This window comes from Amborella trichopoda, chromosome 2 (genome assembly GCF_054954075.1).
Source record: "Amborella trichopoda isolate Santa Cruz 75 chromosome 2, AtrichopodaSantaCruz75HAP2 v2.0, whole genome shotgun sequence".
NCBI classification, from domain to species: domain Eukaryota; kingdom Viridiplantae; phylum Streptophyta; class Magnoliopsida; order Amborellales; family Amborellaceae; genus Amborella; species Amborella trichopoda.
In genome coordinates, this window is record NC_142337.1 from 5,330,949 (window position 1) to 5,382,438 (window position 51,490).

The 51,490-nt window shown below is 35.3% G+C and overlaps 3 protein-coding genes across 10 annotated transcripts; 1 reads left to right on the forward strand and 2 right to left on the reverse strand.

Moving 5' to 3' along the window:
* Window positions 1-7,046: 7,046 nt before the first annotated feature.
* On the reverse strand, window positions 7,047-16,044 carry LOC18443087 (Ubiquitin carboxyl-terminal hydrolase family protein). Of its 6 annotated transcripts, none has more exons than XR_016048933.1 (4): window positions 16,026-16,044; window positions 14,671-14,782; window positions 11,615-13,180; window positions 7,047-7,404 (listed from the first exon to the last, which is right to left on the reverse strand). XR_016048933.1 is itself a non-coding variant. In XM_088857560.1 (4 exons), exons 3-4 carry the CDS (start codon window positions 12,874-12,876, stop codon window positions 7,373-7,375), a joined length of 759 nt encoding a protein of 252 aa, XP_088713686.1. In that variant the 5' UTR covers window positions 12,877-13,180; window positions 14,671-14,782; window positions 14,878-15,020; the 3' UTR covers window positions 7,047-7,372. The 6 variants fall into 6 exon arrangements, 3 of the variants coding, with proteins under 3 accessions (XP_088713686.1, XP_011626612.1, XP_088713685.1); XM_088857560.1 differs by lacking the exon at window positions 16,026-16,044 and adding an exon at window positions 14,878-15,020 and having other exon boundaries at window positions 12,150-13,180; XR_016048932.1 differs by lacking the exon at window positions 16,026-16,044 and having other exon boundaries at window positions 14,671-14,845.
* An 8,680-nt stretch (window positions 16,045-24,724) lies between these two features.
* LOC18443088 (RING/U-box superfamily protein) lies at window positions 24,725-32,843 on the forward strand. Of its 2 annotated transcripts, XM_020672890.2 has the most exons (4): window positions 24,725-25,310; window positions 25,948-26,699; window positions 32,147-32,437; window positions 32,518-32,843. In XM_020672890.2, the coding sequence occupies exons 1-4, from the start codon at window positions 24,906-24,908 to the stop codon at window positions 32,534-32,536; spliced, it is 1,467 nt and encodes a 488-aa protein (XP_020528549.1). In that variant the 5' UTR covers window positions 24,725-24,905; the 3' UTR covers window positions 32,537-32,843. The 2 variants fall into 2 exon arrangements, with proteins under 2 accessions (XP_020528549.1, XP_006853350.1); XM_006853288.4 differs by having other exon boundaries at window positions 32,147-32,843.
* Window positions 32,844-35,983: 3,140 nt separating this feature from the next.
* LOC18443089 (O-fucosyltransferase family protein) lies at window positions 35,984-38,778 on the reverse strand. Of its 2 annotated transcripts, none has more exons than XM_020672713.2 (2): window positions 38,729-38,778; window positions 35,984-38,137 (listed from the first exon to the last, which is right to left on the reverse strand). In XM_020672713.2, the coding sequence occupies exon 2, from the start codon at window positions 38,040-38,042 to the stop codon at window positions 36,708-36,710; it is 1,335 nt and encodes a 444-aa protein (XP_020528372.1). In that variant the 5' UTR covers window positions 38,043-38,137; window positions 38,729-38,778; the 3' UTR covers window positions 35,984-36,707. The 2 variants fall into 2 exon arrangements, with proteins under 2 accessions (XP_020528372.1, XP_006853351.2); XM_006853289.4 differs by having other exon boundaries at window positions 38,723-38,778.
* Window positions 38,779-51,490: the final 12,712 nt, after the last annotated feature.

Below are 51,490 nucleotides of genomic sequence, written 5' to 3' on the forward strand. Positions count from 1 at the left end.
GAAAAAAAAAAAAAAAAAAAATTCAAAGAAAATCCACAAACTAGGAGAACCAATAATCTGATTTAGACCACACATACTTTTAAGAAGATGGAGGCCAGTCTGCACCAGTCAGAATCTGAACGCACCTAAAGGGTCCATCTGTTCTCACGGTGGTACAATAACTCTTTATTTGATGGTCTCGTACTATGTGAATGGAGGACATCTTTCAGCAGCTTCTGAGGTACCATTGCTTTGACATTATTTATTAGCATAGGGTTTGCTTCGATGAATAAAATGGGGCCATGTAAGATGTGGGGCTGCTCAAAATAACTCTCTCTCTCTCTCTCTCTCTCCACCAGTTCAGTTTTGAAGGTAGTACACCATCAAGAGAATATAGCTCTTCTAGATCGGGATCGGGCGAATCGGGATGAACCGATTCCCATAAAATGTTAGGAACCAGCTAGTTCCCCCAATGACATGACTGGTTTTGTAGAGAACCAATAAGAACAAACCCTACTTTCTTTCTTTTTTCAATTTTTAAATTTTTTTAATGCCTGGCTCAGTAGTCTGGATTGCCGATCCGTTGAACCAGTTCAAAAATCAGGATAAACGATCCAAGTCACCGATCTGGTTTTTTAAAACCTTGCATTTAGGTATAACAAGGATGTGCTGTGATGAGTAAAATGGGCAATGTAAGATGTTGGGTAGCTTAAATTTGTTTCCTTACCTCTTTCTAGAGCATTATGTTCCACTATGGTGCGGTGCACACAGTTTTTGAAGATAGCATGCAACAAAGAAAAATGTTGCTGTCTAACATACATAGCGCTGAGATATGATCGATCACTAGGAACTCCTATAATCAACTCAAAGAAGGCATAGTTAAAGCTGCAATGAAATGTGAAGGCATCAGGAAACACCATTATCAACTCCTAGATGCAATGCAAGTCCAAGAGGCCTTGCCTATTGAAAGAACATATAAGTATTAGGTTTTGTGCATGATATTTTTAAAAAGGATTGTCTACAAAGTGACCATTTATCTACTGTACATGGAGGTCACAACTATTCCCACCCATTAGATGTCACATTGGATGGCTTGAAGTGAGTCATGAAGTTCGAGAAATTCTTTTTTGGAATTTTGTATGTGTTCAATGACACTCTTACAACCATCCATTTTAAAATTTTAAGGTACAAGAATAATTGTGACATCCATGTACAAAAAAAGATACATACTCTTTGTAGACAATCTTTTTATAAAAGGACCCATTTTCTATGCGGCCAAGCCCGTAGAAATTCTGGCCTATTAAAAAATCTATTTTTGTGATGGATTTTTTGACTTAACATGAAATAATAATTCTAATAAGAAAACATTTGGACCGTTAGTTTCTATTGTTTTTAAATGGAACACATCGTATGTATTTCCTTTATAAAATCACCCCAAGTAATAGAATAGTTGTTTTTTTTTTTTAATTCAGCACAGAACCGTTGATCAATTCGAGTTCACTCAAGTTTCACCGGTCAAATTTATTGACTATGGTATGAACAAATAAATGTAAGAAATGACCTAGGGAGCATAAATTCTTTCTTTAACTTGGAAGCATGGTTTGGAGAGTGTTCTCTTAAATGTTGCAAAAACAATGGATATCCGCTAGTTTCTTTGTGAGACTAAGGGCAGCTAAATTTGATTGTACTTAAAACAATTATGGACTCCAACACTGGACAAACACCCCAAATCCAGTTTATTTTATGTATATAAATGAACTCTCATCAACAAGAATCCTCAAAAGCTTATATACAAATACAATGGTAGTTACTGTAGCAACATCCAAACAAAAAAAATGACACAACAAACTCAAAAGATGGTTGTCATCAGACATGTATGCACCACATACCATTGCTTATGAAGAAAGACAAATGAGGCAAATACAAAAATCTGATGTAATCCATTTGGATCTCAGAGCCTATGGCATGAGCCGTATACAAAGGAATATGAACAGATTAACCTTTTCTGTCTTTTTTGAATCAGCAAATATGACCACAATTCCCTTGAGCGTGAACAACATTACAAGAATACCCCTGGACAAAGGAAAGGACTACAAAAGAACATACAAACTGAAACAGATAATAAAATAAATGAAAACAATAGCGTTCATGGTAGATTTATTAACAACTCGCCATTGCTAGTATTAAGCCCATATGAGAAAGGAGGAGGGTTGTGTTAGCCTGGGAGTAGCATCAAACTTCTGCCACATCTCTGTCACGAATCTAGATCCAATAGTGGAATGGCAAAACATGATTCATGTAGCTAACAATTAGGATAAAGATTAGATGATGGCTAAGTCCAAGATAATTATTTTACCAACAACAATGTCGTTATAATCACATCATAAACCTGGTGAACAAGTTAGCCAGGCGAAACTCAAAGGAGAGGGCAAGTAAATCTTCTCAAGAGTCACTCACTCCCGGATGGTGCGATGGTCCCCTTCAATACGTTTTGTGCACTCATGAAAATTGGTTTGGATGCAATTTTGGATGACATGGATTTTATAGCCACAAAGGGGTCATCATCATCATCCTCTGAGCCTTATCCTAACTATTTGGGGTTGGCTACAAAAATCATGTTACGCCATTCCATTCTATTAAGAATCCTACACTCCGTCAGACCATAAGTCACATATCTCTTTTCACTTCTTCCATCTACACTCAGTCAGATCATAAGTCACATATCTCTTCTCACTTCTGCCATCTAAATCTTTTTGGTCTTTCCTTTGTCCTTGTAAAACCTTCCACTTGAAACAAGTTGCTCGTCTTAACTAATGATATTTTAGGTCGACATTGCACATGGCCTGATCACCCAAGTCTAGTATCCCTCATGTTATCGCCTATTGGAGCCACCTAAGTTCTCTCATATGTATTCATCCTAGTTTCTATCCTTCCTTGTCTTCCACCCAACATCTCAATATTTTTGTCTCAGCAACACTTATCCCACAAAGGGCCATGGAGGACAAATATAAAAATTCGAATCTCTTAAGCAAGCCTAACAAGCACTTCACTTTGCTATTAGGCCATCCAACGTTGGTGCAAGAATTCGAGACTGTTTCTTTCTTTCTAGTGGTGATGGAGTACATAAGAGTTGTATTGAGCCATCAAATATTTGGGCAAGTAACCCAATCAGTATCAATATTGCCATGATCTATGGAAAGAACATGAAATAAAAGTAGATAGGATGGTTCAAGGTTCTCTGTGAAATAGGAATAATGAGATACTACACCATGGGATGTAGACAATGATGGTCTGTAACGAACTGGCTTACAATGTATGTTGCAAGTGCCACATTGAGGGGAGTCATAATCAAAGAAACTAAACTCCCAACGAGCTTTTTGTAGAGTTTGCCTCATGGAGTATTTGAAATACAACTCTTAACCATTTTTATCCTTTAATTCGCAAAGGCTTTGAGATCTAGCACATATTTACATTAGTCCACTACCAAGTTCAAAGTCAAAAACTGTGGATTCCAGGGTGAAAGTAAAGGTGATATTTTCAAAGAACTCACACAAGTTGCGAGAAAAATGAATCCATTTGGGTCTCAATATCATATGATTATCATACACTGGAATAATGCCCTTCAAAAAAGAACGGCACTAGAAAATACATGAATAAACTGTGACGAATTATGAAATGAGATTGTATACTATGAGGCCACTTATCTTTATTACAAACAAGTCACAATTGCTACTAGTCAGTAGATATCAAATTTGACGTCACAAAGTTTGAGAATTTGTTTTTGTTTTTAACTTTGAATCTAGTAAATGATACACTCACAATCACTCGATTTGAAATCGGATAGACAAAAGCAATTGTGACATCCTAACACAAAAAAACGCTCATGCAAGCATTGTCCAACAAGAGCGATGGCAAGACAATGTCATGTCGTCAGCAAATAGGTATTATGTCCATTGGTCTGTAGGTATATGAGAATTTGCAACAATTCCAGCTATACGTAGCCCCAAATAAAGTCGCAATCCAACTGAATGTGACTCATCAGGTAATTAAAAATGAGATTCCAATGAGTTCAGATAGACTCCAACTGTCACAATAAAAAGGTGCCAAAGAGTTATGGCAAAAGCCCATTTCATGGGGAACAGTTTGAATCTATACTATCTCATTGTAAAGCATGGATATGGTGCAATACTGTCCTGGCACAAATCATTGGCATTTTCTTCCTCTGACAATAAAACAGAGACGTAACTAGGAAATAAATTAGCCAGAGGTAGATTTCCTGAAGTTTTGACAACCAATCAAAATAGAATCAACACAAGCAGTTGAGCTAGAGCAAACAAAAATGATACAAAAAATCCATGACTTGATCTAATGTAGCAAATATTGTCGTGCATTTTGCAACATTAGATTTCATGCAGCCCTCCCCAACTAGTTGGAATAAGTTTCAGATGATGATGATGATAGAAATTGCAGCCCTCCCCAAATAGTTGGGATAAGTTTCGGATGATGATGATGATTTTGCAACATGAGATTGCTGAGGTCAAACCATGAAATGGCTCATCGACTGCATGCATGCGTCCAGAATGATTAACAGTCAGATACAAAAACCTGACACCAAGCAGCCTATACGAAGAACTTTCATCCATCTGTCCTAAGGTTTTGACATTCGACTGAAACGAGATGTCCATTATCTTGTGAGTGAGAACAATCCAAGAAATGACATACCAGGTCGCTTGCTGATGCTACAACCAGATGAATCTTTCATGAAACCACAAGCCCTCGAACCTGAAAAACTTGAGATGGTCTAATTCCATCCTTCATATGGAATTGAAACTATGGGTAAGTCTTCAAAGAAATGATAGCCTGGTGATAATCAACAAATGTCCGCGTAAACAAGAAAGTGAAGCAATTCCAGCAGCACACCTTCTTGCGGTGCATAGAATCTTGGTGGCTCATGACTGGCAAGGTAGGTTTCCAAATAGAGGCTACCAGGCCCCAGAACATAACCAGCCAGGTACCTGCAGGGACATGGCCTGTTTCTGGTTGGAAACGAGCAAGTCTGCAGGTCCTGGCTGAGTTGCCCAGAACTCATCAAGTCCAACCACCTTTTTTTAACTGCATATTTTAGTGGGAAAAGAGAGAGAGAGAGAGAGAGAGAGAGAGAGAGAGAGAAAATTTTGACATTTTTCGGCGGGGGTATATTCCCACCCCCAAAAATAACATAAAATCAATAATGCTGTGTTTTAGTTCTCCATAATTTTGTTTAACAAGATTTGCAAAAAACAATTCCATGGGCCTTGAGAAGGAGCACTAGCAGTGGAGTGGGGAGCAAGAATGAGAGTTGGACTAACCTCGGGGACTTCGGATTAGACTGCTGAAGTTACCCAACCAACAGATTCATATTTGAATCATTACACACACAGTTGGGATGACCATGATCAGGAAGATCATGATCCTCCCCGTCATTCACATCGGCAATAGTTTGAGCCATTCATATCAGCAGTAGTTTGAGTCATTTTATATATTGGTAATTTTGTTTTCTCTTGTTAATGTGATTATTGCTATAAATGCTGTTATTAGATTCAATTTGGACCACTGAATCCATATCAACCAGTGAAACAGGCCAAAAGTTTTTTGAAACCCAAAAAACCCGTAAGGTTTTTCTTTCTTTTTTTCATATTTTCTCCATATATCCCAAATTTCAAATTTCCCCCTTCTGGAAATTTGTTCTTGTTTTTTTTTCCATTTGTCTCTTGAACTTGGCAAACTAGAGGAGCCTCTGATTGGGCCCTGCCCAAGTTGAGACAGTGCGGAGTTTTAAATGACCATGTTCTCGTGAGCATGAATAAACAACACTGCTCTGCATGAAAATAATGAACAAACTCATGTTGAATAACTTGGAGTAATACTGCTAAGAAATTCTTTCTTAACATCCATGCAGTGCAAATCCCACTTCCCAACAGTCTCAATCAAGAGCCTGAATATTGGTCATCTTTACCACATTGACGAAGTTATCATCTTACTAGGGATATCACTATGATACCTTTACAAACACTCTTTGACCATACCAAACAACAAAAAAATTGAAAGTTTGGTTCCACTCAGGATCCCAATATAAAGAGACTTATTAGCTCCTGAATCAGTTCAATCTGTTCTTTCTGGATATAGGTCTACCTAGAAAGGATATCCTGGTTGTGATCCTACATCTCAACATCCATATGCTGATCATATATGATGCTTTCCATGAAAGGAGAATATCCTATAGATGGTCAAGAAAATAGTGTTCGAGTACTCAGGCACAACATCCATAGCCCATACTTATCCAAGGATAGTGGTGATGAGTTGTCATTCACTATTAAGACCACCTCTGTTTTCAAGTGGGAACAGTAACTCATACCATGTCCGGGGATAAGTGTGGATGGTAAACACGGGGTATGAGAACCCAATACTATAACCAAGTATAGCATACAGTCTGTTCCAAAAATCTGTTTTACGCCAAAGATGCCAAGAAGAAAAGTTTACTTTGTGAACCAGTACGTGATTTTCAAATCCAGAATGACCACTGCACAAAATTACTTTATAAAGGTGTATACATGCAAAATAAAATGTATTTATGAGGGCATTGATGATTGGGGTGACCAATCAACAAGCCTGTCTCAATCTGTTGAGGATGAATGTCTACTATCTCCCAAACTTCATTATATCATGTTCTCTCTCACTCGAAGTTGTAGAGTATTTCTTGTTTCACTTGCTTTAGTTTCTTAATCCAGACATATCCAGAGGCTCCTTCTAAATCATGTTTGCGACAAACTACAACAGATGAATTGCAAGCAACAGATGTAGAAAGCGCTTGAGCCTCGCATTATTAGAACTAAAACAGAGAAGCCACTGTGTAAATTTATCTAAAAGTTGAGTAGACATAAGTGTTAGATGGAGGTAAAACTCCTTAATAGCTAGGTTCATATGACCGAGTCCGGTATTGACTCTAAGAAACAAACTCGCATGTAGCCAACACAACCCCAATGAGACTTGCGATTTCTTACGGCAAAGAATGCCATTTGCACCACCTCTAGCAGAAGAAATATTCATGCATTGGCTTCCTTGTTCTCAGATCATAAATTCATATCATGTTTGTTAGCTACGAAAAGCCTCATATAAACTCAAAGAATGCAAGGTTAATTTGTACAATTCAGGTAAACAAGGCAGCAGGATACCAATAGAGTGGTCTATCCCTAATCTATAAATAGATCTAAAGTTGTCATAATATGAGTATACGTCAATGATAATTTGTTTGTCAGTGATGATGTCGAAATTGGCATAGCGTATCTGAAATTTCAACTGTAGCCAGGACTTTAGGTGGGTTGGTGACAATGCGACGTCTTCCTGGTATACAGGGTCACCTACTCTCCCGAGTAGACATACTTTCCACTGTAATAAAATCCACAAAAGAATGTTAAGTTAAAATGACAGATGAGAAAACAATATATGCAGTACGTGAGCTAATGATAAGTTTTGGCACATGAGAGTGATCTCCAATAAATTCTAAATAATATCTTGAAGTATTCAAACTACCCTCAACTACCATCAACGCCTTAGAGAAGCCACAGAGGAACTTTCTTTGGATAAACCAATAAAACAGAAAACACCCAAACCTGGCAAAATGAAACATCATTTGTAAATGTAAGAGCAAAGGTGGACCTGGTATCAAATGTATTATTAGCATGTCCTTACTAGCTAAATTTGGAGGGGAATTGGCTCAGAAATATCCCATGTGGTAAAATTTGAGAAGGAAAAATATCTTTGAAGGCATCACATAGGAACCCCTAGAGTAACAGGAAGGAACTCTTAGGCTTGGAAAACCATACACGATCCTCCCACTTACAATGAGACATAGCCCTTGGGCCTTAGGGAACGAGGGAGTTGTTGAAAGGCCCACCTGGTACCCAATAATAATGGTGATTCACCTACCCTAGAGCTCATGACATGCTAAGAGACAAGGAGTAGATAGAAAAATGCATTAATGGCCATCTGCAAAGGCTCACATAGACTACCAAGAGGCTACTCACAATTGACAGAGCACAAGACCAGGGACTCTGATTGGGTACGCCGATAATGAACGCCATGATCACCTACTCATTTCAGGAAAATTTGTGAGTGACTTATACAATAGTATGGAGGTTGGATACTAATATTAGAGCCGGTTCAAGCATCCCTAACCTCCTAACAAACTGGTTCAAAAGAAAATTTACAAACGGTTACCTCACCAAGTTTGGGAGAGTTTCAATCCCCACAATTCTATGGGTAATTAAGGACAAAAAAAGAACATATGCCATCCTTCCAAAGTGGAAGATTAAAAATAGCATCCTGGGAAATATGCTTATCCCTCCAGAAGATGAAAGTGAGAGAAGCATTTACAGAAAACTGGGAGTATAACTCCCAAGCAGTGTGTGACAAGTAGTGAGGGCCTCATGTACAAGAGATGAGAAAGAGTATATAGACCAATGTATTTATTATCTTTGTACTACTTTTTTCTCCTATCAATACAACAGGCCACGCCCCGCTTAAACTCCTCGCAAGTTTAGATCGACAAATAATTCTGAATAAACAACTGTGGTACATTTTTATACTGTTGTAGAAAACCCCATACACAATTAAACTGTCCATAATAACAAAAAAATTGCTGCTCACGAGGTATCTGATCTATTTGGGGCATTCCTCACAAGAAAAGTTCATTCTCAACATCCACTACCTTACAAGTTGCAGCTTAGAATTTAATTGGAGAGGATGTCGTCAAACTCAATGAACCCTTCTAATATAGTGTGTTTCCTGATTATTCATGAATTGTGAGATCGTAAGGCTTAACTTAGCATTCGGAAAAAAACATTTCTACACTTCATGACTCCACAAGACAGCAGAGGTATTAACATTGAGTTCAGAGATATTGCCATTCGTTCTTGGAGTTACTTCACAGTACGGACTTCATTACAGCTGTTACCGTATATTGTCATATTACTCACATCACATCGTTGTTAATTTGCCATAACAAATGGGATTGTATACAATGAGACCATTTATCTTTATTACAAGGTCACAATTGATACCAGCCATTAGATGACATGAGGTGTTTCACAAAATTCAAGATTTTTTTTTTTTTAACTTTGAGTCTAGTTAATGACACACTCATAACCACCCAATGACACACTCATAACCACCCAATTTGAAATTTAAGGACAAAAATGATTGTTACCTCCTTGTATTAAAGTAAATGGTCTCTTTGTATATTTTTCCATAACAATATCAATTTGTGCCAATGTTTGAAAACACGGATCGTTGGGGCGGACCATTCACCCATAAATTCGTGTCGAATCACTGGATTGGCGATCCAGATCAGGTCTAGATCATTCGAATCGATGATCCAAAAAATGCTAAAAAATAAATAAAAAAAATATTAAAACGGGGTTTTGTGGGATGGGGATTTAAGGGGACTTAAGAAAGCACGAAACACGCTTAAAAGAATATATATATATATATATATATATAAGGGGGGTTTTAGGGGAACCGTGTTGGGAGTTATGACAGAACAGGTTCGGTCCAAACTGAGTCCCATCCAAATTGGCGATCCGGATTGGAAATCGCGGCGTTGTACAACACTGATTTGTGAGACACTCTTGAAGGATCAAGTATCGTGTGAGGTCGTACGCAATTTCTCTTTCTTTTCAATTTTTTTGAGAATTCTTTGTTCTTTTCTATTGAAACATTGGATAAGCATTTTTAACATGGAAAAAGTTTATATAAGGTTGCAACCTTATATTGTTGAAGTAAGGTGCACCTCAAAAATCCTACAGGGGCGATGTTCTAACATAGGAGAACCCTCCAACTGATCATCTTGACCTTGAGATGAATAGAAATGAAGGAAAAAAAGAATTCCAAATCCAAAAAATAGTGCATCTTGTAACAAATTATCAAGACCGTCTATTTTAAAGATTTTGAAGTGTTTCTTGATTCACTCGATCTGTAACATTTTTTGAAATTTTAAATTTTATAACTGCGGAAAAAAAGAGATTTTGAAGCCATCATAAGGTTTTCAAAGCTGAAACGGCATCTCTAAATAAATTTTAGAGGTGCGCCTTACTTCTATAGTATAAGGAGGCAACCTTATACAAACCTCACCCAACATTTCTGGATCAAATGAGCGCGCATCTATGCTGATAATGAATTGAAAAAGACAAGTTCTGTTGTTGGACATATTTGACATGTAAATACTGTTTCAAATGCAAAGTTTCCTCATTTGTTGGAAAGTTCACCCTAGGGAATTTATTTTGTGTGGATTTTCTTGAAGGATATACTTTCCAAAGTGAGAACCACAAATTACTTCCAAATCAATATTGAAAATATCAGTTTTGCCAAACTAGATCTCTGCCATCATAGAATTGTGTAGATGTATTAAAGAACTTTATTTCCAATGTGGCATAAGATCTTAAAGTGCAAAATGAATTAAGTTTGGTATGTGTGCCACACTGCAATAAAGGCGCAGCCAAATTCTGCACAATATTTTATTCAATGTTATCCAAAATGACCAGAATCTTGATTCTCAAGTTTTGGTTTGCACAAACTACTCAAGTTGAGGACATCAGATCAATGTTAGGTCATGAGCTAGTTTGATCTCTCATCAAACCTTAAGCTGATAACATATGCAGATGTAGACTCTACAGTTTGTTAACAAGGCAATCAACTACAAGTTGTTGTATATTCCTAAGAGATAGTTTCATTTCTTGGAGAAGTAAGTTGGATAATAAGTCAGGATAACAAGTCCAAAACCATGATTTAACCTTTGTTCATGGATGTCTTGTCGCTGGCTAGTTGACCACATGTTTCATTGTGATAAATTGTAAAAGGTGTCGACTCTCCTTGCATTCTGGTGCTTCCCATTGTAGTCATATTGACTAGGAATTGATGTGAGAGCTTTTGGGCATAATGAACACAACCCAGTAATTAAGAAGAAGCATGAAAAATCTGGAATTCAATTTGAGGACACGCTTTGACAAAACGCCTGCCAATAGCCAAATGCATACAAAGTAGAAGCCACAAGCGTCTGCATGATAAATTGCATGATGTAATTCTAGAAACACAGCCCACATTACAAGCTTTCACATATATGCATACTCCCACCTGAGTTCTTAGAGAACTGAATCTATTGACCAGCAGTACATTTAAAGCAATTGAGGATAACTGTAAAACTAAGAGCCAAAATATCATCTTCATTGATATCCCCAAGAGCTAACTACTTTTGTATCTCATCAATGTCAGACCACTTTACTATCAGATTCAAAAATAGAAAGCTTTATCAGCCTTAGGTACCAAGAAGGGATTTTTACATGGCTTATGCTGGAAAAAGAGAACAAACTAGTGCCACATTCCATGTCTAGACAGGACTCCTAAAAGTTTAGATGTAATAATCACATATCACTTCCAATATACACGTGCATTTATGTCTGTTTACATCTATGCATGGAGGTAGATTTGCACGTTACGCATGTGAAAAACCTTAGAAGATTCATGTTTTCCTAAGGATTAATGCATCATAAAAATATTCAAATCTAATGAATAGAAATTACTAAACTGAAAAAATATTCCTTACAGAGATCGTAACACCAACTCTCCTCCAGTAGCTTTCTCATTGCCATAAACCCCAAAATTTCAAGCATCCATATGAAATAAAGGCACCCCAGAGTCCAAATTCACTTCCCTTCTACCCATGAGCTCTAAGAACCTATCATTAAATATTAATATAGGGGACTTCTCAATCAATCTAGACCCCCTATAAGCTTCCTTAAGAAATACAGTACTTCTAACTCCTTTGTTGGTCATATAGAATATCCCATGTTGCCTAACTAAACATAATAAAAGCCTACAAGGTAACTGATACTCAGCATGAAAAACATCCAGTTGAGCAGAAGTTAACCTCTTCTCCAGTGTTAAGCTCAGAAGCTCATGAAGAACCGCAACTGCTCGTTTCCTTGCAGCTGAGCTAGCAGGATCAAATTGTCGAGCATTCAAATAAGGAGAAGGAAATGCTAGTTTCTGCCATTTTTGAACTTCCTCTAGATACTTCATATTAGGCCTAAAGCCAAGTGGAAAATCCAATTTAAAAGAAAATGGGCCCAAAAAATTACCATCTTTTGATACTGGGACCTTCTTGCCATGACCAGAAACCAAAGAGTTGTCTCCTTTTGAGCTCGCCTCACGTGCAGTGACGGCTAAGTCAGGATCCCACCTCTCTAACAGAACGTAGTCCCTTCCATTGATCTCATCCAATTTAAAAAATTCTGGGTATTTAAGAATTATACCAGAAACATAATTTTCAGGAAGACCCAGTTCCAATCTGATCAAATTGATCTTGTCAAGGGCGACTCGACAATCCATAGACATCATCAAGAGTTTTCTCAGGTTCTTAACAACAATGGGTTCCATGTTTTCTCTCACCTTTTCTTCGTCCTTCGCCAAAGTTAGTACTTTATCAGTTAATTCCAACACATGGGGTCTTCTGTTTCCTCCATGAACTCTAAATATTGATGGGTACCTCTCAATTATAGACATGAAGTTCCATTTTTGAATGACACCCACTTCTTTTTCCAGGTCTCTAAGGAGAATGCAGTGCTTCTTCTGTTTAAAGACGATGTCTTTGAGGTGTAGAATGAGAGAAGGCTTCTTTTGCAGCTCCATGACCCTATCCAGTTCAGGGACTCTGTGATAGATTTTCTTCTTGGGTCTTTTGTTGCAGGATTTGTGTCTCTTTTGCAAGAAAGAGAAAGAGCCATGATCATATGTAACTGTGTCCGCAAAAGCAACCCAAATGCCAGTTCTTGTTAGAGATACACAGTGTTTTTTCAGAGTAGCCATTCAGGCTCTTGGTAGTGAGAGATGTTATTTATTTAGTAAGCTGTGGTACTTTTGATACACTGATGTAGTCCTCTCTCTACTAATCACATACTGTTCTCACTCATCCTTTCTCTCTCCACCGATACAGTACCCATCATATTCCTTTCTCTGAAATTCTTCCAAGGGCAAGTTTGGCCATACACCCCTAGGGCTGTTCGTCCATTGCCATTGTTTGAGTTCATTTATTGACAGAAAGGACATATAAGTCAATACCAAGTACCTGCTCTTTAGCAGGGAAGCCACCTTGCATCAAAAGCCTACTCATCTGAAAGGAGGATGTATCAGTAAGAAGACAGAATGACTACAAAATCAACATTCAGAAATATGAATTGTGATGGAAAATGAAAAATTAACCCTAAGACATGGCACACGATTATGGAAGCTTATTCACTACTAATGTAGGCTCAAAAGTTAAATCATGAATCAAGTGCATGCTCGTAGTAGCAACATGCTGCCTATGGAAACATACTTGATTAAAAATGTTAGAGAGAAACGATCAAAGTGTAAGAGTGATCAACAAATATGCTTAGTACCATATCACATAAGGAAGCCACATGAAATTAAAATGAATTATGGACTTTGAAAATAAAAAGTTTCATCATTTCATGCAAAGAAAATCTCCATCACATTGCACAAGTTGATTTTTGCTAAATGACCTAAGACTATATTCTAGTGAACAATAATTTCATATTCACTGGACACTCCCAAGGTGCATCTCCCCAAGACTTCCAGAAGATGCCAATTCCCACTCTAGGCATCGAAGGAACTAAGGCCAAAGTGTTGCCAATTTTGATTGTCCAATGTCTTTGCAAATTGTAGCCACTAAACTTCACACAAAACCAAACTAAATATTTCCCCAGAGTACAACTTTCTCATTTCGTTTTGAATTTCAGCATACCAAATTTCCCTAGTTTTTCCAGTGCAAATTCATGGAGTTAAAAAACATAAATTCATTCTAAAGTTTTAATTTTTGTAGTTTTTATGAAATAGTTCAGAAAATAAATCGAGGACATTTTAAGCGAAGATTCCTGAAATCAGCGGCTAAATTCAAACCAAATTTTAGCGTAATTTTTCATCCAGTAAACAAATTTTTAATCCAGTAAACAAATTTTGCCCAAAATTTAATCCAGTAAACAAAATAAATAGGACAAAACCCCTAAAAATAAACCCCCCTGGAAAATAAATATTTGGATAACACTCCAATTATTAATTTGTCATCACAAAAAAAAAAATACTAAGAAATGCCACAAAGTTTCACGAAAACCCTTCTCCCAACACATAAAAAGGGATCGGCAACATTATTCAATCTCTGAAGTGAAATTTTGAGATATTTTCCAGTAAACATTCAAAAACAAAGTACATGCATAGAAAACGTCACACATTTCCAGTATAATGCTTATTAGAAAAAATTGAATTACTAAATATTAGGATTAAATGATAGACAAACATAAGAAATCTCAAACATAAGGGATTTTCTGAGACAAACTAAGATTATTTTGAAGTTATTCTCGGTGGAATAAACTGAAGTTATTTTGTACTTATTACTCATAAAATTTCCTGAAAATTCCATCAAACATTGAGGTGTGAATCAAAATGAATACCTCTAAAGCTCCAACAAAAGGATAAAAAATAAAAAATCGAAAGATAAAGATTGTAAAACCATGAAAAAGTACTCAAGTGATCATGAGAAAACATCCAACAAAAAATGCACAGAAATTTATCCTACACTATCCGAATAGAGAAAGAAATTCTTACCTCACATTGCTGCGGAGATGGAGAGAGAAACCCAGTAGTAGTTGCAGTGAAACTGGACCGAGGAGGAACCCGAAAACATGGCCTCCTTGTTTTGAGCGAATATATAGTGCCCCTGCAGGAGTAGAATGTATAGTTGAATAAGAAAGGGAGAAAAACTAGTAAACTTCCATGAGGAAAAAGTTTATCTAAGGTTGCAAGAACATGAACCGGAAATTGGAAGTTACTAAAGAATTATAAATTAGTAGTTCCTGAAGAAGTTCTTGGTTTCTGTGTTTGCTAACATCCCTGAGAAGTTAAGAAGTTTTTGGTTTCTGTGTTTGATAACTTCGTGGGAAGTTAAAGAGTTCCTGATTTCTGTCTTTGATAACCTCCTGGGAATTTAAAAAAGAACTGGGTATCTGTATTGGATTAGCTAAGTAATAAGCAAAATGTAAATGTTAAAATTGAGACATAGATAGTATTTATTTTTTATTAATTTGTAGAATATTATTTTTTGGAATACCATATCAATTGAAAGTAAAGTACAATATTATTTTTCTATAATAACTTGAGCACTACTACATTATTTTTCTATAATAACTTGAGCACTACTTATATTCACTACTGATGCATCCATATCCCAACCTAAAAAATATACGTCATTCACAATTCAAAAATATACGTCATTCAACAATAACCTGTAATAGTTTAAACATACATAATTGAAAATGCAAGCACTAAGAAATCAGCCCATTCAAACACACATGCACAATGCAAGCGATAAGAAATCAGCCCATTCAACAATCACCTGTAATAACTTGAGCACTACTTACACTCACCATTGATGCATCTAAATCCCAACCTAAAAAATATACGCCATTCAACAATAAACCAACATTGTTGTTTGTCCCTTAAAACATTTGTTCTCTCTCTAAGATTATAATGGCACACAACATTTATATGTTATCTATTAAGGCATTTGTGATGCATGTCAAGCAACATTCACAATTCATGCATCCATATATAACCATGTACAAAACCAGTCCATTCAACAATAACCTGTAATAGTTTAAACATACATAATTGAAAATGCAAGCACTAAGAAACCACCCCATTCAAACACACATGCATAATACAAGCAATAAGAAATTAATCCATTCAACAATCACTTGTAATAACTTGAGCACTACTTACATTCACCACTAATGTTCAACAATAACCTTTAATAGTTTAAACATACATAATTGAAAATGCAATTGAATGAACACAACAGTTCAACAATAACCTGTAATGGTTTAAACATACAAATGCAAGCACTAAGAAATCAGTCCATTCAAACACACATGTGGTGGTGAAGGAAAGTCATAGAAAAAAACCATAAACCCATTGGAGGAATAGAAGATGAAAGACATGGAACCAAAGCCCCTGTCAATGGCTTCGACTCTGGCTACACCATTCACAGTTGTAGGTACAAGCTTGTTTACACTACTCTCAACAGTGGCACCACATAAAGCATCGACCATTCCATGGCTATGGAGTCATCCAGAAAATGTTTTACTACAGTGGTTTCGGGAAATCGAGTGAGGGCAGATCTTTTAGAACACAACCACCGGTTGTTCTCTATTAAATATTATGTGTAAAGCATCGACCATTCCATGGCTATGGAGTCATCCAGAAAATGTTTTACTACAGTGGTTTCGGGAAATCGAGTGAGGGCAGATCTTTTAGAACACAACCACCGGTTGTTCTCTATTAAATATTATGTGTACCGGAGGGAAGTTGCAACTGCTGCATTTAAGTTCTATAAAAGGAAAAAGTCATCATCGACCTTATTAATCATGTTTTGAAAAGCAATATCCTTTGGTCACTGAATATTAGTTGTACCGGACCGAAAAGAATATTGGAATCTATTGCCAGTACCAATTGAATTACTGGAAGAAATAATTTATGAGCTTAAAATTTTATAATTAGATATAAAAAGATTTCCAGATAATCCTAATAGTTTTTTATGCCAAAATTACATGTTATGATAAAAATTTAGTTGCACTTTAATTGGATTGTTTAAGACTGCACCTTATAGAGACCAGACCCCTTCATAAAACTCCCTTATAAAGAAATAATGGAAAAATATACAAAGAGACCATTTATTTTTAGTAGAAGAAGGTCTCAATTATTCTTGTCCATCAAATTTTAAATCAAATGGTTGTAAGTGTACTTATGACTGAACTCAAGGCCCAACGAAAAAAATATTAAACTTCGTAACATACCCCAAGCCATCCAATTGAACATCTAATAGCTACGATTTATTGTAACCTCCTTGTATTAAAGATAAATAGTCTCTTAGTATACAATCCCATAGAGAATTTAGGAACGATAAAAGTTTAAATAAGTTTTGCACCTCAAAAACCAACTTGAGAGAGGTATTTTGACGTTAGAACATACTTATCATGTAGACCTAAAGATATATAAATTTATAAAAGTATATATATGTTTGCTATAAAATTATTTACAATCACTTCTAGCTATTAGATATCACATTCAATCATAGTCATTAGATATCAAATTGGATAGCTTGGGTATGTCACAAAGTTTGAGATTTTTTTTTGAACTTATCATGTCGATCGAAGAATTTTTTTTTTAACTTTTTGTCTACTTAATAACACTCTTACAACCACCCATTTTTAAACCTAACAAACAAAAAGGATTGTGACATTGTACAAAAGGTAAATGGTTTCTTTGTAGATAACCCCTTTCCTTTATATAGAATAGTCAACGTTTTCGCGGCAATGGGTTCCAAACGCACCCATTTTACTCAAAATTAGGAAACTCACTCATGTTATTGAATATCACCATGTAGGGCTACAAATTTATCCTGTTTGGATCCTAAATCCAAATTTTTTACCCTATCTGGATCCGAGAATGGATTCAAGATTTGAATACAACAGGTCGAATCCAAATCCAAAATTTGGATCTATAGTAATTCGGATTGGATCCAGATACATATGAATCCGATCCCGATCCAACCCAATTGTTACAATATTTATACATTATTTTATAATATACATATATATTATATAATATTTTTTATTATATATTATTTTATAGATATAAAATAAATTTTGGATCCGATCGGGTCCGGATATAGATCCAGATCATATCTATAATTTTTTGGATTTGAATCTGGATATTCTCGATCCAATCAAATCCTAATCTAGATCTAGATTCCTTTTTCGATCCAAATTTGAATATTGGTGAATTTAGATTCGATCCGACCCGTCACCATGTGCGTGTAAATGAAATGCTAACAGCTATCCATTACCAAATATGTGACACATTCAAGCTATCAAATTTCACATCAAATAGTTGAAAGGAATTGTGACCACCTTGTATAAAAGGTAAATGGTATCATTGTATACAATCCCTTGACTATTATTATCCTTTTGTGATTAATTAATTGTACCAATGGATTAAGGGGGTAAACATTAGTATTTGACACTATAGAAATTTTAATATTTGTTTTTTTTTTGTCAATATTTTTTTCTTGAATTCTTGTTATGGAATTTTTTTTTTTTTTTTCTGTCAAGTAAAAATCAACCGTTGCTTGCAAGTGGGCTTGAACTTGGGACTTGTTTGGGGTGCTGCAAAATTTGCCATCCTATAACTTTATTTTAGTAGAAATCGATTGAACCAATCATTGAACCTGTTGGAGATTTGGTGCAATTAAAACCGATCTGATTTATGGTCAAACTAATTGGGTTGAATTTTAAAATATAAAAAACATGAATAAATAATTAAAATATAAAATAAATTCTAAAAAAGTTGCCCTCTTATGTTTCACCAATCTAACTAGTCAACACTAGCCAGTCAATTAGGTCAAACACATTTTTTTAACTAATTTTCAACCAATATTAGCTTTTATTTTGGATTAGAGTGGTCAAGGCACTGGTTAATAGTCCGACCAATTGGACGGGCCGGTCCTGTCTGGTCTTGAAACTATGAGAGAGATACTTCCTCCCTTTTCCCTAAAGAATTTCCCTAAATAGAAAAGTTTATACAAGGTTGATAGATTAAAATGTAGAATTAAGATGAATACCTAAAATCCTTTGAAAAATGTTGTTTTGATGTTGGAAATATATCAAATTGATCATCTTGACATTGAGATGTATAGATACAAAAAAAAGAGGTTCGATTACTTAAAATAGTACATCTTACAATACATTATCTGGATACGTTGATAGATCTGTTGGATTTACACTATTTTTTAATTTTTTTTATTTTATAATTAGAGATACAAATAGATTCTCCCACCATCCTAAGAATTTTCAACAAATTGTGTCTCATGACAAAATTTCGAAGGTGCACCTTACTTTGACTATTTACGTTTGCAGCCTTATATAAACGACACCCTCCTCTAATAGTATATTGGCACCTCATTTTGGCATAAACAATATTGAGATCAACGTTTGCAATACTTTATCTGTGTCAAATGTCGACACGACACTTTATGTAACGTAGGCTAGTGGTATCCCAAGGGCAAAAACCTAATACTTTTTAACCTCGATTTTTTGTAAATAAAAATTTCAAAATACACCTATCAACTATTTAACAGGGCATACATTCTCAACTATTTCAAATCATGTGCATTATAATGAGTTATTACAATTAAATAAACTATTAAATATTTCAGCTTTTAGGTACATTTTAACAAATTTCAGTTTCATTAAAGGGAAAGTTACAAAAAAACCCCAATACTACACTTACCATGCAACTTACGCCCAACCCAAGTTATTCTCTCACATTTTTCCCAAAAGTATACTTTCTATGCAAATACTCCCCCAACAAAAAGAGTTCATTTTTTTTTATGGAAATGCCCTTTCCGTACAAAAATAATCAATTTCATCACTTATAAGACCTTCACGTGTGGTACTACGGAAGCGTGCATTGAAACTGTTGGAACGGTAGTACTTCGAGAACATGTACTGTCGAATCGCGCTTTTGAAACTGCCAGAGCGCTATGACTAACAGAATCTTATCTGTCGGAGCAGTCTTTGCAACTGCCGGAGCGACCACTACCGGATCATGCTTTCAAATTGCCGGAGCGATGTGGTACCGCTGGAGCGTGCATTGAAACTGCCAGAGCGGCAGTACTTCCAGAACATGTACTGCCGAACCACGCTTTGAAACTGCCCCGAGCGGCATGACTAACCGAACATCTTCTGTCGGAGCGTTATTTGTAACTGTCGGACCTACCACTGTCGGACCATGCTTTTAAACCACCAGAGCAATGTGGTATTGCTCGATCGTGCATTGAAACTGCCGGAGCGGCAGTACTTCTAGAACATATACTGCCGGACCGCGCTTTGAAACTGCCGGATTACACTTCGAAGTACTACCACTCCGCCAGTTTCAATGTACGCTCCGGCAGTACCGCATGCGAAGGCCTTGTAAGTGGCGAAATTGATTATTTTTGTACGAGAAGGGCATTTTCGTTAAAAAAATGAACTTTTTTGGTTGGGGGTATTTGCATAGAAAGTATAATTTTGAGAAAAAAATGAAAGAATAAATTGCGTTAGGGGTAAATTGCATGGTAAGTTCAGTCTTGGGGTTGTTTTTGTAATTTTCCCTTGATTAAATACACGAGACCTAGTAGAAGCTTCAAAACTCGTATGTATATCCCTTAGCTTTAGTCCAAGTAATGCATATTTTTTATTTATTTATTTTGTTGAGTGTTAAGAGATGGGTATTCATTTATATGATAATAAAAGGACCGGCATATAATAATGCCTTTGCAAATTCCAACACTAAACTGCTTTTTGCTATTATTTTATTAAACTTAAATACCCATCCTCTAATTCCAATCATTAATAACCACGTGGGTCAGGTAGGAAAAAGAAACTTCAAAAATTTAAAAATTTGACCACTTAATTTATATCAAAAGAGACTTATAAAGTAGATGTAGTGTACTCCTGCAGGATCACATAGTATATTTACACCATTGAGCAAAATAGCTGCCTTCTTAGGATATATTTTTATTTTTTTATTATAATAATTTGGATCGCATTAGAGTCACCAAATGAATTTTTTTTTGGTAAAAATATAAATTTTCAGTTCTTAAATATTTGAATTTGATTATTTATTTGATAATCTCTGTCTAATTGAAGACGTTATCTTCGAGACAAATATAAAGTACATTTGAAATTTTATTTGGAAAGAATTTATAAAAGGATACAAACCTTATAATGTAAAACCACGAATGCAGCTCAAAAATCCATCGAAAAAGGTAGTTTTAATGTTGAAAATTGATTGATCATCTCAAGGTCGAGATGTATGACCATAAAAAATAAAAAGAGTTTAAGCATCAGAAATAGTGCATTTTACAACATACTATCTACACCGTCCATTTTTAAGATTTTCATATGTTTATAGATCTACTTGATTTTAACTATTTTTTAAATTTAATTTTATAATTATATATAAAAATAGATTTTAAGATAATTTTAAAAATATTTTACATCAAAATTATATACAATGATAAAATTTGAAGGTGCACCTTACCTCTATAGCTACGGATGCATCCGTATGCCAACTGCGCCCTTTTTCTTTTCCTTTTGTTTTTTTTTAACGTTGGTAGCTAGGTTGAAGAGGTTTTACTTGGAGGTCCAATAAATACTCCTATGGGCTTTCAATGAGGGGACAGAGGCTGAGTCTTCAGCGAGCATGTAATATTTTGGCATCTTTTTATGGAGCACGGTTACATGCACCCACATGGTTACGTCGCACAGTTGCCCCTTCAAGCAAAATAGCTATTTGAGCCTTTTATGAAAAATTTTGGATTTTACTTCAGAATCTCTAAATGAATAAATTTTAGCACTAGATTTTGAGTTCCAAACCACTCAGATTTGGCTGTCTAACAATTAGATTGCCTTTATTCAATTGGAAAAGTTTATAATGAGACCATTTATTTTTAGTACAAGAGGATCACAATCAATCTTGATAATTAAATGTGAAAATTGTGTGGCTGCATTTATTCTATTGACCAAGCTCAAAGTTTAAAAGAAATATTTTCTAACTTTGTGATACACCCAAACTATCAGATTTTACATTAGATATTTGTAAGTAATTTTGACCTCTTTGTAGTATAGATAAACAATCTCATTATATATAATCCTTATTCAATTTTAGCACATTGAATTTTTTAAGTACATACAAAGCTTAATCGTGTTGTTTTCCCTTTCTTTGTTGAGGTTGATGGCGGGGTTGAAAGCATGGACAGTATACTCTAGCGGGAGCATATAATCTATAATTATTTTTATAATCTAGTGCATCGCATTGGAGCCGAATGGAGAGCCCAAAGAAATTCTCTCCCTTCATAAAGTTTTTGAAAAGGGTGTGGTGTGTATAGAGTCTCTAAACAATCAAATTAGAGCCTCCCTTCAAATAGTATTGAGAAATGTAATTTTAATATTAAAAATATTTGTAGTAGCCTTAAAATATATTTTCATATTTATTTATAAAATTTAAAGCTTAAAAAATAGTATAGATCGGCCGATCTATGAAAACTTGAAAATCTTGAAAATTGACGGTCCAAAAATATGTTATAAAATACATTATTTTCAAAACTTGAAATCTATTTTTTTCTCATGTCCATGCATATTGACGTCCTTGATGATCGATTTGAAGATATTTAGGCATCACAACAACCTCTTCCGGTGAAATTTTTGAAGTGAACTTAAATTTGATTGTTTAGAGCCTGGCTTTACATAAACTTTTCTCATTTGAAAAAAAGGTGCTGTTTGTATAGAGCCGAGGCTCTAAACAATTAAAGTAAAGCACGACTTTAAATAGAATCAAAAAATATGATTTTAATATTAGAAAATTTTGTGATAGCCTTGAAATATATTTTTATTTTTAATTATAAAATTTAAAATTTTAAAAATAGTGTAGATCGAGCAGATGTATGAAAACTTGAAAATCTTGAAAATTGACAGTCTAAAAATGCATTACAAAATGCACTATTTTCAAAACTTGAAATCAAATTTTTTCTCATGTTCATGCATCTTGATATCGAGATGTTCAATTTGAGGTATTTGAGTATCGACACAACCTCTTTTAGTAAATTTTTAAGTTAGGCTCTAATTTGAATGTTTAGAGCCTTGGCTCTATATAAACTTTTTCCTTTAAAAAATTATGTACTTTCACCTTTTCAACCCCTCCATCACGGCATGTTTTTTTTGGTGTAAATTACACAGAGACCACTCTCACCCTCGTGCCCATATCTCTTAGTCAGTGCGTATCCAATATTAGAAATGCCAAAACAATGCCAAACAGCTCTATTAGGGCATTCCGGCAGTTTAGCTTTTTAAGCCATCTGACATTAGAAGTACCAAACTTATTAAAAGTAATTATTAATATTATTTAAATTCTTACAATTTAAACTAGTTAAAAAAATATTTTCAAAAAAAATTCCTAAATTATTTCTAGTTGTATTTTTATTTCAAATATTGATGGAACACTAGGACTCTATGAGAAAGGAGGTGGAAGTGGCACAAAGGAATCATTTCATGCACTATGGAGAGACTGGAAACCTAATCCAACAATCATATCACTAAAAATGGGGGTGGATATGTACCAAATTGCATATAAAATAATATCAAGAAGTGGGTAAATGATTCCCTCATTTATTAAAGGCATGGAATGCGGGAGTCATAAAACAAGGCCATTTCCCAAGTAAATGACCATGTGCAAAGATTGTAAGGAGGCAAGCAACTTTGAATCGTTGATTTTAGAAATTTAAAACAGATGTAGAGAGAGAAAGAAAGAGAAGAGTTAGAACATGGATTTTTTCCAACCTGCCTCGCCCCTTACAGAGATAGACTTTTCGACCCAACCAAACCTGGGAAAGCGATTGATGTCTACGATAATTTAAACACAACTTTTAAACCAAATAGAGAGAGGAGAGAGATATTGCAATTTTAAATGGATGGGCATTGACCATGGGCATTGGATGTATAACATTCAAGAGAGAGAATTAAATTATGAACCCACTTTCCCTAGAGAGAGAGAAAGAAAATTAGTCATTTTACATGGTAGAGAGAGAGATTGCAATTTTACAAGGATGGGTATTTAAGAGAGAGAATGAAATCTTAACCCACTTTCCCTAGAGAGAGAGAGAGAGAGAGAGAGAGAGAGAGAGAGAGAATTTGTCATTTTACATGGCTGAAACTTGCCAAAAATATTGTTCATGTTAGGGGTGAGAGGAGAGATCCTGAAATCCTGCCTTTTCCTTTTGGTACAAAGAGTCATCTACCTCACCCAACCATTGAAAGTGACCTAGGAGAATTTGAACCTCAGAGAGAGAGAGAGAGAGACCCAACCATTGAAAGTGACCTAGGAGAATTTGAACCTCAGAGAGAGAGAGAGAGAGAACTCTCTTTTTGTGAATTTCATGGCTGATATTTACCAAGAGAAATTGGACATTACATAGAGAGAGAGAGTTATCTTTCACACCACAGAGAGAGAGTTTGTAATTTAGAGAGAGAGAGAGTTCTCTTTCACACTACAGAGAGAGAGTTCTCTTTCACACTACAGAGAGAGAGTTCTCTTTCACACTACAGAAAGAGACAGTTTTGTAATTTAGAGAGAGAGTTCTCCTCTTTCTGGAAATTTTATGGCTGGCATATACCTAGAGAACTTGGGCAAGAGAGAGATTGTAATGTGAAGAGCTGAATTTATAATTTATTTGGCTGATACTTTCTAAAAAAAGTTGCATATTAACATAGAGAGAGAGAAAGAGGGGAGCTGAATTTGTAATTTATGTATTTATTTCCTGATACTTTCCAAAATAAAATGTGAAAGAACCCACTTTTTAGAGGGAGGGAAATTGAACCTACCCTCTTTAGAGAGAGAAAGAAGGAGATTGAACCCTCCTTCACTTTAGAGAGAGAGGGTGACAACCCACCTTTCACTTTCTCATTGAGCATAGGCAGCATTAAGGAACTGCCATCCTGGATTCCTGGTTAGCGTTTTCTAGAAGTTAGGGTTTATCACCCTTCATTGTCCATTTCTGTTCTCTTTCTAAACGGATTAGGACCATAACATGAACCAGAAGCTTATTCCATTAGCTATCTCGTTGGGTCTCTCTTCTTCTTCTCTCTCTACACGGAGAGGGAAATCGCACCTCTTCTTTTGTGAAAGAGAGGCCATGATCTTCCTCAACCAATAAGTTTTCTGTAACTTTTTCATATTGGGTTTCAAAAATGGAGTCTTTTGGTGAAAGAAATAATGGGTTTTCGTTGAAATTCTATAGCGAAGGTAGAGAGAGAATAGATGAGGAAGATGAATACCGAAGCTGTGTTGCCGAGGAAGAAGAGTGGAGGGATGCAGAGGACTTCAAAGAAGATGAGGCTTCTGATCATTTCTCTAAGCTATTTTTCAAAGGCGTATCAGATTTGAAAGAGGTTGGATCAAGCCTTTCGGGAATTGGGGTGATCTTGAAGAATTCAATCGATGATTCAGAAATGAAAATTCAGAAAAAGCTCGATTTTTTTGTGGAGGAGAGCGTTGCAGAGCTTCTTGCTTTGATGGATGGGCTCTCCGCTTCACTTAAGATTGGGATAAGAAGGATTCAAGCGTTTACTGATTCAGCGGTCTTGTATGATCAGGTAAATTATTTTTTTCTTTCTTTCTTATTATTATTTTCTTCGCTTTTTATTTTTTTTCAGTGATTATGTTTTTTGACATGGTTGTGTAACTGGAGAAAATTGTTCTTACTATGACCTCTTTTTCTCTGTCTTCTCTATTTGCTCTCTTCACTGGTTGTCATAATTTTGGAAAAGTTATCTCTCTCCATGTCCTTTGCATGTCCCAATTTTTGGAAAAATTTCTTGCTCCCCCTTTCTCATGTTCTTGTCGTGCTCATCACAATTCAAGTAAATTTTTCTTATAATGACCTCTCTCTCTATTCTGAAAGTATGCACTTTCATTTTCACTTTGATATCTCTTTCGTATAATAAACCATGTGATTAAAGCTGTTGAAAAATCAGTGTACAGACTTTGTGTTTGCCTGAACCCAAATTATGCTAATTTAAGATTACTGGTACAGTCCAGTTCATAATATTCTTGATGTTATTCTACTTAAGTTTTAGGAGTAGGGCCTGGGCTTTATCGGTTGAGGTGTTGTTTATTGCAACACTACATTCTAAGTTTGAATCCCACGCTGAACTACCCATTCTAGGAATAATTCTTATTAAAACCTAGTTTCAAGCAGTTCATAGCTTTATATGCGATTTGATGAAGCAGATTTCCCAATCCAAGGAACTTGAGGACCAGCTCTTGATGGCCCTGAGACAAAGGGTAATGGAGCATGCAAGCAAACTCGAAGCTTTCGACCTAAAACTTATCCCCACTAATGAATTCAAGCAACCATCTCGGCTCGCTCGAGAAGCCATTGGTCTAAGGCAATGGCCCGAATCCGAGGACTGTTCAATATGTTGCGAGGAGAAGCAAGCCGATGATATGGTAATTATGAATTGTTCACATAAATTTTGTTCAGATTGTATGATAAAATACATCAATGGAAAATTACAGTCCCCCAAAGTTCCCATAAGGTGCCCCCATGTAGCTTGCAAGCATATGCTTTCAACTAAGGAGTGCAAGTCTTTCCTCCCAATTTCAAGTTATGGGTCATTTCTCAAAGCCCTTGAAGAGACCGGTGCTTATGAGTCAGAAAGAGTTTATTGTCCTTTCCCCAATTGTTCAGTGCTTCTTGATCGACGTCAGAGCTTATCAAATAGAGCAAGCTCATCGAGCCAGTCAGAGGATATGGGCTCTTGTGTCGAGTGCCCAGTGTGCCAAAGGTTCTTCTGTTATGATTGTGAGGTGCCTTGGCATTCTTTGATGAGTTGTGAGGAGTACCAAAATATGCCTCTCGATGAGAGAGATGTTGGAGACTTCACTTTGAATAGGCTCGCCCAGCACCAGAAATGGAGGCGTTGCAGTCAGTGTAGGCGGATGATTGAGCTTACACAAGGCTGCTACCACATGACTTGCTGGTACGTGCAAGAAGTTTTTGTTTTCTATATTGCAGCTTTGAGAAAATTTGTTTGTGTTAAAATTTGGGTAAATTTTTTCCATGTCTGGAAATTTTTGGGTTTCACCGATCGAAAGCAACTACCGAAAGAAAGTTGGGGCATTCTTTATTTTCTATTCTTGATATGGTTTTTTTGTTTTCTTAAGCTCATGAATTGCATGGAGATTGCAAGTTTCTGTGATTTGTTTAGGTTATGTTGGTTCAATGATTCTAGTTTTCTGGTTGTTTGTGTTGATCAAGAGGCACAAGTAAGAGAACTGGCACTGTGCAATGTAAAGTAGCATGATTTAGTTTCTGACTTTTTTAGTAAGGTTTGAAGTATAACTCTGATCTGCAATAGTTGGGTGTGATAGTACATCTTGCATAGTTACGTAATACGTACTAATTGTGAATGTGTAACATGACTTGTTTTTTGTGATCATTGATCAATTTTACTTCGTTCTTTCTTGATAATCATGTGAACGTACGTTATGCTCTGACTTGGCAGTGTAGTTAGTTACTTACGCCCTTTTTATGGCACACTATATACTACGTATTCCAATAAATAGTGAATCTAAATATAATCCATTCCACAAAAGGCGAGTGGACCTTCGCTGGAAGGTCATTCGGTAAAACATGCGAAAAAAAAGAATATTCTTAAGCTGGGATAGGAATTGCTTCTAGAAGAGACATCAATTATATCCTAAGGAGAAGGGCTCAAATTGAATTATCAAATTAGGCTTTGGGTTAAGTAGTAACTTTTAGGGAATGTATAAGTTATTTCTTTTCTAGTCAACCTATTCTCTGAACAAGCTTCATAGGGTCATTTTCCTTCACGTATTTCCTCGGCTTGAACTCTAAAGTTGCATGGCCTGTAATCTAGCATCTTGTTTAATGTTGATACCAAAATTTTAACTTCACTTTCTCAATTTGATTTTTGTTTTCAATGTCATGTTTGCATCAAGTAAGTTGTTTCCTTTTCATAATAAGTAGAAAAATTCAAAACCATCTTGCCTGTGATTTCTTATTAGTGTCCATTCATTTTTAACTCAATGTACCCTTCCGATGATAATCTTATAAAAATGAAACCTGACATCTTGAACTCTGAGAAGAGGGGGTCGAATGCTTATAACGGTGGCTCACCGAGCATTCAAGGCCTTGTCCATACCCTCTGATCAAAGGATAGGAGAGTTCTACGTCTCCACCAAGGCATGGACCTTAGGATAATTAGTTGAATGTATGTTATGATTTGGCAGTCTAGTTACTCGTGCTATATATTCCAACACTAAAATAATCCATGCCACAAAGAAGGCAAGTGGACCTTTGCTAGAAAGTCCTTCTGTAAAAAGAATATTCTTAACCTGGAATAGAAAGTGCGTCTAGAAGAGATACCAATTATATCCTAAGGAAAAGGGCTCAAATTGCATTATTAAATTAGGCTTTGGGTTAAGTGGTAACTTTTGGGGAATACCTTTTAGGAACGCATAAGCTATTCTTTTTTTCCGTTCTACCTATTCTCTGAACAAGCTTCATGAGGTCATTTTCCTTCACATTTTTCCACAGCTTGAACTATAACGTTTCATTGCCTGTAATCTTAGCATCTTGGTCAATGTTGATGCCAAAATCTTATTTCACTTTCTCAATTTCATTTTTGTTTTCAATGTCATCTTAGTATCAAGTAAGTTGTTTTCTTTTCCCGATAACTAGAAAAATTCAAAACCATCTTGCCTGTGATTTCTTGTTAGGATCCATTCATTTTTAACTTAACATACGCTTCTGATGAAAATCTTATTAAGAAAGAAACCTGACATCTTGAACTCTGAGCAGAGGGGCGGAATGCTAATAATGGTGGCCTAGCAAGCATTCAAGTCCTTATCTATACCCTCTGATCAATGGATAGGAGAGTTAGAACTCTCCACCAAGGCATGGACCTTAGGTTAACCATATCGTGAATGGTATGCTTGGAATTGGTATTCTTTACAAGTCGTATATTTTGGAGACTTTTTCTGAAGTATTATGAAATTACAATGAATAAGACAGTGCAAAAAAATGAAATTATACCTGAGAAAGTGACTTGAATGCTAAGAAAAAGGAAGAGAACTTTAAGATCATGCCATAATCTCCATGTATGAAGCTATCATGAGGAAAAAAAAATACCTTGCAAGATTTTCAAAGTTTTGCAATGAACATATCAAAATTATTGTTTTTTAAAAACCTTCTTTTACAAGCAATTCTTGAAATTTTGATGAAACATGTCATTATGCTTTAATTATTTTTAGTTCTTTATGCTTCTTTATGCTTCATTATTCTCGTACTTCTCCAAGGTATCCTGGGCATTGTTTCCCTTCCTTTTTCACTGTCTTAGCAAGTCGTCGACCTCATTTTTTATTTTTCGCATTGAGATTGAGAATGCATTGCTTCCCCAACCACAACACCCATAAAGCATGGTTTTTCAACTTGTGATGTGAGAAAGTTGTTTCTGCAGCCATTGTTAATTCTTGTGCTTCTCCTGTCTTTCCATACCTTTCTTTGATAGTAGTTCTTGTCCATTGTCACTCATACTTGTGATTAGCCATAACCACTTTTTCCCACGCTATACTGATCGACCTCCCCAAAAAAGAGATCTAAGTATTGACGCCAAATGAGCTGTAACATCATCTTTGCATGTGGTGGCTTGCTAAACATGTGGAATCAACAAAGCAAATTTAGTGTCATTGGAATTATACTAATCATATAAATGTTTAAAGTGACCTGATTCTTTTGCTCTCTTTCCCTTTTCTCTGACATGTACATGTTTCAGAAGTTTCTATGCTATATGGCATTCATAAACTGTTATTGAACATTTTGAAGACCTTCTGAGGAAGATAAACTTTTCTCCACTTCATTCTTATGTTTGTTTTCTCTCTCTTGGAAGATTCAAGAGTCCCAGGTAAATGAGACAACAACGTGTTACATTCCTTTAAAGTTTTGGACTAGTGTTCCTGTATTCTTCCTTTAAGTTGACCCTACACTTTTGGTGGATCCACAACAGTCCACATTCCATCCAGAAACTGCATTGAATAGCTTTATCACCAGGTACCCAATTGTTAAATATACATTCTGAGTTATTCTCACATGGTCAGTCCAACAGGTCTAATGAGTGGACATACTAGCATTGCTGCACATGTAATGTATCTATGCCACATGGCTTGACCATGATACCTGTCTCATTGAGAATAGGGGTGGCAATTGGTCGGTTCTGGCCGGAACCGAAAAAAATGTATGGGACCCAGACCCGAAGTTATCGGACCCCGACCTAGACCCGACCAGACCCAACCCAAAAATTGTAAAAAATTAAATATATTTAAATATTATGTTAAATATATACATGTATTTAAATATTATAACTAAAAATATATAGTTATATTTATTTAAATATTATTTAAATAATAACACTATTCGGGTTGGGTCCACATGGACCCGGACCTGACCCACCGGGTCCAATTTTTGGACCCATACCCAGACTTGGGGCGGTCTGGACGTTGGGTCCTGGGTCGTGTCTTGACCCATTGTCCCCCCCCCCCAATTGAGAAGCAACATTTGGGTTAAGTGAAAAGATTGTATACTCCTGCAGGAGCATATCCTAGACCTCAGGTAAAACCCTTCAATGTTATTTGGACCTTAAATTTTGAGGATGTCACCTCCCTGACCTTGGGACTAACCTTGGAAAAAACGAAAATGTCATATGCCCTGTACATGTGCATAAAAAAATAATGTCCCAGATTGAACAAACACTATCCAATTTTCTGACAGTCAGATCTAAGTCTTTAGGAACTCAAAATCTAATTTTCCTACTAATCTCGTGATTCTAAACTGGATTCAAACTTTCAGTTGGAGAAAATCCTCGTAGTAGGTCTTTTGCACGAGGGATTAGATGTACTACAGTATGCTCCCACGGGAGCACACTATACACGCTCTTGATTAACTGACTTTTGTAAAACCAACAGCCACTTTGTTAGAAGATGACAGAAATCCACGATCGAGAATAAACAAGCAGTGGTGCTTGCCCAGGGTTATGGTTTTGATTTGTTTCTTAATTTCCAAAATTTCAAATTTTTTATTTTCCACATTCCATGAGATTTCCCATGTAAATCTATACTTTTGAAAACCTCCATGAAATTCTTGTAAAATGACTGAAATTGAGTATCTGCAATATTAACAGTAGTCGTAGGTGGAGTTGCCTGACCGAGTTAGGGGATCCATCTGATCACATTTGGGGAGCACCTTCACCAAATCAGGGGCCAGTGCGCTAGCAAGAAGGGTTAAGGAGGTGATGGTTTTCATTGTTTTCTGTGGTCAAGAAAGTTTTTTAAGATCGAGGCAGGTGATAGATGGATTAGGGCTTGGAAGTGGCTATTCATATTGAGATATCTCCACGACATCGTTGGATACACCCATTCCATTTCTTCATTTAAGCTCCTTCAATAACTTTGTCACTGGCAAAAAAAACTTGGCAAAATCCTTTGTATGGTCTCGCTACCACCTTTATCAATCCAAACTCCTTGATGTCTATGGAATCAGAATGATAACATGGGCAAGGAAAAATCCCAACTTCTTGAAAGACTACTTGGCTTTGGCACCTTCCTATTTCATTACTCTTGAGTATGTTCCCCTGTTGAAAGTTTGAACTTTTAACACTCCCACAATCCCTGTATTTTCTTTAAGGTTTGGGTGGGCAAAGTCAACTCAGTTCCTCTAATACATTTGGTGAGGCCCCTTCCCAGACTAGTTATATTAAAAAGCCCCAATGTTGATTGTTGGAAGCCATGGCAAAATAGTTCTGTTATATTTTAAGGATTTGGGAATTCCATTTTGATTAAAGTAAAAGCAAGAAGATATGGAATTTAACTCTTACTAGAAAGAATGGTTAATGCTCTTGAACATTTCTTGGCTTTAAGTTGCCTTAGTGGATATGCCATGGCAAACTGAATTTTGTGTTTTTTAGAAGTATTGCGAATGGATTGATTAGAACAAAATGCGATGCAGGCTGAACCGAATGGATTGATTTGAACAAAATGCAAGCTACTCTGAATGATTTACACAATTTATCTTTTTTTGTTGATGTTGAACTGCTGTGATCTAACTGATTGGAGTTCCTAGACTCCCTACCTAAGTCTGGAGTTTGGATTGGACGCCCACCGTACACATCTTTCTATATTCAATGCACCACATCTTTCTAGGTTCAATGATACTCTTTTCTATGTTCAATGCACCAAATCTTTCTATGTTCAATACACCACATCTTTCTATGTTCAATGCACCACATCTTTCTATGTTCAATGATACTCTTTTCTATGTTCAATGCACCACTTCTCTTCATGCACCACATCTTTCTATGTTCAATGATACTCTTTTCCTTTAATAATCTTTTTGGGTTTATTGCCATTCCAGGTGTGGGCATGAGTTTTGCTATGCATGCGGTGCTGAGTACAGACACCGGCAGCAAACTTGTCAGTGCGCATTCTGGGATGAGGACAATATTATCGTTCCCAACCAAGAGGAGACCATGGACCCATGGTCTCTCGATGCCTATTTCGACCACGAGAGATCTCAATGCTCTCTTCTCCAACGCTTCCTTACTGAGGGATTCTCTCTCGATGTTCACTGCCAACCCCCATCCCCACCGTCCGACTCTTTCTTAGACACAATCAAGGACCTTCACCAGTTACCATGGCTCGAAAGGTTCGTGTCAGTTATTAGCGACTCGTATGATGATTATGCATCTTAATTAATATCTCACATTTTGATACTTTCCATTATAGTGACGATTATGCATCTTAAGGAACAACCACCTTTCAATCTTCCCCATCCATAAGCTCTCCATTTGTTGGAGGGCAGCTATCACACCCTCCATAGGGTTCGAATTTGTCTTAAATTCAGTGCCATGGGGATATGGTTATCATGGATAATTTAAGTAGGTGAAGAAAAATAACATGTTTTTCTGAGGTTTGTAATTGTCTAAATATGGGCTGTGCCTGGCCGTAGAACCCTTTTTGACGGTACCATGTATGACAAATTCTCTCTCCCATCTCTTTTGCTAATTGAGATTATTACTGTAAATGAATGGGATTTCAAACTTGCTTGTTCATTTGGGTCACCATTGCAACCATGGATGACAAATTCTCTCTCTCATCTCTTTTGCTAATTGAAATTATTACTGTAAATGAATGGGATTTCAAACTTGCTTTTTCATTTGGGTCACCATTGCCAGCATAACTCTCTCTCAAATCACACACGCACTGTATGGGTTTGAGATGTAATTGAAGATTTCCATCTCTCTCTCTCTCTCAAATCACACACGCACTATATGGGTTTGAGATGTAATTGAAGATTTCCATCTGTCTGTCCTTCAAGGCCTAAGAACACTGATCTTTATTACAAAATTCACCTGCTGGAAATATTTGACAAGCAAGCATACCTTATAAATTTTGGTCATGTTTGTAGCATAATTCACTTAAAATAAACATAAATACAGGACAATGGCTCAAGCGCTTGGCTCTCAAAATTCATACATATAATCGCTTCACGTGCATGTGAATTGTGTACATGCCTGTGAATTTTATTCAAGAGTTCAATCCCGGAGCTCGACTAAAAGTCTACATGTATGTGCAACCTCAGTGTTGGGGCACAGGCACTTCCATTTGTTAAGTACATGAGTGCAGATCAAAGAAGCTATTATTAACTCGAGAAGAACCTGAATGTGAAATGGGATTCGAAACCGTAAGAACCAGCGTCATTTATCTATTTTTATATGATTGAGACAATATAAAATGACAGCCACCAATATATATAAATGTTGTTATACTGTTTATAAGAGAAACTCTGCGAAAATCATGGAAGCCTCGCTACCACAGATTATGGAGGAGCACCAAAAGAGGGATTGCCAAGAAGATAAAACAAGCAAATCTTAGATTTCCAAAGCATTTGATAAACCTGTCTCATGCCATGTTTTTAAAAAAAAAAATTCGCAGGAATTTGACAAGAATGAATCCAAGGTTCTCTCATTGCCTTCTTTATCATTGTTCGCAATAATTTATCTAAATCTAAATCAGTAGTGATCCAGCCATCTGGAAATCACCAAACCCAATTAGGGCTGCTGCCAAGCCCAACCCGAAAAAGGCCCGAAATATTTTAGGTCAGTGCCTAAACTAGTTATCATTGAATGAAATTAATGTAAAAAATAAAAACCTTTGAATAGAAACCCAACGATTGGGTCACAAGTAGTCGTGATGACAATCTAAATTGAAATCAATCCGTATAAATTTGATTTCAATCTAAATTGAAATCAATCCATATAAAACTTCATTATAAACACATTTTATAGAAAAAAGTGAAGTGAGAATAAAAAGGAACAAGAAAAATAAAATATTGGAAAATGCCACTGCTGAATTGTGATTCCATCTATTTTACAAACCAATCTGCAATTTCCTCTTTGGATGGATATGGAAACCAATCTGCAATTTCCTCTTTGGATGGATATGGAAACCAATCTGCAATTTCCTCTTTGGATGGATATGGAATAGAAAGAGCAATAGCCGAGTTGCTATTCCATCTATTAACTAACAGTAGAAATCTAAAAAGAGGCACAACCTGCTCATTGTATTGGAGGTAACAAACTAACAGTAGAAATCTATATAGGCTACATTAAGCAACTAAGGCAGAAAATTGATGAAACGAACTTGCATGTTGTTATCTGAGATCTAAGAGGTTCTCATGTCAGTCGAAAGTTTGATATTCCATGCTCCCAAGCTTTCACTGTGACAAGAAATTATGAAAAATTTTGAATGTATAGTACAATTGCAAGAGGTAGGCCCAAAAGAATATGGTTGGAAGTAGTGAGAAAATATATGAGGACGTATGGCCTCACTGAAGGTATGACCTTTAATAGAGCACAATAGTCAATCAAAATTCGTGTAGCCAAAGGCTCTTGATGATGATGATGTATATTCCAAATATATAAATCACCTATTTTGAAGTACAGTGCAGTATTATCATAGAGCACTTGTTTTGAAGTACACAAGTAGTATAATCATTAGACAGAGAACAAAACATGATTAGCACTCACCTTAAAAGTGTTTATATTATGTACATGAGCAATGCATACGCAATTATGAAAGTGAACAAAAAGAAGGGACGCAGTTTCAAGCAACAACCTTTCCAAAGTTTTGAACAACTTTGAGTTTAGAAAAACTGTAGTTATGTCCCTTCACTTTGATTACAATGTTGCTCCTAGATTGTCCAGAAAAATCACCTAGAAAAATGAAGTGAAATCTACACAAAGGACAGTGTCCAGGTGTTCCATAGAAGGCCCAGGGACAGAGGTCAAGTGGGCTACGGTTGAGATAACTAGATGATACCCACCTCCAAAAAGTATTTCCTACCCTTAAACTATCCCTATTCTATGGGCATCTGCTTCAGCACCTGAATCATGGAGAGAAAAGACCACGCAGCAGCATATTATTTGAAGTAAGTTCTGCATTTTTGTGTTTATGATGTTGTTGAGTTATTTACCAGTACAATGAGAGACGGTTAGGGCGAGAGGAAGAGAGAGGCCTCTGAAAACTTCAGAGTAACTAATTTGCATTAAACTCTATGTGTAAGCAAAAGGGACAAACTTGTATGCACCTGAATAAATCAGACGTGTAACCTGCAGTAGACTTTTTTATATGTAACATGCAGCTTACTTGGAGATGTATTTACCCGAACCCCCATGATGCAGGATCATAGGAAGAGCACAAACTGCAAAGATCTAGTTAAGAGACTTCAGTCTCTCTCCCTGATGGGTAGAAATAAACTTTAGATATATCACACCTTAAATATATCTCCCCCAATTGCGAATTTACTTTCAAATTGTGATTATTGTAGTTGAGGTGTTCAACACATCAAGCCGTCAAGTACAACAGCAAACAAATCCATTAAATTGCTAGAGCACAAGAATAGGATATGATTAGGACAGAGTTACAGTCAACAATACTTGCATGAAGGACTAGAAAAGAAATTCTTATAATTGCAGAAAAAATCAAGTTTTACAGATGTTATAAAGATGAATGAGGCATAATCTTCTTGAACATGGAAAATTTAAGTAAAATAAACCTAGTTTATTTACTTCTGTTAAAGACTTTAAACATGTCCTGCAAGGAAAATAGTAAGCAGAACCCACAATTTTTCAAGAAGAAATTACTTCAAACTGAATAAATTGGCTGCTTTGTTATAAAAGACAAATGGACATCAGAAAAAGACCATGGACATTGATGTTGAAACTTTTTACAAGATATATGCCCATTGTGCAAAACCATGATACAAGAGGCATGCCATTACATATTAAAGAAAAGGTGAGGACTGGGGTATATGCAAAAAAGAATAATATGGGCATTGTCATGTCACCGAATTCAATTACAAAGAGTACTTCAGAAGTTGACTCAATGTGCTAAGAAGGCCTCTTCATTTCAGCAAGACAGCAACAAAAACCACCAAACTCATTTTCTTATTGCAGTGATGTAAAACAAATTCTCACGCCTGACCAGTGAATCCCCTCTTGGAAAACTCTGCCATCAGCTATGAAATGAATGTTAAAATCTATATGTGACTCCGAAGTCCAAACATACTTGATGCTCTGAGCATTTTCTTATCTTGTGGTATGGTGAAAGGGACACCGAACCCAAAAATCAAACGTAATACAGTAATGATTGAAAGAATAAAGAGTGTCAAGCACGACCAGTGAATCCCCTCAATTGGAAAACTCTGCCATCAACTATGAAAGGAATGTTAGAATTTCTATGTGACTCTGAAGTCCAAACATACTTGATGCTATAAGCATTTTCTTTTATCTTGTGGTATGGTGAAAGGGACACCAAACCCAAAAACCAAAGGGTTGAAAGAATACAGTAATGATTGAAAGAATACAGAGTGTACACCAAAATTCATCTTGGAGATCTCTACATTGAAACCTCTCTCAACAGGAGATGCTATTGGATCCATAGCTGATAGAATTAAGGCTCAAATCAGACATATTTGTCATCCATCTCTTGGGTTCTCCAAATGAACCCTGGATATTATATGCATAAGAGACCCACCTCGTGTCCATGTCACAACTTCTTGAAATACCAGATTTGATCAATTTTTGGGTTCTCTCAAGCACTATGAGACCAGAAAATGTAGAAAAACTATTACCCACAAAAATGTCAGCCCCCAAACATACTTCATAGTCAATTGCAGATTGTATAAGATATGGGTACTTCTTGTAAATTTCCCATACCCCAAGCCTCTTCTTGTCAATGGGAAAGAGACCCTCTTTCCAACCACTCAATATAGAAGAGTCTTCCAATAGGTCATCAGCCACTGCCACATAAACCACCACTGGAGTTCTAAGACCAGGAATATTGGCCACCCTTTCTCTAATCTCCTCTTTACTACTGCAAATATGGGACATATTCGACCTTGCTTCCATCTTCTTACAATGGATCATCCAGTCCTTCTCCACCCTCATATGAACGGCAACATAAGGTGTCATTTCAAAAGAAGCATTTCTTAAATGATAATTTTTTTGGGGGGTCTGGCTTTTCAATTTCCCATTAGAACCCACTGCTCTGATCTTGGTTACAACCCTTTTAACTTCATCTAATATCTCATCAACTAAAACCAAGCATTCAAAAACCTTGGCATAATCCTTCACAGGCCAGTGATCATGCCAAAGGAAGGGGTTCTTTCCGACTACCTTAATGACTTCATAATCATCAATCGAACTCTCTCTACACCTCTGTAACTGATCCAAATCTCTCTCTGCAGTCCACTTCCTTCCGCTACCTTTTATAAGCACAAATGGCTGAGATTGGTTAGAAAGATCTGAGAATCTCCCTATCCTAACAAACCCATTACACTGTGAATTAAATTTGTCGAAAGAAAACACCTTGTCAAAAGAAACAGGCTCCAAAAGATTTGTTTCCTTATAAAATAAAGAATTACTGAGGCTTGGCATTAGAAGGGTTCGATTTAGCATCCTAGCTGTTAGGCATGCCCTTGCTAAAGCAATCTTCTGATTGTTTAAACCCCAAACTATCTGAGGGACCTCCAAGAACTTATCACTCCTCAATATGAGAGAGAAATCATTGAGAGAAGAACTGGGAACCCAGTAAAAGTACTTATTACTGATAGCTTTTAGTTCCAGAAAAGGTGAATGGTAAAATACTCCACAAAGAAGAGCAATGGATATTAACAGTATAAATTTCGAGATTATCGTTCTCATGCGAAAGCTGGAAAATCTAAAGCAGTCAGTTATCAGTCTATGCATCTTATATTCACATGTTCCTTTCTTCTTAACCCGAAGACTGAACTCTCTCTTTTATGGGCTTCTATTTCTCATAAGACTTGCACGAAATGCAAATCCTGAAAGAGAAAAAGAAAAAAAAAAGCATAAGTTTCTCCTGAAAAAAGAATCCGAATAACCCACTTAACAAGCATTAGCAGAATGAAGCAACCAATGAATTATTAGTTCTAGATTCAACAAAACAAGATAAACCCACAAAATTATCTTTAAGAAAAAACAAAATTTTCTCCAAAATAATCCCAAAATACACCATGAGTTTCCTCCCTCTTTTTTTTTTCCTGATTTTCCAAAACTGAACCCATGCACGCCTAGAAAACCAATGAACATTCCTTTGATAAGAAAAAAGACCCATCAAATGTTTCTTCAAGAAAATTCAAACAATCCAATAAAATCAATGAATATTTCAACGTAAAAATCAACTAATTTTCTCATCATTCATACAAACATGCAAGCAGCTAATACATCTCCTCCCCCCATCCAAAATTTCCAATACCCCATAATCCAAATCAATTGAGAATAGCATATGAGAGAGAGAGAGAGAGAGATTGGCTTAGATTGTGATATAAGGTACCATATACAAATAATAAATGTGAGAAAACGAAAAGGGAATCTCATCAAACAAAAGCTGCAGCGAATGTTTTTACCAGTACCAATTATAGTGGGATCTGCAACCTTTGAGAGCGTCTGGCATAAAAATGTCAATATGATTTGTACAAAGAAAGATATCTTAAAGGCCAAAAACCAGATGCAGGCCAGCTTGGTTCAGAGGAGAAATGACTAAAGTAGCCTCCTACTTTTTATAAATTACTTTTTTAACCAGTGTCTTTCATAAATGCTTTAAAAGTTTAAATGCCGGCCGAGTTTGTGGATTTTGGACGGCACGTCTTTTGGTGAGACGAACTGGCCGTTTTGGTTCGCGTGAAAACGTTCTCTAAAAAATATTGTCACATGGAAAATGGAAAAATTCTTTGATAGGTCAAAGTGTGAAAATATTTTTTATCGATTAGTTATCAATTGGTATGAAAATATGCATTAAAATCGATTGATATAAAAATAATCTTTCACTTGTCTGCATGACAAAAAATTTTCTCCAGGCAAACCAAACATGCTAAGACCTATAGTCATCGTAAGGAGAAGTAGTGGATGAGTCGACCACTCCCCTGTTTAACTACCGCCCTACCTCTAAAGTTCATCTTGATCATTGGATTAAAAAATTTAGGATTAGGATGATCATGAATATGAAATTTTTTATTAAATGATATTTTTATTTTTTCTGCCAATGACGGATTTGCATAGTTCCTTTCATTGAAATTGAATTTTTTTAGCTGGATTCGAGCCTTATTTGTATATAGCTGCAGCCTTATGAGATACATTATTAGGCTTGGACAGGTCATCAAAGTGGCGAGTGGTCTAGTCCAGTCAAAATCAATTTGACTGTCGATCGAATCGGTTTGACTAGATTTTAAAATTTTTTAAAATATGAATAATAGTTTGAAAATACGTAATATATTAGAAAAAAATTTGTTTAATTTGTTTGGCCGGTCGAACCGATCAAAACTAGCCAATCAAAACTGGTCAAACATTGGTTTTGATTGATTTTTTATTAAATCTATTTTTTTTTTTAATTAGATTGGTCAATGCACAACCACGAGTCATGTTTTGAGATTGTCAAGGAATTAGGGCATTTTGACTATTTTCTCATTCTTGAAAATGTCTTAGAATTGAGGAGCGATCGTTCAATCAAAATTTATTTGTTTAAAAACTCAATTCTTCGCTTAAAGTTTTTAAAGTGGCTCCCAATATTTGAGATTACAAAGGTCATCCTAGCTCTTTTTTTGCAAAGAAGCTCGTGTATATTGTTTGAAAAGGGGCTTAAAGTAGGGGTGGATTGGGTCAAGTCTTCCCACCTGGTCGGTGGGATGACTCAAATCGGGTCCATGTCCGAGTCCATGTGTTGGACCCAACGATTGTTGTGTCCTAACCCTGCTTCTGGTCCAATTTGAACCCTTATCAAGTAAGGTTATGTCCAGTCGGGTTGACCTGACCCGACCCAATATAAATATGTAAAATATATACAACATGTATACTATATTATATTTAAAAGAAATTTTTATTTTTTTTACATTTCTAGATTCGGGTCCAGGTCAATCTAACCTAGGTCTTTATTGGGCCTAGGTCTAAATAACTTGGACCCAACCTATATGTGAGTCCATGTGAACTTAGTCAGGTGAGGTCCCGATCACAGTCAACTTGGACCTAACATGTTGCCACCCTATCTTTGGGTAAAAGTAATAGAAGTTGTGGGCCCCACAATGTGACGTCTAATGTTTTGTTTTCATAAGGTCCTAAGTTAACACTAAATGATAAATAAAAAAGATTAAGTATAAATTACCCCACAAGGGTACATGGATGCGATGATCGACGAAAAATGTTGTATGGTGCATTTTTATGCAAACAGCACGCTGCAGGTCTCATCGACCGTCTCTGGTTGCCAAGGGAGGGTTGACGGGAAGCGTGAAGCTACTCGATTCTCAACCATCCTTTGTTGATAAAAAACCGTTAAGGAAATCACTGTATAGTGCAAGGTTCTTTGTATTATTAGGGGAATTTCTTTCTCTTGTAAAGGAAATCGAGCTTTTGCCCTTTTTTATCATTTGGGTTGTAGAAAAGGGGGAAAAATAGGCCAAATAATTTTGTAGGTTTATAAAAGACCCTAGACCCACCAATTTAAAATAAAATAATCTTTTTTTATTGTCTAAATTACAATGTTTATTTTTTTTCGTTAATGATCCCATCATCCAAATAAAAATTAGGATGCGACATTTAAACTACTTGTGAGGTGAGAGAGAGAGATAGGGTTTCAATGGAGGTTGAAAGAGAGGGTGAAAGGGATGCCGGGTTATAAAGAAAGAGCGGTAGCTTTTCTAGGTTTTGGGTGATCGGGTCTATCTGTAATTTGGATAATGAAAATATAAGGTGGAGGTTAAAATTTTTTATTTTTTTTAAAAGGAGGAGGTCCATGACCTTCTCATGGATTCATGGTATACATCTGTTTCCTAGATTTCACTAAAACACAAGGATGAAAATATTAAAAAAGAGTGTTGTTCTCTTCGACCAATGGTTTATGGGTGAGAGTAGCAAAAATACGGGTGAGTGTAGCATTTAATTCAAGAAAAAAAAGTAAATGTTACATCTTCTCTATAGTTGTAATTTTAATGAACCCCTTGAGTTTATAAGAAGCCCATGGACTCCCTTTAGGCTAAAATAAGCAATCTTTAACCACCTCCCTACCTCTTTCATTGTCTTAATTGTGATATTTGCCTTTTTTTTTTTTAATGATATTATCCAAATTAATTTTGAAAATTCATTTTTTTAACGATCCCATCATCTAAATGGAATATGGAATGCCATGTTTAAATTACTCGTGAGGTTCAATTACTCATGAGGCTCATGAGAGAGATAGAGGTTGAGAGGGAGAGAGAAAACGGAAGGGGTCATAGGTGGTGAAGAGTGAGAGAGAGGTAGCTTTTCTATGGTTTTGGATGAAGTGGTCAATAGAAAAAAAGAAAAAAACAAGGATATCTATTGTAAAATAGACAATAGAAAAAGTAAGGAAAAGGTTAAACGTCATTTTCTTTATTTTCTTTTAACGTAGATAGGCACTGATTTTAATGGACCTGGTGTTTATTTGGAGTTATAATTAAGGAAAAGAGGCATATGTATTTATTCCAAAATTTAAATGTAATCATATTCAAGTGCGAAACATATGGAATGCCATGATCGGTGAAAAAAGTGAAACTAAACATGCACTATTTTTTAAATTTATTTTTTCCGAATTCTTGTGTTTAGAACTTTTATGGAGACCGCATCTAAATGTGTGATTTAGAACTCATCGCACCCAAACCCCATCTATCGTTTGGGGTATTTTGTTTTTTTTGAGTAAATTTTGAGAAAAAGTAAGGATAAAGAGTCCTATTCTAAGGGAGGGTTGGCAAGAGGCAAGAGGAGATGTATTTAAGGCTGACACTTAAAAGAAACTACCAGTTTGCATGCCACATCTAGTGGTCATAACTATTAGAGAATAAACCCTAGAGAGACTGACAATGGGGCCCTTTACTTTTGATTCTATTTTCAGGGGAAGCAGCCCTAACCAAGTCTTTTTCCCTTTGCCCTTTCTCTCTCTCTAACCCACCTCTCACTCTCTCTCTCTCTATATATATATATATCCTACAGTATTTATAGCCCTTCTGTTCTTTCATCATGAACATATGATATGCTCTGGTGCCTTCAAAGAGAGAGGACCTATATCATATCAAAAGCTTATTTTCTTTTGTGGTACCTTACATGGTATACACCAGTGGGGAGCATAATCACCATTCACTCCCTCTAGTGAAAATGTAAAACAGTATGATCCACCCCAAATTTTGAATTTGTAACCTCTTCAATCTAGCAACCATCTCAAAAGCCAAATACACTTTTTTATTTGCCTCAAATAATAATGGCCTAAGATTGAAAAACGACTATCTATCTTTGGGGAAATGGGGGCGGTGCATGGGTGGTTAGCGCGGGGCAGATGCTTCAACATAACGTCCTAGGCTCCATGAACCAAGTTAACATTTCAACATAACGTCCTAGGCTCCATGAACCAAGTTAACATCTTAGGCAAAAAAAGTCGATCATCTTTGGGTTGTTATTTCTAAATGTTTGAAAACTCAAAATTGAAATTTTTTTGAACGCTCATAATTGTGAAGTGGATCCCTGACTTTTGGATAAGTACTTGTTTTGCCCAAAGGCTTTGCAATGGACATGGTTTTGGTGCTACCCTATTCAAATGTGGTCTCCTCCTAAAGTGCTATTTAAGATGTATTTAGAATAACATTCAACATCAATAATCTCAACCATTATGATAAAATTAATCTAAAAAACTATAAATTTTTAATCGTAAAAATAAATAGTTTTGAACTTTGTCTATGGACTAGTTTTGGGCTTTTTCAAGTTTGTGATCGCAATGGTCGAGATTATATGTAAAATTTTAATACATAATCCATCTCAAAGGTGAATTTTTTATGGAGATCAACTTTAAACAAGAACTCAGAACTTTTTTCTGTCATGAGAGGGAGAGAGTCTTCCTCCCACTGTGCAAAAAAGAGTCCTTCTGCCTCTTACCTTCTCTTGTTAACAACCATTACAATGTCTGGTTTATGGTGGGGCAATCTATGGGATTGAATGGACTCATGCATGAATGTGAAGCTAAGCTGTAAAGGGGCCAGTAATTTAAGGTACCAACTGCAAACAGGCTTGAGGGTTACATGCGAGAGGACGAGGTAAATGATGTAACAATCAATGAGAGAGAGAGACCATTATGAATGGAGGAGAAAAAGAGCACTGCTGGGAACAATGACAGTAATGGGAGACTAGGGGTGGCAACCCGACTGAGTATTGCATGGACCTGGACCAGGACTTGACTTGGACTAGGACTTGGTTTGGGTCCAAGTCATTTAGACTTGATCTGAGTCTAGAAACAAAAAATAAAATTAATTTATATACAGTATAGTATACATTATATATATTTTTATATATAATTTATTCCGGTCAGGTCAGGTTGACCATGAATCAGACCTGATATGACTAAAACATGGACCTAGACCCAAAGGTTCCTAATTCAAACATGATATTCATAACGACAATTTTACTTGGTGAACAGTAACCATGAACCATACCAATGAACAACACTCATGGATAGCCATGGGTGAATAGTAAATAAAAATATGAAAAAGTCTTCAAGTCCCTAAAACTTAAAAATCTAAAACTAAAATCAAGATATACATAATTGAGGTCGCAACCTTAAATAATCCAATTAAGGCGCACCTCCAAATTTTATCATAACATATAATTTTGATGTAAAACATTCTTAGGATTATCTGAAAAACTATTTTCATATCTAATTATAAAGTTTTAAACTCCAAAAATGGTGAAAATCAAGTACATCTATAAACATATGAAAATCTTGAAAATGGACCGTTTGGATAATGTATTGTAAGATACATTATTTTTGGGACTCAAAATCATTTTTTTATTATATTCATACATCTCCATGTTGAGATGATCAATTAGAGGTCTTTTCAACATTAAAACAACCTTTTCCGATGGATTTTTTTAGATGTATTTTTATTTATACATTTTAAGGTTACAACCTTATGTGAATTTTTTTTCTTTTATAATACATAGTTACTAAATATTTATATGGACCTTACATATAAACACCAGGTCGGGTGGGGTTGACCCAACCAAGCTCGATAGGGTCCGAGTTGGTCCTGGACCTAACCTGGATGGGGTGGAGGTCAAGTAGACCCACACTCGCCCCATTAGGTCCAGCCCTAGTAAAACCCCATATTCCTTCAACAATGGCATTGGACACATTTCTTTCATGCTCAAAAATCGCATTTTTGCATATACAAGTCTTTCATAATTTTCTATTTATAATGAAAACCTGGAAAATCGGTATTTTCAAAAAAAAGGAAGAAAAATGGTAGTTCAATAGGAAAAACTAAGTTTTACATGCCCTAATAATTGCTATCTCCACTCGTGGGATTGAAAAAAGTATAACCCATCGTTGAAAACTCTTGAGTGAAAAGACCACAACATATAGGTCACATGATGAGAGGGTGTGTGGTTTGTATAAGGTTGCAACTTTAAACAATCAAAATAAGGCGCACTCCAAATTTTGTTATAAATATAATTTTGGTGTAAATAATCATTAAGATGGCTTGATAATCTATTTTCATCTCTATTTATAAAGTCTTAAACTCTAAAAATGATTCAAATAAAGTAGATCTATAAATACTGGAAAATATAAAAAATGGACGGTCCAAATAATATGTTGAAAGATACACGATTTTTAGGACTCGATATATATATATATATATATTCAATGGTATTAGAGCCAAGTTGTATTCAGTGGTAAATTGAACCTATTTGCACATTTAAATACTGGTTAATAAACCCTACAAGTCACTATGACCCAAAGACCACCGTGAGCTAGGAAGACCGTAAGGTGCAGGGATTATTTCCAGTTGACTCAGGGGAAAATCCAAGATTTAAATGGCAAATCTATTCAGAACGTTGTCGAATGGGACCGCCTCTACTAGTAATACTTTACCGGTAAATAATAGAGAGGAAATGATTATAGATTACATAGAAAAACAATTACAAACTAGAATATTTTGAAAGTCCCCACTAATGATATATACAAAAAGGAACTTTTGAATTTAAGAGTAGTTTTTCAATAAAAACCATTGAAAAAACTATTTCTATTATGGAAAACCAAGATAGCTTCCAACTCTTCTCTACTATAATGATTAACAATCATATTAAAAAGAGTTTTAACTATCTCCATATTGGTCTCGTACAAATCGATGTAAAACCGTTAACCATAACATGTTTAAATAATTCAGTTTTACTTTGTTTAGGAGATAGTAAACATAGAAGGTTCAATGACTCCCTTCTAGGAATCGTTGAATCAAGTGTATGCAATGGACCTATATACTTTAACTGTTTTTCAAATTTCTCTGTGTTCTTATTTGAACCAAACTTATTGAAAGTTTTGACCCTTAACCTTACAACCCAAGGTTTTGATATGGATCCTGGATCCCAGAATTTGGCCTTTGTTTATAGAATTTGGTATAAGATAATGAATACCCTTTGTCCAAATGCAAGACAAATGGATAAAAAACGACAAGCAATATTTTTTCAAACTAACATGGAAAAATCCAATTTGGTTATACCAAAATCCATATATTGAAAACAGGTAAATTTACCTGAAAATTGGTCTCTACCATCCGAGGCTCGTTTGTCAACTCCAGAAAATACTGAGTTAGAACAAATTGTTGAGCATCCTAATGGAGAAATAGAAATCCAATTTTCATCCTTCAGAGGAACTAGAATGAATATTTCTAATACTGTCTTTTCAAATATTGTTCCTAGAATTCCTTTTAGAGTTCCTCCTAGAAGTTCAACTTTTTCTATACCTCAATCTAATTATAAAAGGGCTCATAATGATAGAATTATTCTCGAAAGTTTAAGGAAGATTGAGAACCAAGTTCAACACCTAGTCTGTACCGTGAATACTCCCAGCTCTTCCCAGACCGAGTAAGAAGAACCTACCATGTCTGAATTTGATTTTGAAATTATGACAATCCAAATTCAATATGACTTTACAATAGATAAAGAATGGGTTAAAAAGTATTTTATCTCTGATGAAAATAAACAAATAAGAGAATGGTTCCTTCAAGAATTTAATGAAAGATTAAAAGAATTTTTTCATAAAAAATTTAATAAATTCATGTTACAACATAAAACAAATGTAAGGTTTTTCAAATGGCTAAGATATATACTTAAAAAAAAAGGAATAAAATACGCAAAATTTCAGGTAAATACCCAGGTTAACACTGTCCAAAATACTTTTCAAACTTTTCACACAGGTAAAAGAGTGAGCATTGAAGTTATCCATCCTCCTGAAACTAGCTTACAATTGAAAGGAGAAAAACAATAAATAAATACCTCACCTTTCAAAACTAGACCAAAAGATTATAAGAACTAGATAGCTAAAATTGAAGTCCTACCCCACATAATAGAGCAAAATAATTATACGAATCTTTTCCTATAGACCATAGGAAAGCAAATTAATAGGATAGAGAATGTCCTAAATACAATAAAACCTCAACACCAATAGAAGAAAAAAGAAAGAGATAAAAGGGCAGTTTTATTTAAACCACCTCCTAGCATTACGGTAGGAAAATTCAACCTATAAGGAATAAAAAAGAAAGACGATAATAAAGAATTAGTAAATGAATTGGTAAAACGACTTGAAAAGTTAGATATAAAAGGGAAGACAATGTGCAAGTCCTTCAAGAAAACAAAAGTTTTTCGACTCTGGAGATATCTAAAATAGAAGAGGCTTGTAAACCAGAAAGCTTAGAGATTAATAGAATTAATTATGGGAGAAAACCTAGGCCGGTTGCACCAACTAGAATGTATTATCCTATACCAACTCCTGTAGATCTTAAGATAGAGGAAGACCGTATTGCCAGTTCAATTTTATATTCAGGAAGATCCATAGTAAATTGGAATATATATGGGATATCTGAAAATCAGATTCTGGATCTAATGAAACATATGACCATGTATGTCACCCCATGTAAAGCAAGTGGGAATCAAGACCACGAGATTGCTAAAGCCATTATATGTGGATTTACTGGATGACTTAGAGGATGATGGGATTTCCACATGGATGAAGAAGACAAAGATCAAATTTTAAATACTATTAAACAATATAATATAAAAACTGAGGTCAGACCAGGACAAGTCCTGAAAAATTTAGTAACTGAGGGAGATGCAGTTAACACTCTAATATATACTATTACACTTCATTTTGTAGGATTTACTTTCAAACTTACGTTGCCCAACTCTCTCACATTTCAAGTGGTATAAAGATGTATTTTACTCCAGACTGCTATCCAAAGATTATAGTAAAGCTGATCATTAGAAAGAAAAATTTATTGCTAGACTTCCTAATCTTTTTGCCGAAAAGATTAAAATAAGATTAAAAAATAAACATAGAGGAATTATACCCTATTCCTTATATGCTATTGGAGAACTCTAAGCAGAGATTTATGCTGAAGGTCTTGCATTATACATAGACATTATATTGAAGAGACAATTAGAAAAACAGAGAATGACAGGGGAAAATGAATTAGGCAACTTTTGTGAGCAATCTAGGTTTAATACTTTACCAACTTCAAAACCTACTCACAAATAAAAATATAGAGACTGCAAAATCTAAGTCTAAATATAAAAAAGAAAAGAAAGATACCTATCCCAAAAAATTCTTACATAATCAACCTTTTAAACAAAAGGGGAAGTGAAAAATACCAGTTTGTTACAACTGTGGGAAAGTTGGATATTATAAAAATAAATATAAAGTAAAAAAGAAAATAAATGCTCTTGAAATAAACTTTGATATAAAAAAGCAGTTATTTGATATTTTATTAATTAAAAGGGATGAGTTTGAGAAATCTTCTGACTCTGATGAAGAATTACTTATCAAAGAAATAAATGATGAAGATTTAATTTTTTCAAGTTCAGACTCAGAAACAAATTCTTAAGAAAACCACAATATAGACTGTCATGGTGGTTTCTTAAATACACTCACAAAAGAAGAAAATCTAATCATTGATTTAATTGATAAAATAAGTGATCCCGAGGTTAAAATACAAGCCTTGATGCATTATATCAATATGACCAAAGAACTTTCTAGTTTTTCTAAACCTTTTCTTGTCCCTACTAGAGAAGATTATAGTTTTACGGATATCTTAAAAAGAGTTCAAAATGAAACTCAAATCCACAAGGAACCTACAATTACTGATCTAAAAAATGAGATAAATTAAGTTCGAAATGAACTTATAACTCTAAAAACTAGAGTACAGATTCTAGAGATGGCAACCACTAAAAAAGAAAGTGGTAATGAAAATGTTGAGGGAGAATTTAATGATCTAATACATGATTATAATCACAATCTTTTACCACCCGCAATTGAAGATACACTCCCAAAAGTGATAAATGATCTTCAAACTTCAAATAATTGTAATATGCTGAGAAAGTTACACGATTATAAATTTGTTAACCTTCTAGATAAAGTAATAACCCAAAGATGATTTACTATTATAAAAATAGTGGTGCAAAAATAATACACTTTTCAGACCACAGCTCTTATAGATTCAAGAGCAGATCTAAACTGCATAAATGAAGGTTTAGTTCCAACCAAATATTTTAGCAAAACAACACAGGTGTTAAATACTGCTGATGGTAGTAAAATTATAATAAATTACAAACTATCTGATGCGGCAGTATACAACAATGGTGCATGTTTTAAATTTCCTTTTATAATTGTCAAAGGGTTAAGCCAACATGTCATTCTTAGAACTCCTTTATTAAATATGCTCTATCCTATCAAATTTGACAATACAGGTATAAAAGCTGATATTGAAGGACAAAAAGTAAAATTTGACTTCATTGATAAACGTAAAGTTCATGAAATAAATAACATTAAAAACAAAATCTCTACTAAAGAGAAATTTCTCTTCTATCCAAAAGAAGAAGTTAAACATAAGATTATTGATGAAAAATTACCTTTACCTCAAATACAAGGTAAAATCAATAATTTCAGAAAAAAATTAGAAAGAGAAGTTTGTGCTGACATTTCCAATACCTTTTGGAATAGAAAGCAACATATCGTAGAACTTTCGTATCTTGGCTTTAATGAGCAAAATATTCCTACTAAAGCCAGACCTATACAAATGAACAGTAGGCTCCTGGAAATTTGTAAAACTGAGATAAAAGAACTTCTTGATAAGAACCTGATTAGGAAAAGTTCTTCATCTTGGAGCTGTGCAACTTTTTATGTGGAAAAAGCTTCAAAAATTGAAAAAAGAGCACCTCGACTGGTCATAAATTATAAACCTTTAAATGAAACACTAAGGTGGATCCGGTATCCTATTCTAAATAAAAAGGATCTTTTAGATAGACTTGTTAATGCCTGTATTTTATCAAAATTTGATTTCAAATCAGGGCATTGGTAAATCTAAATAATATAAAAAGATAGGAATAAAACAACATTTAATGTCTTTTTTGGACATTATGAATGGAATGTGATGTCTTTCGGGTTGAAAAATGCCCCTTCAAAATTTCAGAATATTATGATTGATATTTTCAATCCTTATACCAGATTTATTATTGTTTACATTGACGATGTCCTTGTTTATTATAAAAATATTGTCCAGCATTGGAAACATCTGAATATCTTTTATAAAACTATAAAAAGTGCAGGTGTGGTTGTTTCAGCCAAGAAAATAAACATTTTTAAAAATAAAATAAGGTTTATTGGACACGATAGCTTTCAAGGAAGAATAATCCTTATTGATATGACAATAGGATTTGCTTCTAAATTTCTTGATATCATTAAAGATAAAAAGGAATTACAAAGATTCCTAGGATGTCTAAACTACATCTCAAATTTTTATAAAGATTTAGCTTAGGATGCTAAACCTTTATTCCAAAGGTTAAAAAAGAACCATTCAGATTGGACGCATGAACACACCATGACAGTTAAAAAATTAAAGCTTAAATCCAAGAATTACCCTGTTTAGCCCTTTCTAACCCGACAACTTTCAAAATAATTGAGACATATGCCTCTGAACTTAGGCTAGGAGGAATTCTTATATAAAAAATCCAAGATGTTGAGCAACTTATGCGCCTTACATCTAAAACTTGGAACCCAGCTCAACAAAAATATTTTACTGTTAAAAAAGAAGTTTTGGCAATAATCCATTGTGTGACAAAATTCCAAAGTGATTTGCTTAACAAAAGATTTTTTATCTGAACTGATTGCAAATCCGCCAAAGACATTTAAGAAAAAGATATAAAAAATCTAGTCGCAAAACAAATTTTTGCCAGATGGCAAGGAATTCTATCTTCTTTTGATTTCGATGAACACACTCAAGGAAAAGATAATCATCTTCATGACTTCTTGACTAGAGAATTTTTACAGGGAGGGAAGGAGAAGCCAACATCAACCAATGGATATAGTAGCCCAGGAGAAACCCTGGCTTCAAATAGTTTTAGCTCAAGAAAACACCTGGCTTCAAATAGTTCCAGCTCAGGAAAAACCCTGGCTTCCTCATACACCCTAAATGCTTTAATAAGAAAGCAAGCTCAAGAGATTAAAATATCTCCCCAACAATCCTCCTTGAGTACCAATAATCCAGACCAAAATAGAACTCCATTTCTTGAAACAACATATATACCGCTAATCATAATAGAAAATGAGCACAGGGAAAAGGACCCTATTGAAATAGCAGCTTGATACTTACGCCACCATCTACATTCAAATATGAGAGATAGATGTAGTGAATGGTATGAAACAATATTAATGGAAACCGGGTCGGTGTGAATAATACACCATTATAGAAACAATGACTAAAAAATAGCATATCTAAAGTTTCAGATACATAAAATCATGTCTTATAGAGACTGGAGTCTCAACCCTTTAAAGCCAAGGGTACTAAAAACCAAAGGATTTAAAATCAAATTCTATTATTATTTTAAATACGTTAAGGCATGGGATGAAGTATTTGCCTACCAGAATACTAAACATACACATAGCTGGTACATACAGTTTAAAAGAACTGAATCGGCATAAATTTCAAATTGGTTTAAAAGTTAGTTCCTATTATGGGGATCATTAAGCCAGATACTACCTGAAAAATTACAAGTATTGCAGAGAAAATTATCTGATTACAATAAAAAAAGTCTAAAAAGACACTACCATATATATTTTATGGCCTTATATCAGGTCC

Coding starts and splice junctions, on each gene's coding strand:
- LOC18443087 (XM_011628310.3), bottom strand. CDS start 12,876: ATGGCTACTCTGAAAAAACACTGTGTATCTCTAACAAGAACTGGCATT. Junction 7,405..11,938: donor AGCTTAACACTGGAGAAGAG/GTTAACTTCTGC, acceptor ATTTTATTACAG/TGGAAAGTATGTCTACTCGG.
- LOC18443089 (XM_020672713.2), bottom strand. CDS start 38,042: ATGCATAGACTGATAACTGACTGCTTTAGATTTTCCAGCTTTCGCATG.
- LOC18443088 (XM_006853288.4), top strand. CDS start 24,906: ATGGAGTCTTTTGGTGAAAGAAATAATGGGTTTTCGTTGAAATTCTAT. Junction 25,311..25,947: donor CAGCGGTCTTGTATGATCAG/GTAAATTATTTT, acceptor TTGATGAAGCAG/ATTTCCCAATCCAAGGAACT. Junction 26,700..32,146: donor TGCTACCACATGACTTGCTG/GTACGTGCAAGA, acceptor TTGCCATTCCAG/GTGTGGGCATGAGTTTTGCT.